General features: G+C 46.7%; 1 protein-coding gene across 11 annotated transcripts; it reads left to right on the plus strand.

Annotated features, from left to right (window-relative positions):
• The first annotated feature begins 2,098 nt into the window (after positions 1 to 2,098).
• Positions 2,099 to 56,994, plus strand: Parp11 (poly(ADP-ribose) polymerase family member 11). 11 transcript variants are annotated; one of them, XM_052174939.1, is made up of 10 exons: positions 2,103 to 2,185; positions 4,277 to 4,359; positions 28,805 to 28,928; positions 31,410 to 31,538; positions 32,198 to 32,318; positions 35,087 to 35,162; positions 40,061 to 40,133; positions 40,224 to 40,354; positions 48,742 to 48,893; positions 50,544 to 53,325. In XM_052174939.1, exons 4-10 carry the CDS (start codon positions 31,413 to 31,415, stop codon positions 50,858 to 50,860), a joined length of 996 nt encoding a protein of 331 aa, XP_052030899.1. In that variant the 5' UTR covers positions 2,103 to 2,185; positions 4,277 to 4,359; positions 28,805 to 28,928; positions 31,410 to 31,412; the 3' UTR covers positions 50,861 to 53,325. The 11 variants fall into 11 exon arrangements, 10 of the variants coding, with proteins under 10 accessions (XP_052030898.1, XP_052030899.1, XP_052030897.1 ...); XM_052174940.1 differs by lacking the exon at positions 2,103 to 2,185 and adding an exon at positions 2,205 to 2,255; XM_052174938.1 differs by lacking the exon at positions 4,277 to 4,359 and having other exon boundaries at positions 2,099 to 2,185.
• Positions 56,995 to 71,153: the final 14,159 nt, after the last annotated feature.

A 71,153-nucleotide genomic window follows, 5' to 3' on the forward strand; every position in this document is an offset into this window, starting at 1 on the left:
GACCCATCATAATTGCAGTGTGAGAAGACAGGGACTGGCTGCCGGCCATGCGGACAGGCGAGGCTGGGCTGGGCCTTACACCTGCAGAGCGCTGATTAGTGTGGAGCAGCCGGAAGGGAAACTGGTGGGGGTGTGAGTTCTTTTTTTACGCTTTCAGGAGAATATTTTTTTTTTGTCTTAGAGAAAATAATCATCAGATTTTCTTATGACACAAAGGAGAACAGCCGCCGTGAGGGCTAAGCAGATAACTAATAACAGTAATAAAAAGTTATTGATCACTTACTAAGTGCTATGAATTGTGGGAAATAGACTTTTTCTAAATAATTATCACATATAACTTGTAACTAAACCAACCTCTCAAGAAGATAGCAATACTATGTCTCTCCATTTTAGAGAAAGTTTGAAGTAATTAAGTCTTTTGTTCAAGATCACAAACAGGGCAGGTGTGTGAGGGAAAGAACAGACTTTTGTATCCCAGAATATCTGGTAGCTGACCCAGGATTACACAGTTCTCAGTAAGTTCCACAACTTAAAACCTTATGATAACATCAGGCTTAACTCTTGTAGTTTGGTTTTTAAAGTGAATCGTATGGGTTTTGAAACGACAAGCCAACCAACCGAGTGGGGAAAAGTCCTACTAAGTAATCAGAAGACTGAGTGTGGCTCCCCAGGTCTGTAACCTGAGCCCTCAGAGGCTGAAGAGTGTGATTCTGAAACCCACTGGCTAGCCAGCCTAGCTGAATCTGTGAACTCCAGGTTTAATAAGAAACCCTGTCCCATAAACTAGAGAACAAGAGAGGAATATACCCAGTACTGACCTCCACACACACATGCATACTTATGCATAATCTATATTTCACACACACACACACACACACACACACACACACACACACACACACACACTACACACTCCCTGTGAATTTCATCTACAACAATGGGAACAGTTCTTGTTGGGTCAGTCACATGCCTGACATAGGAATTTTAGTTAACCAACAGTTCCAAAGAAAAATCAGTATGGCATAATCATGAAAGCTAATCATATTTTGGCCCCAATCACAGAAACACAGCAATAGACATGCCACTGTGAGCAAGACCATAACATTTTATGGTAAAGCAGGCATACTGTGGCTCTAGGAAGAACATCTTCCTAGCTCTTGGAAATATCTAGAAACTCAGTGGGCTACTACTTTCTTCTCTGAGTGTGCAGTTTTAACATCTGAAAGAGTTTAAACAGATTGTGTGTGTGTGTGTGTAGGGGGGGGGACTTGTAATGTGGAGATTCATGTAGGCTCAGGGAGGGAGACTGAGGACTGGAAAACTCCTTTCTAAGCCCAGCTTTGTCCTCAGAACTTGGCTGTCTGTTATAGATCAAAACAGTGAACTGTCTATCAAAGACCCTCCAAATAACTCCATTGTACATTAAAGCAATCTAAATTGGCATGAAGTGGTTAAGACACATCCTATGTCAGAATATAAGACTCATCACTTTTGATTATAGTAACCCAGACAATGCTGCTCTGATGCGGGCAGATGTTTCTGACACCTGTTTTGAAGGGACTTCTAGTTTACGCTGTTAAATCTTTACTTTTGAGACCGCATTAGAATTATTACTCCCACCATCCTGGATAAAGCAACACGGACAGCAGAGTCCTTTGGAATGGCCCTTTACAAAAGCTACACCTCTCCATCCAAACACACAGGAAACCTCTGGCTTATTAGAAAGTTTGTGCTTGTGGCTTGGCCTCCTCTTCCTCCTATCAGGAAAACTGTTTGTTGCCTGTGTGCCAGCGCCATCTTGTGTTGGAAATAAGATTTCCAGCAACAGAGCAAAAGGGAGACCCCACTCTGTACCCAGAGAAAACGCAGATAGGAAGAAACTCAAAATCAAATATTGTATGCCCCAAGTCATCTAGGCAAGACTTATACAATGTCCTTTTCCAAACATGGACGCTTTTTGTCCTCTCTCTGTGTAGAAGACCAGATAACTAGAGCTATGAGAAACACCCTTCGGATAAATGAAAATGAAAGCATTCAGTGTGAGATATCATAGCTGTTTTTTTTCCCCCCTTTTAGTTTCGATTTCTTAGAACCCCTGGCAAGTTCAGAGAGGAGAGAAAGTCTAGAGACCTTTGGAAGAGCTCAGACGTTACCCCGCAGGGCAATACTGGAATTGATGCATCAGGTACTCTATAGTAGAGGCTAAGGACTTGAGTTTTCCCTCAGCACATCGCTTTTTAAGAACTCGTTGCCAGGTAGGCCTTGTTCAATGCCATGCCAAATGATTCCAAATCATATTCGCTTTATTGGCCTTTGAGGAGTACACTATTATATGCATTTCTGTTGCAGCTTTGGTCTTATTCAGGGTCTGAAATAATGTCAAGAACCGTCTATTAGAAATAATATATTAGAAGTTATGCCAAATCTTACATGTAGGTGGGGCATGGGGTGACTTCCAAGATCCTTTCTATGTGAGTTGGGGCCATCCATGAGGTATGTTTCGGTGACCTGGCCCAAAAGGTCCAACAGGTGGTGGGGTAAGAGTCTCCAGGTCACTTTATTTGCACCAAGCTAAGTTGGTCTGGGCCAGAGATCTGCCCATTCAGTCTTAACAGCTTCTTGTCTTCTGTCTTGTTTGGCTTGTGCCTTTGTAAGTCATTTGTGTGAGAACATTTGAGTCTTCTTGTCTGTGGAAAACTCCTCAAAGACAAGGAGAAGGACTTTTGCACACCATGGGAGCCTTGGTAAGAATGTGTCTGAGCCTCACATCTGATTGTATCTTACTATAGACTTAAGGAGTTGCCAGCAATCTTGATGACCATCAACACCAAACCATTCCTTTTAGACAGGGCGGAGGCTCCAAAGTAGAATTGGGTTGGCTAGCTATCGCGCTGTCAGGCAGGCAGGAATTGCTGGAGGCTCCTGGCCCTTTTTATTCACTAACAATTCATCCCAGGCTCAGGCTCTCTTCTCCCCCCCCCCCCTCCCCCAAGCAGCTAGTCACAAGAAAGAAAGAGCTTCAAAGTAGGAGGTGCATGTGGCCTTTTTTTGTCTTAAGAGACAGGTTTATTTAAATATGAAAGGTGATATTTTTTTCTAACAAAGAAAATGGGAACTGAAAGTGTAATGAAAACACTCCTACCCCCACCCACCAGCACAATGCTACCAAAACTAGAGTCAACATAGAGTTGTAACTATGGGCAGAGTTGTACCTGGGCTCTGGGAATAACGGGCAGCTTTCAGAGTGGGGCTCTGGACTCCTGGAAGCCCTGGGAGGGAAGAAGGGAACCAAACGGAAGACAAGTAGGAGGAGGAAAAACACAATTCTAGCTTTTAAAAAAGCAATCGTTCCAGGTTTTTGATAGATAACTCAGTCATTCTATGACACACCTATTCACAGTGCTAAGTTTGTTAACTTTTAGTATGAAGGTACCCAGCCTTGAGAGAAAAGGTTACAAAGCCCTGGAAGCCAGGAGCTGGGGCAGGGGTACTGCACACCCCTCCCCCATGTGGTATCCTTTATAGTAGGGGTAACAGGAAGATACAGTTTTAAATGCAGGTCATGCTTTCTTGCCTCTGACCTGTTGGCATTAACCAACAGAGAAACCCCCACCAACCCCATTGACTGGGTCAGGGGAGGCCAAAACTCCTCCCACAGACGTGTGCTAGATTTGGCAAGCGGAGGCCTTGGCCACCAAGGACTAGCTAGCAGGAACAAATGCCTCTGGAGTGGAGAGTCAGGAAGAGGCGCAAAGCGCTAGGGTAAGGGTCATGGGCAGTACCACAGCAAGTGACACAGTTTTCCTTTAGAAAGAATAGCATATGTCATTCTTGGGAGGATACCTGAATCCATTTGGGGTTGAATAGTCAGAAGAGGGTGGCTTAAAATCACACTGAGAAATCGTGTGTGGAAGCCATAAAAGCTTGGGGCTCTGGAGTGAGGCACCAAGGTTAAGCTTCCTTGACCTTGAGCACAATAACTTTTCTGTACCTTGGTTTCCTTGCAAGAACAGGTGCTATTTCATGAGATTGTTGGGCTTTACACATATATACACCTATAAATTAATGGATAAGGGTGCGGGCGCACGCGCGAGCGCGCGCGCGCGCACACACACACACACACCCTATTCTCAAAGTTTGCTCTCTCTCTCTGCATTGTTACTGTGTAGGAGTTTTGCACTGACTGTCTCCCCTGCTTGGAACACATCGTTAAGAACTCTATTAAATCGCACACTCCTATCTCCTCTGAGCTGTTCCCAAACGTTCCCTTTCCCAGGCCAACCCCAAACTCTGTGCCGTACCTATCACACATGTCAGCTTCCTCTCCGCTCCATCTCAAGGCCTTTTGAAGTCTCACATGTAAGTAGCACAAAGGAAGGATTTTTTTTTTGTTGGTTGGTTTTGGTTTTTACTGCTTACTGACCTGTGTATGTGTGTGTGTGTGAGAGAGAGAGAGAGAGAGAGAGAAAGAGAGAGAGAGAGAGAGAGAGAGAGAGAGAGGGAAAGAGAGAGGGAGAGAGAGAGGGAGAGAGAGAGGGAGAGAGAGAGGGAGAGAGAAAGACTTGAACACAGAAGGCCACCCATAAATATTTGGAGAAACTAGATAACTGACTGCAATTTCTCAGTGTCCCTGGGTGTGCTCTTAAGGAACAAGCTGGCCCCACAGAGCTGGAGTGGACTAAGTGGGCGCAGTCCACCCTCCACCTGCTCTTTTCTTCAAAGCTTCCTTTCCCTCACCTTCTCACAAGCTTTCCTAGATCCCCTCTCAGGCTAGCTTTGTGTTTGTAAGCTTTCTGTTTTCCATATCAAAGCTTCAGGCACCCTTTCCTGAGTCCTGTGTGCTATCTCTGCTGCTCCAGTCTTTCCTTTTAAGTAAAAAAAAAAAAAAAAAAAAAAAGTTTGACTCAGTGATGACCAAAACCTGAATGTGGCATTCCTGGAAGGAAAGGGCCAGCCAGCAATGTGGCGGCTCTGGGGCTTTTGAGAGCACTGCATCCTCTAATTAGGATGGACACACATCTCAGCTGCTGCTTTTGCCTGCTGCTGTGAGCTGAATGCTGATGTCCATCTTTGAGCCTGGATAATTTCCCCCGGCAGCTAAAGCTAATAATCACTGGTATTTTCAATAGAGTCCTTCCAGTGAGTGTGGGGAGTTACTTAGCACTTCATTTTTTTTAAAGGTCGAATTTAATTCCTTGTCATGTTTCCTAATTAAAATCTGTGGGGATTGCATTTTGATGTTTTTGAAAGAGAATTCCTTCCCAGGAATGCTTATCTCGGCTTCTGCAAATGTTTCACGTGCTTCTTTCACCTCTTAATTCCTGTTGGGGTTGTTAACTGTCAGACTTCAACAGCAGGGCCGACTCTGGGGCCTGGCCCCCTTGCTGGCTCCTCTCAGGCTGAGTCTTTACATCCAGGAGGTGCAAATGCTCCTCCCCAGCACTCCCTCCTGCTCTCTTGGCCCCTCCCCTCTCCCTTTGAGCCCTAGTCCAGCCCCTCTTCTCCTTTCTGACACAGGAATATGTCCGTCTCCTTCCCTAGTGCCCCTCAAGTTCTGGCTATGAATGTGGCCTTTAGAAAAGCAACCAGGGGGAGGGGGTGAGACAGGGGAATAGGCAGGAATATAATCGAAATATGCCAGGCATGTGGGAAATGATCGCAAGGAAATCCAGCTAATGTGTGGTATTAAAGCCATAGTGTTCCCATGCGAGAAACCAGATGGTTAGATGGGAGTCCTGTATAGCATGATCAATAATTTTTCTCTTTAATTCTATCAAGTTAAAAAGCATTCTGAGATTCAAAGGTAGGAAGGCTCTCTCAGGTGGTGATGCCTAATACCTAGATTTAGAAAAATGGAAAGGAAAGAAGGGAGGGAAGGGGGGAGTAAGGAAAGGAGTGAAAATTATGGTGATAATATTAAAATAATATGCAATGTCACATCCTGAATCTTACCATTCGCTTGATCCTCTTTTCTCCTTATTGGCTTAGAAGAAATGTATCCTCCACCGCCATAACTTCAATCAGAGCCTGCACATTCGTCAGTGCATCTGATAATTGTCAGGTTCCCCAGTGGGGCCTCTTCTATACTCTTTACCTCTATCGTCTATACGTCTATCCTCTATACTTCTCTATCTTCTATCCTCTTTACCTCTGATCTATCCTTTCCCATTCTGCACTTTCTCCTCCCTGCTTGTCCCACTTGAAGGACTTTCGGCAGCAAGATGAAGGGGCTTAAAAGGGGGGAGTATAGGGGGTTAGATGAGTGTGGCTAGGCGGCATGGGGAAAGGTGTCCAGGCAGGCCCTTGCTTGGGCACCTCTGCCCCTGAGGGACCACACACACACACAGACATGGTATAGAATAGAGTTTATTCAGAATAGGGGATGGGAGTTAGTGGTAGAGAGAGAGAGGGATATATATATATATATATATATATATATATATATATAGAGAGAGAGAGAGAGAGAGAGAGGAGAGAGAGAGAGAGAGAGAGGGAATAGATAGAGTGGAGGCCGGCCATGACCACGTGGAGGGGGGAAGAGCCCCAGGGGCAGAGAGGTGAGAGAGTGTGGGAGAGCAGAGAGCAAAGAGGGAGAGGAGGAGCAAGTAGCTCCTTTTATAGTGGGCCAGATCTCTGGGGCGGGGCATACCTGGCTATTGCCAGGTAGGTGTGGGGTGGAGCTTAGACAAAACCCCAACACCACTCCCCAACTGGCATTCAAAGACCTAAAACATTTTCCAATCACCCAGTAATTCCCAGGCTGGGTTAGGGTTGGCTTGTCGTATCTCCACAAACACGGGAGCCTGAGAGATAGAAAAAACAGTCTAGTCTTCTTCAGAACCATGTGATCATCACACGTGGTCGCCAGCGCTCTGGCTCTGGGGCCCACAGTCCAATGAAAGAGAGAGGCGTTCCCCGCTGGGCGCTGTGCTGCAACATAAGAAGGACTCTGCACACATTACACATGGAAGGTGGTTCCTGGGAAAGCTGTGAGCGGTTGAACCCCATGGATTAACACCCCCTACCCCCTCAGAAACTGGGAGACAGTAATGAACTCATTCTCCACTGGAATATTTTACAAAGTCTAAGATTCATTTCATTCTTTAGCAAAATAAGATGTAAGTCATCCGGACTTACGACTCCAAATACCTGAAACGGCCCGGGCAGGTCCAGTGAGGGAGAGAGCCAATCTGTGAATTTTAATCGTACAATAATGTTGCCTGCAAATAAGATAATATTCTAAAAACTTGGAAATTTTTCAGACAGTATAAAACAATAATATTCATTCAGCTTTAATGTAATAAGAATGGTCTCTAGCTGATCCATAATACTTTGTAAATATACTATTATGTATAAATCAGTTTCTTTCTATCCCTAGTTTAGTACATGAAAGGCTATAAAATGCTGTCAGTTGCTTCTTCTATTTCATTGTTGTATCTGTTTCAATCTGGGTCATCAATATGACAAAGGACATGAATAGATTTACTAATCTATCTGCCTGCCCTCACACTCCTGAAATTAACTGTACTTGTCATAGTGTATTAGTTTTATAAGACTTTTTAAATTTATCTTTTGCTTATGATTAAAATTGTTACCGGGTGTGATGGCACATGACTGTGATATCAGCCTTTGGGGAATGGAAAGGCTGAGGTGACCTTGAGCTACAAGAACAGACCCTGATTGCTTTTCATGAGCTGTCGTATCAGGATGCTGGCAGCCTTGAGAAGGGGGCAGCAGCACCTGACGCAACTTTGGGCCTTTTTTGAAGGCCATGTGGGTCTGGACAAGGCAAGTTAACTAGGGAAGTTAGGACAAAATCTTTTGTAGGTTGAGAGTTATACTTCATTTCCCTTGAAGCCTTAGTGTTAGCAGGGTGATATGACATGGTAAGTTTACAAAAGTCCATAGCTGTCCTAAATCAGAGCAATGAAAACTACTTCACTCAACAAAAAGCTATAAAATAAGCAAAACAAACACATAAGGATTGTCGTTAAATTAATCTTCAGTGTATTTAAAGAAATCAGAGACTTAGGCAGCAGAGGCATGACTCAGGGGTGCAAAAAGTGTTTGGCATGTGTGAAGTTCTGGGTTCATATACCCAGACCACCCCGAATCTCGACACACGACCTGAATACAGAAAGAAGTGTGTTCTGGATGAGAACTCATTATTTTGAAAAAACTGAAAAAGAAAATTAGGAGATATTACTTATGAAACAGCAAGTTCATTAGGCATCTCTATATCATAATAGTATGGCAAAGCACAGGAGTAAGCAGATGATTAGAAGACAGATAAGAATGTTCAGAAATATATATATATATGCATATGTATGCAAATTTAGCAAATGTAATTTAGAGTAGGAAGTAAAAACTAATTATGCTATGCAATAAATATTTGGGCAACTGGTTAACCACTTGGCAACATACAATATCATTTCTAAGAATTAGTTCCAAAGAGGTCAATGAGATAATGTCTGAACAAAATATAGTGATTATTGTAATTTTTGTTAGAGTAACTTGTGTCTATCACAGATTATTTAAGATAAGTGTGTAACATGTAAACTATGGAACACCAGTCTAAAGAAATAGATTCATACAAATGGGAATGGAAAAATATCATATTAAAATGTAAAAAAAAAAATCAGGTTCTAAATCTGTGGGTATTCTTTGACCTATTTTTAAAACTATACCTATATTCTCATACTACTTCTTTGCCTTTAAGAATATACTTCCATCTTACCTCCTTTTACCCAGGTGACTTCGGTGTAAGAACCTATTTGAGGCCTTAGCTTTCAAGGCACTCTAGGTAAAGGTGCTTGGAAACCTCCATATTTGCCACGCTGTCTAAAATTTCATGCAATACAGGCTTGCGTTTACAAATTACTTTTTGCTTTCTTTTTCTTTCTTTCTTTCCTTTTCTTTTCTCTTTTTTTTATGGATTTGGTTTTTTCGAGGCAGGGTTTCTCTGTATAGCCCTGGCTATCCTGGAACTCAGAAATCCGCCTGCCTCTGCCTCCCAGAGTGCTGGGATTACAGGCGTGCGCCACCACCGCCCGGCTACTTTTTGCTTTCTTCTCTCGATTCTAAAATCCATGAGGGCAGGGACAACATACAGTCGGGTGTTGCCTTCCAAGCCCTGTGACACATGGCCAATAGCTCACATTTTCCCCGCTAGACTGCAAACACCTAAGTACTTGAGTTCAGCAAACTCATTTACCCCCTTAGGTAGAACGATCGCCATGTCCAGTTCAAGGGAGAAGGAATCAACAGAGGTTTGAAGCTTAACCCATCTGCCATTGGTCGGGTTGGCCTTCTCAGGCCTAGTACCTGACCACTAGACTCTGCATAAGGTGATCTTAATAAACGCAGGTTCTCCATGGCGGAAATGGAACCTGCCAAGCTTGAGGATCACGTGTTGGGAAGGATGGCTGGCTTTAAACAGCTTTACCACACGGGTAATCGCCAGCCCGCGACGACTTGCGCGGTAGTTCCAAGGGCGCCATTGGGGCGGAGCGAGCTTGTGGTGGGCGGGACCGCCACTGATTGGCTGGATCCGGGCGGAAGTCGGGAGGTTCGATGGTCCGAAGACGCCAGCTTGTGACGGGGAGGGGGAGAAGGAAGGCTTCCGTAAAGGGTGCCTTTCGGTCCTTTCGCTCCCAGGGACCCTCGGAAAAAGCCCACCATACCGATCCCACGGCTAGCCCCTCCCCCAGGCTCTCTCCGCTCGATTTCGCACCGTTATGTGGGAAGCGAATCCGGTGAGTAGCCGGCGGGACGGGGCGGGCCCAGTGGGCGGGGTTGTCTGAGAAGGGCGGGGAGGCGTTCCCGGGAACTCGCCCCCGCGGTGCCTCAGGCAGGGGATTTGCGTTCCGGGGTCGTGGGTGTCCCGGGTCGCAGGGCCTCCTGCAGGCCGCAGTCTCGCAGCCTTGAGCAGTGTTCGGTGGCCGCTTCCACGCTGTTGCTTTCCTTTCCCGATTGTTGATTTTACTTCTGGGGGCTTCTCCGTCTTCGCGTTTTCTTCATTATTTTATATTTTGTATTGTGTTTTCCAATTGAAGTTACTGGCTTTCGAACCTGCCACTTCCTTTCGACCCCCCTCCCCCGCCCCCCATTGCTCCGTCTCCGTTTTGAGCTACAGAGCTTCGAGGATTCTCTTTATGAGTTTCAGCGGATGACGTTCTTAAATGTTTTCTTTCCGTGGTTAGAACAATGATCAGGAATCCTTCTTTGTTTGCTTTCAGTAGGTCTTATGTCTACAGGCATTTTTTTTAAATACTTGCTTTCATTCATTCATTCACTCATTCATTCATTCAAACTCCTACTGACCACGAATGAGGATTCAGATCTATTTGTCAAGAACCTTCAGATCTTGTTATGGGAATGTAGTAGTGAGAAAAATGTACACTGAAGTTAAAACCTCGGAGTTGATGGGTAGAATCGCATTTCAAGAAATTTCCAGACTTCGTTTGTGAAACTACTTCAGAAGCTGAGCTAGCCATTAACTTGACTTCAATAACCCTCCAAGTCAATACTTGAAATAAGCCTTTTACGCTCCCTCACAAAACCAGTAACCTACTTACACCAGTTAAGTCTATCAGTAAATTCCCCCATGTCTAAAAGGTCGTACCTGGTTAGAAATGAGCCCATGAATTGGGGTTCAGTCCACACTGTAGTTCCATTTCATCCCATTGCATTATGACAGTCACCGGATAGTTTTCATTCATACACTAATACAGATCAGGGCAGAGGAAAGTACACATTTGGATGTGATTTTTAGCAAAACGTTTAGCATTGGGATAAAACTTGCTTATAGCTGTTCATACATATACTCTACTGTTAACTATCAAGTATCATCAGTATCCATCTCAATATGTGTATATACGGGTTGGAGTTGGTTTTTACCAGCAGCCCCCTTTCTTTTGATTTCCCTACCACAAACACACATCAGCCGTGTGTATATTCTGTTCAAGGTCACATACTTCAAAGCCTCTGGATTGTATATTCAACTAGACAACAGGTCCTGTTGCATAACAAATACTTGTTGAATTCTTGACCGTGACTGGCACAGGAACACACTAAGAGTTCTCTGCTCACCCTGTTCCTCTTTCCTTCAGGATCACGCTCATGTCTGTACTATTGGACCATTTATACCCCAGTGAGAATTACAAAGGATCTAAGTGAACGCCTCATGTATTTGGTTTGTTATTAAACCATTTTCTTGGGGAAAAAAGGGGCGGGGAGGGACACTCTTCTGTGAAATCTTTGTAAGACTTTTAAGTTTTGCTAAGCACGCTGACTTTTGTTAATCGCAGTGAGCACACAGCCGTGTGTTCTTTGTCCCCTGGTCCATCCTCATGTGACTGAGTGCTATTTTGGGTTATTATCTGCTGGTACTGGTTCTTTTGGTTTTGGCTTTGTTTCCCCTTTTTTCTCCTGTGAGCACCAGAATGTTGTCAATAAACACAGCTTAGTTTGGGGGGAAATTGATTATATGTTTATGGATGTTTTGATTGTATGTTTGTGTACCACGTTCATGCAGTGCCCTTGGATGCCAGAAGAGGGCATTAAATCCCCTGGGACTGGAGGTAGCTGCCATGTGGGTGGTGGGACTCAAACCCTGGTCTTCTGGAAGAGCAGCCGTTATCTTAACCACGGAACCATCTCTTCAGCCACCACAGCTTAATTTTGATTTGAATTCATTTATTTTTTTAAATAAACTTTGCATTCATGGTTTTCACTAATCACTTGTGAGTTTCTTTTGATAGAAGGGGCATCTGCGGAGCTTGTCTAGCTTTGCCCAGGGAATCAGATTGACATGAACATCTGGGAAAATTTAAAATCCAAGTAGAAAAGTAAAGCAAACTCTAAGCACTGTGTACTTTAAATATCAGTGCAGATAGTATCTGCATTCCCAACCAACTTGCTTTTGTTATGAGAGAAGATTTTGTTAAATGATTTTTGTCTACTTTTCTCTTGTAGTTTTAGTAGTGTGTGTGTGTAACAAAATATTTTGGTATATTTAAAACATAGATTTAAAAAAAGAGAACTGAAAAGTAACAGACATTTAAGTATTATCTTAGTTAGGGTTTTGTTGTTGCGAGGAGACATCAGAACCATGGCAACTCTTAAAAAGGAAAACATTTAAATTGGTGCTGGCTTACGGAGCTCTAGGCCATTGTAATCATGGCGGAGGGCATGCCAGCACACAGGCAAACATGGTGCTGGAGGGAGCTACATCGGATTGGCAGGCGGCAGAAGACAGAGACTTACTGGGTCTGGCTTGAGCATCTGAAACCTCAGAGCCTACCACCAGTGACACACTTCCTCCCACAAAGCCACACCCACTCTAACAAGGCCACACCTCCGAATAGTGTTACTCCCTATGAGCCCATAGAGGTCGTTTTCATTCAAGCCACAAAAGTACACACTGTTTATTACACTGACAACATCTTTATAGAAATTGTTAAATTCTTCCTAAAGTCATTTTTGTTTATAGACTCATACAGTTCATCTGAGTTAGAAAATTGTTTTCCAGGACTTACACGTCACAGGTTTCTTCCTAGTCCCCTTTCTGCTCCCTGTTGATCCTTGGTGCAGTGGTGACTTTCTGGTATTAGCTTTGTCTGCAGAACCACTTTTCACTGTTTATATTCACAGCCACTTCCCATTTTGTAACCCGTCCCGCGGGTCAGTTATTCCAGGGTTCCGAAGGGGTGCTACCTGCGGGTCAAAAAAGGGGGGGAGAGAAGGAGGGAGGCCAAGCACCAAGAATGATGAGCCAATCTGAGTTGTGTCAAAGCCTCGTTTAATGTTCTGGGGTACACAGGTTTTAAGGCTTTCAGGAGGGGCGTACCCCAAGGCAAGGACAAAGAGGGGCAGAGGTATTCCTGGCATTTACGGCAGGAGATGAGGAGGTTATCTGATGAAGATACCCGGAGTCGTTGATGTTGACGCAGACAGGATCATTCTGCAGTTATCTCGAGACAATGGCTAAACCAATACCCATGGGAGAGGCTCTTGTTTGCTTTTCTCAGGGCCTTAGCCCTGTCAGCTAAAGTGAGGGTCTCTAATGGCTTCCCACACCATTTCGTTGGAGCTGTGCTTTTGTCTCTCCTTCAGTCAGGTTGCTTGAAAGACTGGTCATATACCTGTCATTTTTAGCCATAGTCCCCTCCTGCAGGCTGGGTTCCAGCCCTGCTTCTAGGAGGTCTCTAAGAGTCTTTGAATTGCCACATACAGTGACATCCTAGGTACCTTTGGCTGATTTAGATTTTCAGCGACTTAGATGCCAATTACATATTCTGCCTAAACCTTCCTCTTCATTTTCCTGAAACTGTACACTTGGGTTTCTTCTGTTTCCCCTTTTCATTTTTATTGCATTTTATTTATTTGTTTACTGTTTGTGTATTGTGTATGGGTGTATGCATGCTCATACCATGGCATAGTAAAATGTCAGCACAGCTTGTGGGAGTCAGTTTTCTCCCTCCACCCTGCACGTGGGTTCTGTGGATCCAACGCAGGTCGTCGGACTTGGTGGCACTGCCTTTTGTGGATGAGCCATCCTGCCTTCTGAACTGCTTCTTCTGAGACTTGTTTTTAGGTTACAGTTCAGGGCTAAGCTGCATGGCCTCTTGAAACATCCCATCTCTGTTGTTGGTTGGTTGGCTGGTTTTTTTCTCCAGACATCCTTTTCTGTTAGCCCCACAGCTCTCCTGTGAACAAGCCTGCTAGGGGTCATCTTTAGACTTGAGTTCTCTCGCTGCTTGTCCCTCTGATGATATTGAACCCTTGGTCATTAGTTCATTGCACCCCACATTTTATCAGACAATGTTTCCTACATACTGAATAAATGTGATTCTGACACTTGAAGAGGGGAGTACAGTTGTGAATTAAATTGGAACCTGTCCCGTGAGAACCTTCAGGGTGTGCAGTATGACTTGTGGGAAGAAAGTGGTCCTAAGGAAAGACCTGTCGAGCTAAGCTACACTTGAATAAATCCTTCTAGCTGGGATCATGTGAGAAGGACAAGGCAGGCAAAGTGAGCCAGACCCGAGCAATGAAAAGTGGATGCCAGCTTCAGAGAAAGGGCTTCCAAGCACTTAGTGGTCGCAGTTTCTGTTCTATTGCTGGGAAGAGACACCAAGACTAAGGCAGCTCTTACAAAAGAAAGCAATTAATTGGAGGCTTGCTTACAGTTTCAGAGGTTTAATCCATTATCATGGTGGGGAACATGGTAGCCTGCAGGTATGTAGGGAGGACAGGAGAGAGAGAGAGAGAGAGAGAGAGAGAGAGAGAGAGAGAGAGAGAGAGGAGGGAGGAGGGGGAAAGGGGAAGGAGGGAGGAGGGACAGACCGAGAGACAGAGAGACAAACTGACCTGGCTTGGGCGTTAGAAACCTCGAAGCCCACCCCCAGTGACACACTTCCTCCAACAAGACCCCACTTCCTAGTCCTTTCAAACAGTTCCACTTCCTAGTAACTAAGCAGTCAAATACAGGAACCTATAGGGGTCATTCTTTTTTTTTTTTTCCGGATTTTTGGATTTGGTTTTTTCGAGAGAGGGTTTCTCTGTATAGCCCTGGCTGTCCTGGAACTCACTCTGTAGACCAGGAGAACTCAGAAATCTGCCTGCCTCTGCCTCCCAGAGTGCTGGGATTACAGGTGTGCGCCACCACTGCCCAGCTATAAGGGTCATTCTTATTCAAACCACTACATTCTACTCTCTGCCCCCATAGGCTTGTAGTCATATTATAATGTAAAAATGCAGTCAGCCTAACATCAGTAGTCCCCATAGTCTATCACAGTCTTAACATGGTGTAAAAGTAACCCCTTGTAAAATCAAAGTAAAAAAAAGGAGACCACATACTTTGAACAGACAGTGGCACAGGCTATATGTCACTGTTCCGAAAGGGAGGAAACAGCATAATGAGGCAGTCCTGGACCAAAGCAAGAGTGAAAGCCAGCAGGGCAAACTCCAAATTCTCCATCACAATGTCTGATGTCCAAGGCTCTTCAGGTCTCCAGTTCCTTTCAGCTCTGTTGACTACATCACACTTTCCTGTCTCTAGCTCGTTCTATTCTTGGTCTGCAGCTGCTCTTGGCAGGTGTGATTCGACCATCTTCAGCATCTCAGTGTCTCCAGTGAATTCCAAGCCTTCACAGCTTCACTCAGTGAGCTCTCTGGGCCTCCATGCAGGTGTGTGTCCCTTGACACACACCTGGCCTCAGTGGCTTTCCTCAGCTGAGCAGGGAGATTCCACAACCCCTTTCTGTAGTCTTTAAAGCTAGAACCACAAGGCTGAACTCTCTCGTTCTGCTACTGGGCCCCTCCTTCAGTTACAAGCACATTAGCTTTCTGCTGGTGCCCGGGCTTAAGCTTTGCTTTAATTCCTTCTCACAAACTGAAATCTTAGCTGGGCGGAGTCTGTCCCTCAGGGCACCATTCCTTCTATTCTGTGTAGCATCAAGCTTGTCTTTAAGCTTTCTATAGCCCTGAACACTGGCCTTGGCTCCAACAAAACATCCCTGCTGCTCCTTTTCTCCTCAGACTACATTGTAGGTTTCTCCTTGTCCTGCTTGCTCCTTTTCATCATAGATCTGAGGAAGAGTGATTACTAATAACCATACAATAACACATATGACACAGCCATTACTAGGCTGTCTTGAAATCTTCTCTGCCAACACCATTAATCCAAAACTCTTCAGTTTAGCCTCAGGCAGATTTTTTAAAATGAGGACACAAAGCAAAATATCCAGTAAATATCCAAATTGCCAAAATATCACAATAGTCTCCAGGGCACTTGCTAATGCTCTTCCCCTTGAAGCCTCTTGAACTAGGCCCACCTTGCTTTCAACACACACACTGTCCTCAATGCTCCTGTTAGGATGGCTCATTATGTCTCAAAGCTTTCAGCTGCTTTCCTAATCCAAACTCCCCCAATCTACATTCCTATAACAAGAAGCATGGTCAAGGCTTTCACAGGGATACCCCACTCCCAGCACCAACTTCTGCCCTAGTGACTGTTCTGTTGCTGTAAAGAGTCACCATGACCAACTTAATTCATAAAAGAAAGCAATTAATTGGGGCTTGCTTACACTTTCAGAGGTTAGTCCATTATCAGGTGGGGAACATGGCGGCATGCAGGCAGGTGCTGGGGCAGTGGTTGAGTTTTACATCCTAATCTGTAGGCAGAGAGAGAGAGGGAGAGGGAAATGCTAGAGAGGGCAGAGAGAAAGAGACAGACCTGGCAGTGGGCTTAGAAACCTCAAAGCCCACCCCCAGAGATGTACGTCCTCCAACAAGGCCACACCTACTCAAGCAAGGCAACACTCCTAATCTATCTAATTCTTTCAAACAGGACACTCCCTGGTGACAAAGTGATCAAATATATGAGCCTATGGGGCCATTTGTGTTCAAACCATGATAAGGAATGGGTAGGCATTGGCAGCAGGCTTTGGGCTGTTTCCCCTGAGTCAGAAAGTACATTTTACACATATACTCACAGGTTGTGTGAAGATGGACATCCTGAATGGTGTAGCTTTGATTCCCAGGAGTCTAGGAATAGCACAGCTGTCTCTGTATTCTTGGCGTTCTTTATAATTATTCTTAAGTTATTTAGTTAAGCTTAGAGGATAACCTGGATTTGCTGAGACTCAGAACAAAGTAGTTTTTACCAAACAGAAACCCTGGATCAGGAACATCAAAACAACAGCAGAAGAACGTGGGCAATGGCGTTGTGCGATGGCGCCTGGCTGCATAGGGTTGCACCTGGGTTAGCTGGTGCTTTGGTTTTGTAAGAATTGTTAAATAATCGTCCTGCTCTCTGTGCATCATCATACTAAGGCTCAAATCAAAGCTCAGTAAAATTTCTAAGTACAAACCCCTGTTTGCAATCTAGAACTTTGTAGTTCTAGAACACTGACTGGTTCCAGAATGTAGGATATTCATTGAGTAGAAAAGGACCTGGGAGTCAGAGGTTAAGGAAGAATTCCTCATTTACAAACAACCCCAGACTTACATGTGGTACAACACTCATGTTTCTAGGACATTTTTTTCAGTGATCTGTCGCACGATCATGAATAGGGAAGTGATGTGTCTGTCTGCAGGAGTGGTTTGGCAGACTCAGAACAGTACCAAAGCATCTAACAGTTCTCATTGCAGGGAGGGTGGCAGGTTTAGGCTGTGAACAGAAGACTTGGTGGGTGTTAGAGACTTGGAGCAATGAGTGGCCACCTGGCTGAGTGACCCACTGAGGCTAAAATGCTATTGCTAAAATCCTTGGTTTATGCAATTCGCACTCCACAACTAAATCTTCTGTTCACATAACCTTTGTTAGCATCTGCTTATCTTTTGATCCAGCGACCATTTGATGGTTGTGAAGGTTTATGATTATCCCTTACGGGTTTTCAGTGTGATGTAGAAAGACAAACCTAACATAAATATTCACAGATGAACCCCTAAGTCCAATTACGGGAAAAAAAAAAAACTATGAAGGAAAAAGAATAGCAGTGTAGGAAAAGGTCAGGCTGGGAAATCAGGGAGGGTATCCTGGGAGTGTGGTGACTTCTAGAGATACTGATGAGCAGCTAGCCAGACGATGGTTGCCTGGGAGGTAGAGCGCTTGAGAGGACCCTTGAGAACCGTACAAGTCTTTGAGGCCAGAACACAGAGAAGCAGGAAGGGGTACCAGCAAGCCAAGCTGCACATGGCTCTGTGGAACATGACTGGAACTGTCAACTTCATGTTGAACAAAAACAGTTAATCAGTTTTCCCTAAGATAGAATGATAGTGAATCTTGGTTATTAGTTTGACATACCTGGGAAGAGAGAACCTGTGGCGAAGACTCCTCCATCAGATTGGCCTGCATTGGGGCATTTTTTTGATTGCTAATTGATAGAGGAGGACCAGTCCACTGTGGACAGTACCATCCCTAGGCAGGTGGGCCTGGGCTATGTAAAAGGTAATTGAATATGAGCCTGGGAGCAAGCCAGTAATTCTTCCATAATTTCTGCTTCAGGCTCTTGCTTTGTCTTCCCTCAGTGATGAACTGTAAGAGTGAGATGAAACAAACCCTTTCTTCCCCAAGTTGCCTTTGATCGTGGTCTTTATTGAAGAATAGAAACCAAACGACCACACGACAAATAGGGAGAGTCGCTTGTTTGATCCAGGTGTGGCCTGACATAATCACAAGGGGCCGGCTGCCACCACCTCCTCCTTCTCCTCCTCCTCCTCCTTCCTCTCCTCCTCCCTCTCCCCCTCCCCTTCCCCTTATCCTTTTTCTTCTTCCTCCTCTTCTTCTTCCTCTTCTTTGTCTTCTTCCTCCTCCTCTTCCTCCTCCTTTTTTGTTTTTTCAAGACGGTGTTTCTCTATATAGCCCGGGCTGTCCTGGAACTCACTCTGTAGACTAGGCTGGCCTCCAACTCAGAAATCCACCTGCCTCTGCCTCTGAAGTGTTGGGATTAAAGGCGTGTGTCACCACTGCCTGGCACAAGGGGCCTTCAAGTGTAAGATGGGATCAAAGAAGCGCTAACACGGAACGAGGTAGAGTCAAGGAGGCGCAACGCTGGCTCAGGAGGAAAGAGAGGAGCAGCAAGCCAAGGTTGTCATCTTAGCTTCTAAAGCTGGAGAGTCTTGTTTTAAGCCATGAAGCTTGTGGTAAGCTTTCCCAGGAGCAGCAGACGAACTGAACAGGGAGGAGCCAAGAAGCTGTTAAAGACCAGTTCAGAGGCTCTACCATGGAGCAGCGTCAGAGGCTCTACCATGGAGCAGTGTCAGAGGCTCTACCATGGAGCAGTGTCAGAGACTCTACCATGGAGCAGTGTCAGAGGCTCTACCATGGAGTAGTGTCAGAGACTCTACCATGGAGTAGTGTCAGAGGCTCTACCATGGAGCAGTGTCAGAGACTCTACCATGGAGCAGTGTCAGAGGCTCTACCATGGAGCAGTGTCAGAGGCTCTACCATGGAGCAGTGTCAGAGACTCTACCATGGAGCAGCGTCAGAGACTCTACCATGGAGCAGTGTCAGAGACTCTACCATGGAGCAGTGTCAGAGGCTCTACCATGGAGCAGTGTCAGAGACTCTACCATGGAGCAGCGTCAGAGGCTCTACCATGGAGCAGCGTCAGAGGCTCTACCATGGAGCAGTGTCAGAGACTCTACCATGGAGCAGTGTCAGAGGCTCTACCATGGAGCAGCGTCAGAGGCTCTACCATGGAGCAGTGTCAGAGACTCTACCATGGAGCAGTGTCAGAGGCTCTACCATGGAGCAGTGTCAGAGACTCTACCATGGAGTAGTGTCAGAGGCTCTACCACGGAGCAGTGTCAGAGGCTCTACCATGGAGCAGTGTCAGAGGCTCTGCCATAGGGAAGAGTGTTAGAGACTACCATGGAGCAGAGTAGAGGAGAAAATGTTTTGTACTAGGTAGGTGGTGTTGGGGAGACAGAAAGAAATGGAGGGGTTCAAGCTACACTTTGTATGGCGGATGCTAGATGCTAGGAATTGAATCCAAGGTTCCACCATACAAGGCCAGTGCTCTGCCACTGAGCTGTCTTCAGCCCAGGAGTTTTAATATGATTTGGATGAAGTCATGCTGTGTTCCTTACAGGTCCATGCGTTAAAAGCTTGGTCCCCTAGGTGATGCTATTACTGTCTAGGACAGTGGTTTTCAACCTGTGGGTCAGGACCCCTTTGGGGATCACATCATATATCCTGAATATCAGATATTTATATTACAACTCATAGCAAGTTATAGTTATGAAGTAACAACAAAATAATTTTATGGTTGGAGGTCACCACAACATGAGGAGCTATATATATTAAAGGGTCACAGCATTAGGAAGGGTGAGAACCACTGGTCTAGGGATTGATTGGGTTTTCTCTGCCAGTTAAAGAATTAAAAGCCAAGAAGAATCTGGAGTTCAGCATGTAGCACAAGGGAAAATCTGATGTAGCAGAAAGGAGCAGACACAATCATCGGTAAAGAAAACTTTTATTAGTGGTGAGGAAACACACAAGCAGCAAGTGCCCTGAAAGTAGAGGGTGTCCCCAGGACACCGGAGCCTGGTGTGTAGGGCTGGGTTGTTTTACAGACCTTGAAGAGTCTTCCTCTAATTTGGGGTTCATAAAATTTGAAGAGAGACGTGGTGGCTGAATGGCCTCCAGCAGTGTGTCACATGTCCTGCTGGCCTTGAACGTGTTGAACCAGTCCATCCTCAGGAACCATGAGTGGGAGTACACGCCGGCAAGGGCTCTCTCTGCCTTAGGCTACCAGGCTGTTGTCTCCGGTCAGGAGGAGGATGAGAAAGAAGTCGCCGTCTTGGAAGTTCTCTGTCTTTATTATATTGTTATGTTCTTCTCCCTATAAGTCTGCCCGATTGAGGAGTCTGTCTCCTAGCCCCTCAGTGCTGTTGGGACATAGTGGGTACTTTAAGAGGCAGAGCATAGTAGGAGTTTCTTAGGTCCCTGTGGGCATGGAGAAGCTCCCATAAACCCCTGGAGATCTTGAAGGGAAGGGTCCAGCCTGATTGTGCCTGTCTTTTCTGCTTCTCGTTGGGGATGCTTGCTTGTTCTTATAGGTGCCAATGAGCCAAGAGTCTGATATAGGTGCTGTGCCCTTGAACCCTGAGCTTGTAGCCAGGCAGTTAGTTATATGTGCCCGTGTGGCCTTAAGTACTAAAGTCATGAAGGGAGCTGGAAATTGAAATAGGAGTTTTAACTCTAGGATCCTGTAAAAGCATTCTGTAAATAAATTGCACTCCTGCAAATAATAACATTATGTTGTATACATGTTATTATTATTATTGCCATTTGGCTTTATTGTGAGAAAAGGTCTCTGGAGCCTAGGCTGGCCTCAGACTTGTGGCTGTCCTCCTGTTTCAGCCTCTCAAGTACTGTGCTTACATATGTGTACTGTTCTATTTGTTTTAGATTAGCATTTTTACATTTCAGATAATAGAATTCAGTTAATATTTTTATTATTGAAAAAGGCATTTTTCAGCCTCTTATAACGTGCCTATATATAATTTGATTCTGGATACCCCAAGGTATAGGTTAGATCCAGATGCTTTGATATCCCCCCCCCCCCCCACTGAGTGTTTTACTGAATTAAGAAGTACCATGTCGAGAAGTGCTAGTGTCGAGAAGTGCTAGTTGTCGAGACTTACATTTGCTTGCTCTGTGAGGTGTTTTGGACTGAAGATCAAACACAGCTTGAGATGCTGAGGCAGGATTTCTCCCTGAAGACTTTCTAGTGCTCTGTCAACCTAAACAGTCTCACAGTATTAAACAGCTCTGGATGAGTTTCACGCATAGGAGCAAATGGCTTCTTCAGTCATCTCTTGGCGGCCTCGTCGTCAGGAAAGAGTAAAAACTGGAGGTAGAGTCTGAAAAACTAATCTCTTTTCAGCATTAAAACTTGGAGTGTTGGGGGCCGTGGGGGTGGAGATCACTGGTAGAGAGCTTGCCTGACTTACACAAGGCCATGGGTCTCTAAAACGACATAAACTGGGCATAGTGGTACATGCCTGTAATCCCTGGGCCGGCAGGGTGGAGGCAGGAGGATCAGAACTCCAAGGTTGTCCTTTTACAATACAGTGAGTTTGAAACTAGGCTGAACTGCATAAGATCCTGTCTTTAAAACTGGAGTATTTGGGCCTTGAAGTTATAGGTTGGGGTTCTTTTAAACTCCATATGCAGCATGGGGTGGAAGGGAGCTCACTGGATGCAAGAGAGGCGATCACAGCTCGCCTCTGTCGTGGTCTGGAACTTGAGGAAGTGAGCTTCTGCAATGTCTGCCTTGAGAGAAGCACAAGAGCATGCCTGAGGTGTGCGCCTCCTTAGCAGTTTCTCCACATAGTCATGCCTGGAGTGGATTGACTGCTTTCCCTGGAGACGTGGAGCTTCGCGAAGGTCGGCCACATGCGGACTGTGACCCACTGATTCTCAGTAGGAGGCCTGCCCCTTGGCTCAGGTGACCTCATGACTGCAGGGTCTGAGAGGCAGCTGTGTACAGTGTTCTGGGAAGGGTTGTGGAGCTCGCACATGCTTTCATCCGGACTTTCTCCTCTGTGCTTTTTTTTTTTCCTGTTGCTGCTCTTTTTTGTTCCATAATAAACACCTATAACTTCAACAACTTCTGAGTCCTAGAAAGTCATTGACTCTGAAACAGGAATGCCTCAGAGATGCAGGAGACACCTGAAAACAAGATCCATCTGTAGCCCAGGATGGCTCTGAGCTAATCTCCTCCTCCTTCCAGTGTCCCTAATGCTGAAATTGCAGGTAGCTGCTCCCATGTGTGGCTCCTGATGTCCACCTCAGTGAAAGACTCAACACTTTTCCTTAAGGTCAAGAACAGAGTGAGGATGACCCTTCGTTCTTGGGAACTACCTTAGAGGTGCTGAAAGGATAGAATATACAGCCTGACTCTCTAATGACCCCAAGAAGTCAGAAGTTTAAAATGCTAGCTCGCTCCAAAGAAGCTCTAACTCCAGCCTTCTAAGGAGCCCCAAACACCTCATATTCCATAGCCCACTCTTTGTTAGAAACTAGGTGAAAGGTTGATTCTAGAGCCCACCCGCAGCTATAGACCTCTGAGAAAATAGGAAACTAATTGGTCCACAGACCGTGGGCTCCGATAATTTAAACTGATTGGCCTAAAAACTATGGAGTGGTACAAATCGATTGGCTCACACTACACGGGCTCTGGATGCTAAGGAATGATTGGTTTGTGATTTGCAGGCTTCGTTGTAAACTTATAAAAGCTGTCCCAATTCTGCACTCGGGGCCCCACAGTCCTCTACCCCTGCACGGTGTACAACTGTGGACCCTAGGGCCTCTGGAATAAAAATCCTCTTGCTTATTGCATCAAGACCGTTTCCTGCAAGTAATATGGGTGTCGCCTTCCGAGGCATGGGGCGCTGGGGCGCCCTCGTTTTTCAGGTCTTACAGTTCTAAGGTAAGAAAGCAAGACCAGAAAAGGAAGAGATTCTTCAGTGCTAGGAGAAAGACATAAAGCTCACAAGTGTGTTTCTCAGCCTGTGCCCCTGGTGTGAGTCAGTGCCGCTGTTAACCCATTTCAGGTACCTGCCCACGTGCCTGCAGCTGTGCACACTGCTCTACCTGCTGGCTTCTCTCTGTAAGTCAGTCCCTCAAGTAAGCTTTCCATGTTGGCTATTTAACACTTTTCAAATCCAGAATTTCTGATTTTCACAATCCCCATTGTTGTATCTGTGTGCCACTCCAAAGCTAGTACTTGAGAGCTGAGTTGTTGGGAAAAGAATCAGCTTTATTCAAGGCCAGAGTACTGAGAAAAGGGGATGAACCTTCCGTTACAGGAGCAGATGTTTGTAAGAAGGGAAAGGGGCTCAAGGAGCATTGTTCTTGCTCTAACCAGACCGTGACTGTCAGCCTTCACTCTCAGGACCAGCTCCATTAACTCTTTAGACAAACACTATTTTTGAAAGTTAAAACTCAGGGCAATTTACATGCTTTGTGTCAGAGCATGCCCAGATGTTATCTAAAGGCTGCCAGAAGTTTGGGGTCTCATAAATCCCAAGGAAGTGTTAATGTTTCAGTCATTTAGGTGTGACTTTTCTTCAGAATTTAGAATGCTAGCCAAGGGCAAGGACATGACCCTGCAAAGGGCACTTCCCAAAGGATGGCTGCTGTAACTCTTCTCTTTAACTTTAGTCAATAGAGTCTCTTTTTGTAGTCCAGGCTAACCTGAAATGTGCTTTGTAGCTCAGGTTGGCCTTAAACTGTCCAACTTTATGTCTCAGGCTCAGAGACTTGCCCCCATGTGTAGTAACCATCTCCTTTGGGATGGTCTCTGTTTGATGAGACATTGTCATCATTAATTGCCCTTTTTTAAATTATATATTTTACACATTCTTGGGCATGTAGTGAATGTGTGAGAGTGTGTATTAGTGTAAACCTGGGCATTCAGTGAAAGTAATTAAATTGTTTATTTTAAGACAGAGCCTCCCTATGCAACCAGGGCTAGCCTGTGAAGGATTCAGCAGGATGATGAAGGGGCTTAAAGGTGGGAGTATAAGGGGTTAGGTGAGTGTGGCTAGGCGGCGTGGGGGAAGGTGTCCAGGCGGGCCCTTGCCTGGGCACCTCTGCCCCTGAGGGACCACACACACACAGACATGGTATAGAATAGAGTTTATTCAGAATAGGGGATGGGAGTTAGTGGTAGAGAGAGAGAGAGGGAGGGAGGGAGGGAGAGAGAGAGAGAGAGAGAGTGGAGGCCGGCCATGACCACGTGGAGGGGGGGGGAAGAGCCCCAGGGGCAGAGAGGTGAGAGTATGTGGGAGAGCAGAGAGCAAAGAGAGAGAGGAGGGGCAAGTAGCCCCTCTTATAGTGGGCCAGATCTCTGGGGCGGGGCATACCTGGCTATTGCCAGGTAGGTGTGGGGTGGAGCTTAGACAAAACCCCAACAGCCTGAGCTTATGATCCTCCTGACTCTGCCTCCTGAGTGTTGGGATCACAGGTAAATAACCCCATGTCTGAAGTCTGTTTTATTTGGTTAATTCTGACCTCTCCTAGTGGCTGTTGGAGTTTGGGCCCCATCACCCTGTGTGGGCTGGGCACTTGGCTGCACTTAATGTATGTGTGCCGTTTTCCTTGCACTGCTCTTGCCTCCCGTCCTAACTGCCCAGGCAGCTCTTACAGGTTGAGCCTGGCTCAAGTCCCCTAGAACGTCAGGTGTTCACTCGTTACTTTGGTTATGCGTGGCCGGGAGACTGCTTGTGTGAACCTTTTGTGGGGTGTTTGTGGGGTGCTATATTACTGTTTGCCCATGAGGCTTCCTTTGGATCACGCTCAAGAGGACCAAATCCTGGGATTACTCGTGTGTGTGTGTGTGTGTGTGTGTGTGTGTATACCTATATTCAGTCCCCCACACTGTTGAGGGTGACTGAGCTACATGTTTAATTGTTGTATAAAAATGGCATAACAAAACCTATTGCTCTGTCAGCTAACTTATATAATTAAGCCTTGGGGACGGTGAAATGACCTAGAGAGCCTTGCTGCCACACCTGATGACCGGGGTTTGATCGCCGGGATCCACGTGGTAGAAGGGGAGAAATGACTCTTAAAAATTGTCCTCTGACCTCCACACATGAGCCGTGACGCACAAGTGCAGGGCACACAGATGCGTGCACAGCACATATAAGTAAATAGCAACAATGACAAAACATCAACCGACCGCTGCGGCACAGCCTTTGCCGTGGATCAGAAGAGCCTCCTCTGTAGTCAGTGTTCATCTGAGTGATGTTGAGGCCCTCTGCCTACGCTGTTTCCTCCTTTGGAGATGGGCATAGATGCCATGTAGGAGCATTGTCAGTGCCCAGTGTCTCACTCCATCCTTTCCTAGATTCGTCTCCATAGTTACTGCTCTAAGAGGGCCCTCCTGCTGGCTCCTCTTCTCTGTATGACCTGATGATGGCTCTGCCATTCTGCTTCCGTTCACGCCTCACTTTCCTTGGTTTTTATGAAGCTGTTCAGTTTCTCAGAACTCCCTTAGTCTTGGGGCCTTCTACTCTCTCTTTCACATAGAGCTCCCTCAGGCAGAGATGGAGACTTCCTTGTGTTCCTTTGCACTCGGGCAGGTCTGCACGTCACTGTGCCTGCAGCTCAGGGTGGAAGCCTCTTTCCTAGGAGTGACATTGTAGTCCTTGGGAAGGCAGTAGGTGAGGGAGCTAGCAGCTTCTTGCCATCTTGGCTTCCTCTTCTTGGTGTGAAACTTCTCCCAGAGAGCCAATTGGACGGGTGATGGTCAGGGTACAGTGTCTGTCTATTTAAGACCGTCTTCCATTTGTGTGAACTAGGAAAGGGAGTTTTTAGAGCTGTCACCTGCCCTTCCTCAGTCTGGAGGTGCAGGAGCCCCATCTTTGGCTGAGTACAGGGGAGCCAGCAGGACAGGTGCTGTTCATTTTCTTGTGTGTATTCTATCACTTGTGGAACCTCCTGAGCATACTCGGAGTTAGATGATTTTGAAAACATACTACTTGAAAAGCTGATCTTTTGGGAAAGGGTCCTCTTCCAGAGGTCCTTATTCTGTTAGTCTGGAAGGCCCACCCCTTGCCAGCGATTAATACCAGCTTTTGGAAACACGTGTGTGCTCTCTGTCTGTCTGTCTCAGTCTCTCTGTCTCTGTCTCTCTCTGTGTCTCTATGTCTCTGTCTATCTCTGTTTCTCCCTCTGTGTCTATTCTCTCTCTCTCTCTCTCTCTCTCTCTCTCTCTCTCTGTGTGTGTGTGTGTGTATGTGTCTATCTGTCTGTCTTGATGACCTGAGTGCCATTCCTGAGACCCATCTGATGAAAACAGAGAATTGACGTCCACAAGTTGTCTAATGACCTCCACGCATGCACCATGGCATGTATGTGCTGTGGTACATGAATGCCTGCATATATGCAGTAAATAAACAAATGTTATGTTGTGTGTATACACAGAAGTGTGTATGTTTTGAGACAGTGTTCCCAGCATATTTGCCTTGAAGGTGTTTTCCGCTGTCAGCCCCTCAATTCCTGGGAAATGAGCCAGGATACCAAGTGCTGATTCTTCTTTAGAGAGAGCCAAAAATGTCTTTATCGCCAAGTGTGGCTTACTCAAGTATGCTTCTGTCAATAAAACAACTTACATTTGTAGTCACACTCTTACTAGAAGTCCTAAGTCTGGAAGGCAACATTACGTTCTGGGATATGGACCAGGATTTGACTTGAACCCATCTGTCCTGTTGCTTTTCAGTTGCATGGTTCAGATGGAGTGTACCCAGGTACACATGGTGCAGATGGAGTGTACCCGGGTGCACATGGTTCAGATGGAGTGTACCCAGGTGCACATGGTTCAGATGGAGTGTACCCGGGTGCACATGGTTCAGATGGAGTGTACCCGGGTGCACATGGTTCAGATGGAGTGTACCCGGGTGCACATGGTTCAGATGGAGTGTACCCGGGTGCACATGGTTCAGATGGAGTGTACCCGGGTGCACATGGTTCAGATGGAGTGTACCCGGGTGCACATGGTTCAGATGGAGTGTACCCGGGTGCACATGGTTCAGATGGAGTGTACCCGGGTGCACATGGTTCAGATGGAGTGTACCCGGGTGCACATGGTTCAGATGGAGTGTACCCGGGTGCACATGGTTCAGATGGAGTGTACCCGGGTGCACATGGTTCAGATGGAGTGTACCCGGGTGCACATGGTTCAGATGGAGTGTACCCGGGTGCACATGGTTCAGATGGAGTGTACCCGGGTGCACATGGTTCAGATGGAGTGTACCCGGGTGCACATGGTTCAGATGGAGTGTGCCCGGGTGCACATGGTTCAGATGGAGTGTACCCGGGTGCACATGGTTCAGATGGAGTGTGCCCGGGTGCACATGGTTCAGATGGAGTGTGCCCGGGTGCACATGGTTCAGATGGAGTGTACCCGGGTGCACATGGTTCAGATGGAGTGTACCCGGGTGCACATGGTTCAGATGGAGTGTACCCGGGTACCCATGGTTCAGATGGAGTGTACCCGGGTGCACATGGTTCAGATGGAGTGTACCCGGGTGCACATGGTTCAGATGGAGTGTACCCGGGTGCACATGGTTCAGGTGGAGTGTACCCAGGTGCACATGGTTAGATGGAGTGTACCCAGGTGCTGGGACTACAGATGGATGGCCTTGGAGATAGCTCCACCAGCACGCACGTGTGAAAATGGGAAAGATGCATTGCCACTTGATGCTAGCTGTTTCTTCTTTGCAGCCAGAGGTCCTTATTCTGTTCCTTCTTCACAGGAAGCGTTCTTTTCTCACAGTTACGAACAGGAAAATCAGGCCAGATGTGGCATTGTAATTGAACTGGCTCATTCATCTATCATGTTGAATATAGTGCCGCCTTGGTGTTGGAGGACTTACGTATGTTCTTTTGAGTACCTGTAGACATGTCCTAACTAGAGCTGCTGTTACTATGGTGACAGCACTCTAAATTACTTTATTTAAGCCAAATTATACAAAATAGCCATTCCTTTGGAGAGGAAACTCACAATAAAAGATGCTATGGTTTTTATAGGATGAAATGAATTATTTGAAAAAAAAGCTAGCACATCTATGAAGCTTGACAGCGGAGGAGTCGAGGACTGCCTGTTGGTGGAAATGAGATCGCGGGGTGAGCGCCTGGAGGGAGACAGAGTCCCAGCAGGCCTCACAGGTTTCTTGAATCTTCTCTGTACTGTACATGCTGTGATTCTAGAGAAAATAATTATATTATTTGCTGCCTTGTATTTTCCCTGATTTTAATTGGAAAATAATGACCTCTTTCTCCTGTACATGAGGCTGTGGAGGAGAATGTAGTGGAATTGTAACCAAGAATTGGCCTAGCCAGTCAAAGCTGCTTACAGTAGGGAGTTCTCTGCCCTCCCTTCCTCCCCGCTTCCCTCCCAGTTCAATGTGTTCCTCAGGTTAACCTTGAACTCCTGGACTCAGGTCTTACCCCATCCTCAGTAGCTGGGCCATGGCCTGCGGTGGCTGGCTGGTAGGCTGGGTGGCTGGCTGGTAGGCTGGGTGGCTGGCTGGTAGGCTGGGTGGCTGGCTGGTAGACCAGCCTGCCATGACAGCTCAGGCATAGAGCCATGGGGCAGAGCGGACGCTCTGTTGTAGCATGAGATGGAACTTTTCTAATAGAGAAAACACTGAACCTGTAGCCCAGTATTATCTTAGGTATTTGCTTCTGGCTTGTGTTTCCAAGTTTTTAGAGTATTTTCCAAACACAAACTAAACCTGCCCCCCACCCCTGGCTTTCTTTCTCCATCCCCTGCAGTGAAATGGCCAAACAGGGTGAGCAGTGCCGGAAGAAGAAGGCAGAGGTGTGGAATAGCTAACGGCACGGTGGTGGAGTTTACGTTTTACGTCATCATCCTTATTATCTGGTCAAGACACGTAAGGTAAGTGGTTCATTCTAACCTGAAGCCTCAGAATCCCAGGCCATTCTGTGTTTTCATTTCTTAGCAGCTAATCAACTTTTAAGACATGAAGGAGTGACAAGGGGATACTCAGAAAAGCAATCCTTGGGGAGTTTCTAGGCATGAATAAAAATAAATAAATGAGCCCCCTTCACAGAGATCAGGTGCTCACAGTAACCACCCAGTGGGCAAGGAGTTTCAGCTTCTGCTCTGTGTGGGGAAACGTGACTGAAACAAAACAAGGAAAGCTCATCCCAGGCTACACAGCTTCTGCATCTTATAGAACCACATAAAAACATTTTTCAGCTTATAAAAATATCATTCTTTGTTAAAAACAACCAAAGGTATAGGGGATCATGTTTTGGCATGTGACCAGTATAGATGTTTTTATACAAGATTTCACGCACACACATACCGTTGAGAGATCCGTTATAAAGTGATAGCATTGGGTCACTGGGAAAGAAATGTAAGTGAATGTGAAGGATCAAAGGGTGCTGGGCAGACACACTGCAGCAGAAGTACTCAGCAGAAGTACTCTAGTGATGGGCAGACATGCTGCAGCAGAAGTACTCTAGTGATGGGCAGACACTCTGCAGCAGAAGTACTCAGCAGAAGTACTCTAGTGATGGGCAGACATGCTGCAGCAGAAGTACTCAGCAGAAGTACTCTAGTGATGGGCAGACATGCTGCAGCAGAAGTACTCAGCAGAAGTACTCTAGTGATGGGCAGACATGCTGCAGCAGAAGTACTCTAGTGATGGGCAGACACTCTGCAGCAGAAGTACTCAGCAGAAGTACTCTAGTGATGGGCAGACACGCTGCAGCAGAAGTACTCAGCAGAAGTACTCTAGTGATGGGCAGACATGCTGCAGCAGAAGTACTCAGCAGAAGTACTCTAGTGATGGGCAGACATGCTGTAGCAGAAGTACTCAGCAGAAGTACTCCAGTGATGGGCAGACACTCTGCAGCAGAAGTACTCAGCAGAAGTACTCTAGTGATGGGCAGACACGCTGCAGCAGAAGTACTCAGCAGAAGTACTCTAGTGATGGGCAGACACACTGCAGCAGAAGTACTCAGCAGAAGTACTCTAGTGATGGGCAGACACGCTGCAGCAGAAGTATTCTGATTTCTTGCAAGGAGAATGTCATGTTACTGGTGCATATTTGTTTATTTGTTAAAAATATTCATTTATTTATTGGATTTTGAGAATCTTCTGTGTAGCCCTGGCTGTCCTGGAACTCTATAAACAGACTGGCCTCGAGCTCACAGAGATCCACTTGACTGTAGCTCCTGAGTGCTGGGACTAAAGGCATACACCACTAAGCCAGAGCTGTGCTTTGATTTTTCTACATCCCCGTTTCTAAGAAGCCACAGAGCTTGTCTGTGTCTTCTAGACTGGGGTCCACATCCAGCTAACAAAGCTTGACCCCACCCATCTTTGGAGATCAGGCCCATTCAGGGTGGTGTGGCCAGAGTTAGACTCTTGTGCAAATCTAAATGAATAATTTAAAAACGATGATAGGAAGTCAAATTCCAAATGAAGTGAAGTCATTTTTATCAGCCACTGGGTTCCTTTTCTGATGACTTCATCACAATTTCTACCCAAGAATGCCAGTTTATTTCTCACAGATTAGGTCTGCACCAGTTAATGCTCTAGTCACCGCTGTGAAACCGTGGACCACGAAGCGTAAAGCAACGTAGCATGCTGCGTACGTGTGCAGACGCTGCGCCAGTCTGCCCAAGCTCAGCTGTCTACTGTGTGACCGACCTCTCTACCTCGGTTCCTAATCTATACTGGGAGTGCCTGTCTCATATAGGTTGTTGTTAAGCCTAAAGAAGTCACCTCTATGGTTCTTAGGCAAGCACTTGACCGTGGTAAGGGTCATGTCAGAGGTAGAGACTGTCACCAATGCTGCACTTCCACTCTGGTCACCCTGGTGCTTGGAAGATACTGGGACAGGTTGTCTTAGCTATTCAAACTCTCCTGTGTACATGAATGCATGTACACACTCACACATATACCTGTGTGTTTATGAAAGCAAGTAGAGATAGATTTTAACTAAAACATTATTGTATTATTCTGTACTTTTGTAGTCCTTTTACATTCCTCATGTCACATTGTAGAAATGTCTCTTCATGCCAGTAAATGAGATGACTGAACCAGAAAACAGGATGCACCTGCTCTTAAGCAGTTTTGATGCAGGGGTTCCTCACGAGGCCTCAGGCAAATGAGGAGCTCCTTCCGGGGTCCGTGGGCACTGGCACATCCCACAGGAGGAGGATCATCAGCCTGGTGTGTTTGTTAAGCTGCTGCCAGGGCCAGGATTCAGAGAGCTGTCACGTGTCACTCACTGTGGGAAAGCGGCTGGAATCGGGCTCTTGGTAATGAAATAGAATGTTCCATATAGAAAGAGCATTGGTCAGTAATGGGTGTTCCTTTCCCCACCTCCCACTGGCTTTCCAGAAGATGTTTCACAAGACAGAGGAGTTCTTGCCCAAGAAGAGCGACAGCGATGTGGATGACATGGACACGTCGGACACGCAGTGGGGCTGGTTCTACCTGGCGGAGTGTGGGAAGTGGCACATGTTTCAGGTACCCTGCCCTGAGCTTCCCAGGCCGGGGCTCGCTGCTGTGAACAGTCATGCTCGTGGAACTGCAAAAAGCCAGCCCTAATGGGAACCAGAGTAGCTAAGTCTGTCCTCCCCTGGCTGTAACCTCTCGAGGCAGTGCTGAGTTTAGACGGGGAGCGTGCTTGGGTCATAGACTCTGGCTTGATCTGGTGGGAACAGGGAGGGGAGAACCAGTTTGTGTTCTGCACCTGCTCTGGGTGTCTGTTAGGTACTGTACGGGCCCTATGTGTCCTCACAGCAGCCCCGAGGGAGATGGCTCTTCTCTGTCTTCTGTCAAAGGATGGGAACTCAGGAAAGTGTACTGCTTGTCCCCACTCAAGAGTCCCCTCTCTTGAATGCCCACACAAGAACTTGTAGTTTGGGGATTTTTTTCCCTCCCATTTTATGGTTACTAGACTGGTGAAAGGTTTGCTTTGAGCCACTTAGAGTAATCCTGAGGAATTTGTGAAAAGGCTTTAGAGAGACCATGTCCCGAGAGCAGTCTTGGTGCCCCTCCCCCTGTATGTGGGAGGTAGAGCAGCAGGTAGGATCCCCCTTCTCTGTCACTGCGACTTCAGCTGCACTTCTGCAACCCATTACTGTGAACAGCTGGTAAATGCAACTTTCTGGTTTGTCTTAAAGCCGGATACCAACATTCAATGTTCAGTTAGCAGTGAAGATATCGAAAAAAGCTTCAAAACAAACCCTTGTGGCTCCGTTTCCTTTACTACTTCCAAATTCAGCTACAAGATAGACTTTGCAGGTATGTTTCCCCTCCTAGTTGCGTGTTTCTAGAATATTCCTAGACTATTGGCATAGTGCGGTCTGCAGCTCTGAAGCGCAGGGTTAGCCCAGATGTCTTGAAGCATGACGTAAATCCTCCTGTTGTCTGCAAAAGTAGCTCAATAAAAACTGCACTGTTAGACTCTTGAGCAGCACTGCTGTTGATAAAAGCATGTTTCTGTGTTCCTGTGTGTTGGCATATGTGCTGTTACCCATGTGTTTTGAGTTCATGTAAAGCTCTTTATAACTTTTGTTTTTTTCTGTCTCTCTCCTTCCTTCCTTCCTTCCTTCCTTCCTTCCTTCCTTCCTTCCTTCCTTCCTTCCTTCCTTCCTTCCTTTCTTTCTTTCTTTCTTTCTTCTTTCTTTCTTTCTTTCTTTCTGAGGTGAGGTCTCCCTGTATTATTGGGCTGATCTTAAACTCACAATCCTCCTGCCTCAGCCTCTAGAGTAGATGGATTGCAGGCCTGTAATGCTATGCCTGTATTATAGCTTTTAATTTACTCTGCACCCAACAGCCTGGAGATTGCTTTGAATTGGGAACCTTTTTATCTTAAAGAGCTGATAAAAAAAAAAAAGAGAGAGAGAGATAAAGCTATTGTGAAGGCAAATTCTTCAAGGCAAAGTGAAGCCACATGACCTTCCTGTTGATACTGAGGTCACCTCTTCAGTGGCTGCTTTTGTGGTGATTCCTTATTGCACTGGTTCTTTCACAGAGGAGCCCAGGTGATGTGCAGATCGGCTGTAGTTTGGACGCATGCCCCTCTGTTTTTCAGCCCCGTGGGGTCGTGTTATCAGGTGTCTCAGGAAAGCACTGTTGAGTTCAGCCCGTGTGCCCTAGGCTGCCTTCACACAGTTTATGGCTCTGCTGTGGAGGAGCTGTGAGTGGGGCAGCGTCGTAGTAACTGTGCCTTTAGTGCTCTGCACCTCAGCCTTCTAGCTGCTCTTTTCCAGTGGCTGAGCTGTGTCTTTCCCACCGTGGTGGTGCTGGTATGCTGGGGATGGAGGGCAAGGCCTGAAATGCTTTCCCAGAAGTGGGAAGGGTTTGGCACGGACAGTGTAGACACTTAGCTGAGAAATACCATCCTAAAAACGTGAGTTCCTGGCAGTTGCTGATTATCAAGAATCAATCAAAGACTAGACAGATAAATTAAATTTAAAAAGAATGAAAACTATTCTATTTTTACTTTCAACCAGTTCTGACTTTAAAAACTAGCATTAGGCAAAGGAACCACCCATGGGGAATGCTGACATTGATGTTTCTGATCTAGGGGGCAGAAGGTGTTTGGCAGATATTACCAGAGTTCTGTACTTGAGTGTCCAAACACAGTTTTGGAGGCAAAACAGACACAGTGTGATATACACAGACGCCAGGCTTCAGAAAGGGGATGCTATTTGTCTGAGCGTGTGGTAGGTGTGTCTAAGAATGTTCACTAGAGAACTATGCTCCTTGGAAGATTCCCACCAGGAAATAGAACTTACCCAGAATGGTTTTTTAGACACTTGAATGTACTTTAGTTGGTAGAGTCCTTGTCTTAGTATGCATGGGACCCTAGCCCAGCATAAACCAGGCTTGCTAGTACATGCCTGTAATCTCAGCACTCAGGGTATGGAGGCAGGAGGATCAGAAAGTGAAGGCCAGTCTTAGCTACATAATGAGTTCTAGGCCATCCTCACCTGAGACCCCATATCAAAACAAAACAAAACAAAACAAAACAAAACAAAACCAAAAAAACCCCCCTTGCTAAAGTATAACAAGGTGTGTGGCGGTCAGCGAGTGAATAAATGGGCAGTTCTCCACGTTTTCAGGGTTCTCAACCCCAGTCACCCTGCCATTGCCACCGACCGGCTTCTCTCTTTGAAAGTCATGGAAAGTAAATTCAAAAGTGACGACGCTACCGGTCTGGTGTCAGGTACCGAGATGATCTTGCTTTCCCTGAGTGGTGACCATGCTCTGGTGTGCCGAATCTAGGAGAATACAGGATTGGCAAAGCACACTCACCACCAGCATTTGACAAGTGCAGTGGCGTCAGATGTGTTAGCTGGCCAGTATTATGCTAAGGTTCACAGCTTGGCTGGGAGGTCATAAACTGGACCTAGCAAACACTGCCACGGCTGGGGTGTGGATGGAAGTCGCTGACTAGATAGTGGTCTTCTGCTACTGGGATCTATAGCCAGGTTGTTTGTCTCCCTCCCTCCCTCCCTCCCTCCCTCCCTCCCTCCCTCCCTCCCTCCTTTGGTTTAGGTGCTCAGTTTAATGAGGATTAAAGAATACCTATTTTTGAAATTCTGTGCATTGTGCTGATGTTATAGGGAAACAACCTCTTTCTAATTTTCAAATTATTAGGGAAACCAGAGTGCACTTCTTCTCCGTGTAACAAATCCCAGAGTGCACTTCTTCTCTGTGTAACAAATCCAACAGAAGATTTTATATGAGTTTGTTCTATAGCCTTTCCTGCCTTTAGAATTCTCGTATTTTGGTGTCTGTTTAGCTGAGGTATGACACACAGAGGTACACCTTGCATTTGGAACCGTCTGTGAGATGCGTCTCTTGGTGTGGGCCTTAGTTAGATCAAGCACTGAAGGAGGGCCCTGCCTGGCACCTTCACAACATGCTGGAAAGGTCACACACCAGCTGCCAGCTCTCCCCAAAGCTGCCTAGCCTTCACGTATTGTGGCTGCTAATGTGCACGACACTTCGGAGCACTACTCCCCCCGGGGCTCATCTGATATGTCTGTCTTTGTCTTCAGAAATGAAGCAGATGAATCTCGTCACTGGGAAACAGCGCCTAATAAAAAGGGCCCCTTTCTCCATCAGTGCCTTCAGGTATGGTAAAGGGGTGGCACGGAGGGCAGGGCTGCCCTCTCCCTGCTCCTCCTTACTCTGACAGAAACCCAGGTAGACTAACGTTCCTGTCATGGAGTAACCTTTGCAATGTTAAACCTCACGTTCGCTGATGGAGTGATCATTATCTTCTGTTTCCTTTCATTCTCGTTTGCCATGCGTAGTTTTCTTCAGTTCTTGGACTAGTGTGCATGATAATTACAAGATGCCATACGTTTCTTTTGCTTAAAATAGGCTATTGAGCCTATGTTTGCATTTAAACTGGACATTTGCTCACAGAATCTCCCAGATATTTGACCATAAATCTTAGAGAACTGCCCATGTGGTCTGCCCCTGCACTGGTACAGATTCCCACTGGGCATCTACCTGTACACCTGTGTGGCTCTAACGCCAGTCCACAGGGACCAAAGGCTGGGGGCATCACACCCACTGTGGGCAGCATCTTCTCTAGAGCTGGGGTGCATGGTTTCCTTTTGGTTCCCTTTGCCATATAGAGACTGAAAACGAATTGCTAAGAGCTAGATGTAATAAATATTTTATTTGTTGCACATGGGAATGGAAAACAAGTAAAAAAAAATGTAAGAGTATATCTCCTATTTTAGATATAGAACGATCCCTCAAGCAAATATTGATTTTTTTTTTCTTTTTGGAGAACTTAGGATGCAGCTCAGAAACATTATGTGAGCATGTAAATTGTAAGGAGTCCCCCTACACACCAGAACTTCCAGGGAGTTGTAGGAAAAGCAGAGCAAAGAAAAGAGTGGAAGAGACTAGAAAGGAAATAAATATTTTTCCTTTATCAAGATGTTTGACTTACATTCTAACATCATAATTTAAAAGATAATGATGGGACACAGAGAATATGTTCCTGCCTGCTGTACCATGTCTGCATTCCTCCGTGGCAGGAATAGGACACAGCAATTCTTGTCCTCTAAGGTGTCTAGTCTGGGGGATGACACCCAGTAATGAAAGGTGGTAGTAGGCATGTTGTTGTAGCTGGTATGCCTTTGATAGGGATGAGGAGTACATGCTGAGCAGTTTCCTTCTGTCCCAGACTGTGCAAACTGTACAACAAAGACAGAAAGGACTGATGGATAGGGTGTGTGTGTGTATTGGGTGTGACCAGAGCTGAGAGCAGCAGTTGAGGCAATAATGATGAGGGAGGAGTCAGGTAGGGAAGCTCCGGGGGATGACGGTCAGGAGGTGCTGATGCAGAAAGGTGAGCTGCAGGCTGATGCTGTGCACTCATTACAAGCCTGGTGAGCGTGTGCCCTGTGACGGACGGCCTCAGGTGAGCGTGTGCCCTGTGACGGACGGCCTCGGGTGAGCGTTGTGCCCTGTGACGGATGGCCTCAGGTGAGCGTGTGCCCTGTGACGGATGGCCTCAGGTGAGCGTGTGCCCTGTGACGGACGGCCTCAGGTGAGCGAGTGCCCTGTGACGGACGGCCTTGAGCGTGTGCCCTGTGACGGACGGCCTTGGGTGAGCGTGTGCCCTGTGATGGACGGCCTTGGGTGAGCGTGTGCCCTGTGATGGACGGCCTTGGGTGAGTGTGTGCCCTGTGACGGACAGCCTTGGGTGAGTGTGTGCCCTGTGACGGACGGCCTTGGGTGAGTGTGTGCCCTGTGACAGACGGCCTTGGGTGTGCGTGTGCCCTGTGACGGACGGCCTTGGGTGAGTGTGTGCCCTGTGACGGACGGCCTTGGGTGAGTGTGTGCCCTGTGACGGACGGCCTTGGGTGTGCGTGTGCCCTGTGACGGACGGCCTTGGGTGAGCGTGTGCCCTGTGATGGACGGCCTTGAGCGTGTGCCCTGTGACGGACGGCCTCGGGTGAGCGTGTGCCCTGTGATGGACGGCCTTGAGCGTGTGCCCTGTGACGGATGGCCTCAGGTGAGCGTGTGCCCTGTGACGGACGGCCTCAGGTGAGCGAGTGCCCTGTGACGGACGGCCTCGGGTAAGCATGTGCCCTGTGACGGACGGCCTCGGGTGAGCGTGTGCCCTGTGATGGACGGCCTCGGGTGAGCGTGTTCCCTGTGACGGACGGCCTTGGGTGAGCGTGTGCCCTATGATAGATGGCCTTGGGTGAGCGTGTGCCCTGTGACGGACGGCCTTGGGTGAGTGTGTGCCCTGTGACGGATGGCCTTGGGTGAACATGTTCCCTGTGTCGGCCTTGGGTGTGCGTGTGCCCTGTGACGGATGGCCTCGGGTGCCCTGTGATGGATGGCCTTGGGTGAGTGTGTGCCCTGTGATGGACGGCCTTGGGTGAGTGTGTGCCCTGTGACGGACGGCCTTGGGTGAGTGTGTGCCCTGTGACGGACGGCCTTGGGTGTGCGTGTGCCCTGTGACGGACGGCCTCGGGTGAGCGTGTGCCCTGTGATGGACGGCCTCGGGTGAGCGTGTTCCCTGTGACGGACGGCCTTGGGTGAGCGTGTGCCCTATGATAGATGGCCTTGGGTGAGCGTGTGCCCTGTGACGGACGGCCTTGGGTGAGTGTGTGCCCTGTGACGGATGGCCTTGGGTGAACATGTTCCCTGTGTCGGCCTTGGGTGTGCGTGTGCCCTGTGACGGATGGCCTCGGGTGCCCTGTGATGGATGGCCTTGGGTGAGTGTGTGCCCTGTGATGGACGGCCCTGGGTGAGTGTGTGCCCTGTGATGGACGGCCCTGGGTGAGTGTGTGTCCTGTGATGGATGGCCTTGGGTGAACGTGTGCCCTGTGTCGGCCTTGGGTACATACGCGATATTTAAACCTTTCCCTATAGCTGGAAGACACGGTGGACAAAGTAGGGGAAAATGGGAGAGCTTTCAAAAAACAACTCAGTGTCGAGATTAATTTAAATAATAAATAACTCCTATAGTATTTGAAGTTCTTCTAGAACTCCCTTAAGAAAAATTGAATGTTCCTTCTATTACACTCATATTGAAAAAAAGTACCAGTTGATGCCGACTCCTTTGTTAGCAGACTGAAATGCAAAAGTGGGCTAACAGGTTTTTCTGGAGAGATTGCTGGACGATAGACTCCTTCTCACCCTCCACACTCCTGGTGAGAAGGTCAGTAAGCACACCGTTCCAAGACTCCATTTGGGCATTTGTTCATCACAGTTGTCAATAAATGCATCCTTTGATTCTGGAGTCCCACTTCGGAGATGTTCTTACTGGGCACATGAAGTAACAACTGGGTAGATTTGGTCTTTGCAGCATTCTGAATGGAGTAGCAGAAGTCGAAGCAAACTGAGTATCGCACGCAGCTAAATAAATGATGGTTCTGTCACCAAGCTTTCCTGTTATTTGGACCCCAAATCCTCGGCCACTGCCCACTTTCTCCTGCAGCAACACACTGGGCAATCTCTAGGTGACACATCAGGCCCCTAGCAACTAAAGGAGGCCTGAGGAAGATACTCCAGGGCAGAAGCCTTCATCTCCCCGTCTCTGGGCCTGGGATACATATTTTCTTTTATGCCCCCTCTGGCCGTGCAGAGATGAGTGGAATTGCGTGTGTCTGCAGCAGGAGCGGCATTTATTCATTGAGTGTTGACTCGGTGCCAGGCATGTGCTGCACTTCCGCTTGGCCCTGAGAGTGAGGAGACCACGCACAGGCTGATAAAGGGCTTGATAAGAACTTATTAAATGAAGGAAAAAATATGGGTGAAACTTGGCCTTCTGAACTGAGGAAGCTCTGAAGGGACATCTGAATGACTTGCTCACGCCTTTGTCCCAGCACACGAGAGGCAGGTGCAGGTAGATCTTCGTGAGTTCGAAGCCAGCCTGGTCTATAGGCTGTTCCAGGAGATCCAAGGATACACAGAGAAACCCTGTGTCAAACAAACAAACAAACATACAAAAGCGGACACAGTGAGTGTGTAGAGATGGAGTAAAGCCTATGAACTGGCAGGCACTGGTTGGAGCTGGAGAGAGGGTCCCACTCCGCCCAGCTTGGCGCATTTGGAATGTTCTTGTATTTTTGGTTTAGCCTTTAACGGGCGAGCCATCTCCCCAGCCCATGAAACATTCTTGAATGGTTCCGAGCACCCACACCTGTACCTCACAACTGATTGTGACTGCAGCTCCAGGGGATTGGACACCCACCTCTGCCTTCTGCAGTGACCCACACACGCGTAGCACACTCGTACACAGATACACAAATACAAATAAAATCTTAAGAGATTATATGTGATATTGGGTTCTCTCCTAAAAATTTTATGAAATTTGACAAAAGGGAGCTAACGAGAGGTTTGAAGTTTGTAAGTTTCTTTCGCCAGCTTTTGGTTTCCAAGGGCGGTTGGTGTGCCTGTTGACCATTTGCTAGTGAGCCCCTCGCCATCCTCTGTCTCTGTCTGTCCTGTGGCAGGACTGTATCTGATGGCTTTTAAGATTTGCTTCTGGGCATCCCACTGAGCAAGCCAGGAAGCACTGTCTGCAGAAAGAGTCGGAAGGGAGGCGGGCCGGGTCTAGTGGGACACAAGAAGGGGAAGTTGGAGAACAGCAGTGGCCATTGGAGTTCTCAGTTTCATTCAGTAGAAATGTGAAGAAACGGTTGTTATTGTTGTTGTTTTAATCATCCTAATTTTTCTTAGAAATCCCTTTTATTTGGCTAAATTATAATTCACGTTTTATAGAAATTTCAACAAAATAAATTGAATTGCCTATTTATGAAATGGTGAAGCTGTGTAGATTTGTATATTCCCATTCTACTTTAAAATTCAGCATGTTAAAATTAGGAAACATAGTCGTTCAGTAAGTATTTCTAAGTGAAGCCAAGGGTTAACTTAATTGCATCTGTCATAATGCCTTGCAAACAGAAAACTCAGCTGTGGAGGAAAGGCTAAACCCCCGACATGATTATAACCTGCTTCTGACGCTCTGCTCTGTCTTTTGCTGTTTGAAGTTACATCTGTGAGAATGAGGCCATCCCCATGCCAACACACTGGGAGAACGTGAACCCTGACGTTCCCTACCAGGTAGGAGCAGGTGGACTGCAGGACAGACAGACGGTCCTGGGGCCAGCGGTGGACAAGGCCCTGCTAAACTGTGTGATCTTCCTCTCCCAGCTGGTTTCCCTGCAGAACCAAACGCACGAGTATAATGAAGTGGCCAGTCTGTTTGGGAAAACAATGGATCGGAACCGAATTAAAAGGATTCAAAGGATCCAAAACCTAGACTTATGGGAGTTCTTTTGCAGGTAAGCCACTTTCTCATCTGTCCCTTCTCTGTGTCTTGTCTTGTCTCATTCTTCTAAGTTGTAGGGATGTAACACAGAGGTTAGCTGTACTGACTTAAAAACACACACAGAAAGCAAAAAGTTAGACTATTCTTCCTGTAGCGTTTTGCTTGAAAGCTGCTCTTCTCTTGGCATGCTGTAATTCTACTTTACATTTATTTATCTTATTTTATGTATATGACAGTTTTTCCTCCATGTGTATCTGTGCACCACGTGCATGCATGGTGCCTGAGGAGGTCTGAGAAGCATTCCATGACCTGGTCCTGGAGTTACAGGCAGTTAATAAGCCACCATGTGGTCCTGCAAAAGCACCAAGGCCTCTCAGCCCTCCTCCGTCTGTGGAGAGTAGAAGAGATCTTTTCTGGACTAGAGTCCCGCCGTGCAGCGGGAGAAGCTCGGTCTTTGCTAGATCCAGAATGGCCTCTTGGTTGAAGTAGAGCTCTTTAGCTTTCCTGTGGCTTTGCTTGCTTCAGCCCTTAGATTCAGTTAAAAATCTTTGAATTAAATTAGAAATACTGACTTAAAAAAACAAAGATGAAAGAGTTACACTATTCTTGCTATAGCCTTTTGCTTGTTTTGTTTGAAAGAACATGTTGTAATTTACCTTCAAATTTCTTGCTTCATTCAGAGTTGATGCTGTGGAGTTTTAAATCTCTATTCATTACTAAATCTAAGTTAGAAATGACTGTTAGAATCCTCAATGTGCCTCTAACCTAAAAATAAAGCTCATTACATAGAATTAATTTGTTACCCAAACTAACCTGTTGTGTTGTACTTCTATAATAAATATTACTTAAAATAAGTGGTTCTCTGAAATATTTTAAATAAACATTTGTAGATGTGATTTGATTTCTGGTATTTTTATTATAAGCTTTTAATGATTTATTTCAAAAAAATTTCAAATGAACACAAAAGTAGGATTCTACCATCATAAGCACCCTTGTACTTGTGATCTTGTTCAGTATTTGTTAAGGTTAGACCTACAAGCCAGGTGAGGAGGCATACCCAGCTAGCCCAGCACACAGCAAGCTGAGACAGGAGGATTGAGTTCAAGGGCTACAGAGCAAGTCTGGGGCCAGCTCACACTACTACATAGTAAGAACCTGTTTCAAAGAGACAATCAAATAAACATTCATCAAAAATAGGCTAAGAGTAACCACATAATTGGTTGTTTTGTTACTGAAAAATATTTAAAGCTGTTCCCAGGTTGTCACCTATTTCATTTGCATGTACTTGAGAATCAGACTGACTTTCCTCTGGTGATTGTTATAGTTTTGTTTCCTGTTGCTATGGTAAGATATCTGGACCAAAACAGCTTAAGGGAGAAAGTTTATTTGCCTCCCAGTTCCAGATTGCAGTTCATCATTTCAGGGAAGTCAAGTGGTAAGGAAGGTAAGAGTACTGAAGCAGCCTGTCCCCGGACACCCACAGCCACGTTACAAATGAATGTGTGCGTGCTAGTGCTTAGCGTGCCAGTGCTTAGTGTGCTAGTGCTTAGTGTGCCAGTGCTTAGTGTGCCAGTGCTTAGTGTGCCAATGCTTAGTGTGCTAGTGCTTAGTGTGCCAGTGCTTAGCGTGCTTTCTCCACTCTTACCCAGTTCAAATTCTCTGGCCTAGGGAGTGGTGCCACCCACAGTGGGCCATCCAGTTAACCTAATCAAGAAAATCCCTCAAAGACATGCCCACAGATCAACCTAATCTAAACTATTGCTCAATGAGAGTCCATCCCCAGGGTACTCTGCGGTCAAAGCTCAGCATTACTGTAAGGGAATATGGAATTCTGTGGTCCCAACTCCCTGGGCCTCAGTTTGTTCCAGATATTCTTAGAGGAAATTTTAATTCCCATTTTTAATAACAATGGGGCTTTCAGTTTGTGCTTTTTATAGTCTTGAGTATTTGACCAAACACCTTTTCTTTCTTTCAGGTAGTCACTAACTTTACCTGAATTTAGAAGGTTTTATTCAGTTTGTTTGGGGGAAGATAAAAGCCTCTGCTCCCTGTGATTTTAATCTTTCAGTGATCAGTTTTTCTAATGTGAGTTGGTGAAACTCTTAATGTATTCATTTTAAAAATTGGATTTATTTATTTTGTGTATTGAGTTTTTGCGTGTATGTATATATTGTGTACCACATGCATGCCTAGTGCCCGTGGATGTTAAAAGAGGGTATCAGGTCCCCGGCCTAGAGTTCCAGGGGATGGTGAGCTACACTGTGGGTTCTGGGCCCTGAACCTGGTCCTCTGCAAGAGCAACAGTCAACCTTAGCTGCTGAGCCATTTCTACAGCACCTGTTACTTCTTCTTTTGAAAAATAATTTTTTATTTTTCTATGTACATTGGTGTTTTGCCTGTGTGTATGTCTGTAAGGATGTGGGATCCTCGAGTTACAGTTGTAAGCTGCCAGTTGGGTACTGGGAATTTAACCTGGCTCCTCTGGAAGAGCAGTGAATGCTCTTAACCACTGAGCCACCTCCCCAGCACCTGTTTATTCTTAGTTAAGCCTATGAACTGGAGTTCACATTCGTCTCCTTCATACTTCGGAACTCTCAATAAAACTGTGTAGTAGACGTAGTGCTGAGTCCTGCAGCATTTTATACTAAGAGCTTACTAGAAATCTTCCTTGATTTATGGCCTTTGTGAACTTCTGTAGTATCAACCCTCAGACCCCTGCCATGGCAGTGTAAAATGCTGAGGCTTCTGGTAAAGGCAGCCTGTCACTCTGACATCTCCCTGCAGGACTAAAATAGCCTCGTTGGGCTCATTGGTGTGGAAGCCATGGTTCACCATCTGGATAGCAGGCCCTGAGTGAGTCCACTCTGACACATAGTGGACAGTACTTTCTTACTTCCCTCCTTCCTTCTCCCTACAGGTCATCTGATCCACTGTTTTACAATAGGCAGCATTGTAGGTTCTTGGGATTTGATGGTGTATAGGTCTGTAGGTCAAAGAACCAGGCCACTGCCAACCTGAGAGTTATGGCTGAGCACAGGCTATCATGGAAACATAAAGGGCATCAATTTACCCTTGCCCATAAAAGGAGGATGTGTGTCATGGAATGGGGGTGGGGTGGGCACTAGGGAGAATGTCCTAAAGCTGCTGTTGTTTACACTAGGCTGGGGACAGGACAGCATCTTAGACATGGGGCTATCATGACCCAAAACTTATATAAAAACGGACACAGAAAAATTCAGAGACTTTGAAATAGAACATTAGGGTGAATGGCATTAGAAACCTAGCCAAGAAGTAGAGTATGCAGGGGCAGAGAGTGCCACTCGCTGGCTGACTACTGTTCAACTTCCCTCTATAGCTTTGAGTCCAATTGATCTAGGCTACAAATGAACATTAACAGGTCCTTCCATGAAGCACTAGCCAAACTGGTCACGACAAACATGCTGCTTGTTGGTTTTTTTTCCTGAAACAATGAAAAGGAATGAGGGAGGGAGGGGGAGAGAGAGAGAGAATATGAATGAATTATGTATGTATGGTTACAGTGATAATTCACCTGGTGATACTGTAGGAAAAGCTTTAGGGTACTTTCAGCTGGGAGTGATTTTTTTCTACCAGGAACATTTGATAACAAGGAAACATTTTTAATTGTCCTGTGGTAGAGTGTAGGGCTATTGGCTCATGGTGGATAGAGGCCAGGAATGCTAACTCTCCTATATAATAGGCAGGTCAGCCTCTACAACAAAGACCTAAATCCATCCCCAAATAGCAGTTCTGCTAATGTTGTGAGCCCTGGAATCACAACTTGAAGCCGGGGGGGGGGGGGGGGGGGGGGACCAGTTTAGAAAATGGATCTGTAATTAATCTGAGAGACTTTGGGTGGCCTCTCAGCCAGGGTGCCTGCAGTGTGGGAGCGCTGGCAGTGGTTTGGAGGTGTTGAGGGTGTGAAATCACAGGGCTTGGTGTGAGAGGGGGGAGCCTGGCAAGGCCACTCCCACATGTTGGGTTCTTCACCTTACTTGAGTAGAGGAGTATGAGTAGAAGAGAGTCTGGTCCTTGTAGAGATCATGGGAGGGAGTAACAGTGGATACTCAGTGCTTGCATCTGGAAGTTGACTTAGATTAGTGACGAAGGCTAGAAGATACAGGGTACTAGCAACAAGAGATGCTAAAGTGTGTGTGTGTGTGTGTGTGTGTGTGTGTGTGTGTGTAAGAGAGAGACAGAGCAAGCGCAGACTGGAGAGGATGCGCAGAGGGAGACAGTAAAACAGGGGGCTGCAGAAGTTACTGGAGCCAGAGGGATTGTCTGTGTCCTGGAGTGCCAGGGAAGATGAGTACTGGGCATGTGCTCGAGTTTGCAGCAAACCTTGATGAAGGGAAAAGTAATGTTAAATGTTGTGTCTCATGGATAAGGAAAGGTTGACAACTCCTGTAGCAAGTTTGGCACTGGGGGTGGAGAAGAAATAAGTAAAGTGGCAGGAAGAAGGGTGGTTTTTTCTTATTTCTGTATTGGTTAACATTGTAATGGGAAGGAACCTCTAAACAAGGAGAGGCCAGAAGATAAAGGAGGAGGGCAGTTGATTGATTAAACTCTCAAGGGAGCATGATGGGATGATTCAGTGACCCTGCGCCAGAAAGGAGGACGCATGGCCAGGAGAGAGCCTGGCTAGCCCGCAGCACTCTAACACTCCCAGTTTCCATGGGGAAGTGAAGTCACCGACATAGAGTGAAGGACTGGAGATGTGGATAAAAGGAAAGACCAAGGAGGACCTTAAGTGGCCACCATAGGACTGGGGTGGAGATCCTCAAACCGCAGGATGTCCTACGCTGGAGGGCGCCTGTGGAGTCGCATGTGACTCAGAGGTGTGGTTGTAGGAGCAGCAAGGGGAAATGGCTGGAGCAGTCAGAGCTGCCCGGAACTGAGAGCAGTGGGACCCTGTCCTGATGAGGGTGGGCTTTGATCAAGCAGAAGATGTCAGACCTGGCTTCAAAGGAGAGCCCTCTTTGGGATTCTTCATCAGGTAGAGGGGTCCATCACCCAGTCCAGACCTACTGACTCAGAACCCCTGCTTCTGCTATTTGTATGTGTAAAGAGTTCCATGGTGGTTCTGGTGTTTATCTGAAATGGAACACAGTGATTCTAAACTTGGAAGAACATCCTCAGTCCAGAGCAAGGGGACACTGCTGCCCTGAGATAGTGTGTGGACCAGACACTGGGCATTTTTGGAACATTGGTCCTCAGAGGAAGGGGATATTGAGGCATCTTTGAGAGCTGGGTACCATAGTACTTGATTCATAGTAGATTCAGAAGTGGATGTGGTCTGACCCACTGGGCAAGGTTGGGAAGCATTTACTGTAATCTGAGGTCTTCCCTTGCAAGTTTGTTCAAGCTTCTGGAAGACCAGAAGCATGATCTGGGAGCCCCCCTTTCCTGGGTGCATTAGTAGGGGTGCAAATTTTAAACACTCTGTCTTCTCTGGTTCTGCCTGGTATATGCGGTTCCTTCATCCCAGTAGCCACTCAGTGTTTAATGCTTAGTGCCAGACTCTTTACTCCATGGTGTAATACCTATGAGAGGAACATTCCAAACCAAGATTCACTTTGGGTCATTGCATTCCAGTGCTGAGGACTTGTGGCCTCAGAGACCAGAGAGCCTCAGAACTTCTAGACTTGGAGTTACAAGTGATTACGAGCTGTCTGATGGGGTGCTGGGACCTCAACCTCAGTCCTCTGCAAGAGCAGTAAGTGCTTTTAGTCTCTGAGCCATCTCTCCAGCCCCAGGCACCTTGGTTCTTAGAGTGGAATCTAGTCATTATAGCTCATACAACTCAACCTCATGTTATTGTTTTAACAAAGCAACAACCATGGTATGGATTAATGAATTCCAAACTTAATATATTATTATAATATATTGTATGTGTGAAAGCTCTTTGAATAATTTAACTGGGCCTCCCTAATGTGGCTGAGAAAGCTTCTTACGGTGGGAGCAATATTTTCCAGGCCGTGTACAGAAAGAAAGAGTAATCGGCTCCCAGAAGCTCTTTGGGAAGAGTTGATGTCAAGCTTGCTTGCTTCTTGAGCTCTTCAACACACCAGGTGCATAGATGAAAATGTAGTTTGCTTGTCAGGCTCAGGAGAGATTCAGAACCAGAACTGGTGGGCCGGGCAGTAGTGGCGCACGCCTTTGATCCCAGCACTCGGGAGGCAGAGGCAGGTGGATTTCTGAGTTTGAGGCCAGCCTGGTCTACAGAGTGAGTTCCAGGACAGCCAGGGCTATACAAAGAAACGGTGTCTCTAAAAACAAACCAAACAAACCAAACAAACAAAGAACAAAACCCAGAACTGGTAACTTGACTTCTGAGTGAACTTCAAGTCCAGATGACCCAGGAAGTTGAAAATGCACCTAAACAAGTAGTTGATTTTTTTAAAAGTGTTCTTCCTCATTAGCCGGTAAAGGGGAATATATGTGTGTTGTTCAAAAAACATTGAGACAGTTCTTTGACACAGTCCTAGACGAAGAAACTTGGTAGAATTTCTTACTTGAAAAGCATGCTTTTGTTGTGTGAACAAGAGCTGCTTGCCGCGTGCCCTTCTGATATGAGCATCATATCTGGAATGGTTGGAAGGCCAGGTGCTCCACATTAGAGCCCACATACTGAATTTTGATACATACTACTCAGTGGCGCCTGAAGAACGTGCATTTCATTTCTGACATCATTAGAATGTGTGCCTTTTAGTTGCCTGTTATGATTAAATTTGTCAGTTTATAATATGGGTATTTTATTTTGTTACTTAAGTTTTTACTTTTTAAACTGAAGTAAGCCTAAAGTGTGAGATCTGATTTGAAAAATCTTGAGAATTGAATTTGACTTCGCATAGGATGGTAGCCAGCTCATGGCGCCTTTAGCTTGGTCCACTGGTTCTGGTCACACCACTGTAGAGGAAAGCTGGACTCGCTGCTCCCAGCCCTGCAGGGTATGTAAACCAAGAGGTAGCCAGCAAATTCTGGTTGTGCAAAGACGTTTTGCTGTGGAGAAGAGTCTGGAAGCTTTGCTAGAGTGAGGAATCGCTGGGGGAATCGTATGTATTTCCCGGAGAACAAAGCTGAGGTGATTGTTCACAGTTTTTTGGGGGGGGAGGGGGCGGCTATCTATGCAGTTATTATATAAAAGAAAAGAGCTGCTCTGTGTTTAGAAGAATGTCATAGGCCAATCAGTACACACAAAGAGATGGCTTCTAGTGCAGTGGTGGGTGGGACGAGTATACTTTGTTGGAGATCCAGCCGATCACAGGGTGATCCAGCCAAACATCCTAGGCGGCCCTGGAATGGATTGAAGCTGCGGCCTGCCTGCTGATGGTTACATTACAGCAGTGCTCTGTGCCCCAGCCTGCCTATAGAACCCTGCTCTTTAAGAGTATAACCCTCACCAACTGGTGTATTCTGAGTGCGCTTTTGCATTTGCGTGTATTGTCTTTTTAAGGAAAGGCTCGGCACAGTTCAGGTGAGCTAGCCAGAAGTCAGAGTGCACTATTGTAAATATCTTTTTGGTGGAGTATTTCGACACCCCAAATACCACAGGCAGCTTGCACCCCCTGCCTGCCCATCATCAGATCTGACCTTTCAACCCTTCGCTTGTCATCTCGCATCTCTCTGGCAGAAGCGAGTTTACTCCATCCTGTCCCATTCTTGTTCCCTCCCTCCCTCCCTCTCTTCTTCCCTCCCCCAATCCCCTCTCTTCCTTCCTCTTCCCCTCTCCCTCCCTCCCTCTTCCTCCCTCTCTTCCTCCCTCCCTCCCCCACCTCCCTCCCTCCCTCTTTTTCTCCCTCTCCCAACTCCCTGTCTTCCTTCCTCTTCCCCCTCCCTCCCTCCTTCCCTCTTCTTCCCTCCCTCCCCCACCTCCCTTTCTTCCTCCCTCCCTCCCTCCCCTTTCCTCTTTAGTCTTTGTCCACAGTGCTGAGGAAGGACCCAGGCTTTCCCCACATATCAGAGAGTCACGCTACCATCGAGCTGCATGCCTACTCTTTTTTAAATGTATTTTTCAGCCTTCAAACACAAACACATTTTTTGAAACTCATGCAACCTAGACTAACTTGAAAATCTTTTTTTTTAAGCGGTGGATAACTTTGAATTCTTGATCCTCCTGTCTCTGTGTCTTGTACCTTGGGGTTACAGGCACTGAGTGCCATACCTAGCTGACAGCTGTCATGTTTGATGAGGTGGTTTGTATGTGTCCAAGAGCATTTGAAATAGTTTCTCTGCTGGAGTTCCTCTGTCCACTCATTCATATGATTCATATTTTTGTCTCTTTCTTTCTATGGATCTTTGCCTTTAACATGTTAAATTAATAAATACTGCTCACTGGTATATTTTTCTGTGCTTTTGTATCTGGATATTTTATGATTTTAGGAAAAAGGCTCAGCTCAAGAAAAAGAGAGGTGTCCCTCAGATCAATGAGCAAATGCTGTTTCATGGCACCAGCAGTGAATTTGTGGAAGCAATTTGCATTCACAACTTTGACTGGAGAATCAATGGTGTACACGGTGCTGTCTTTGGAAAAGGTAATATCTGAGTCTCAGTCCAGGTTCAGTCAGAGGGGAGCGCTCCATCTCTGAAGAATCGGCTGCTTTATGATTGGCAGCAATGAAGCTCAAAGTTACCAGACTAAGAGTTCTAGACAAAGCACAGCACTTCTGAGCTGCAGAAAAGCACTCACTCCACACACAGGGTGGAAGCGAGGCGTGCACATCCGCCATATTCAATGGCGCCATGCTTGGAGAAGCGAAAGTCAGCCCTTCCCTGGAGGTGCCTACAGCTGAGCTGCTCTACAGTGATGGAAACACTGCTGGCAGTTTTGATATTTTGCTCTGTTGGTTTTGCTTGTTAGAAAATGATAGGTAAGAGGGATAGGCAAGAATACTAGTGTGCACCCATTGTGCACCCAAGGGGGAGCTGGGGAGCTCTCTCATATTTCTAGCGTAGTGCAAGTCTCAGTTCTTCTCATGGCATCATGGGTGACTGAAGCAGGTAGGGGGAGGGGAAGGAGGGCAAGGGGCGAGCATGTGCTCTCCTAGTCTGTCCCTTGTGCCTTATTTTCAATGAGAAAGCTGACTGCCACGTAGGATCAGGATTCATTTAAGAGTAAGTGCGGAAAAGCGGCGCAGTTTAGCTGTAAGAGGTCCGAAAGGTCTGACACCAGTTCCACCACTGTTGGGTGGTTATGAGACTTTGCAATTCGTGTCCCGATATTTTTAGAACTAAGTACTCGCTTGACAGTGTCAGTCATTCTCAGAGTGGTGATGCTCTCTTGTTTGTCCGTGACAATAACTGACGCTGTTCTGGAGTACTCAAGCAGGAATCCGTGTGCCTGCTAGCTTCCCATTACTATAACAAAACACCCGAGGCAGCAGGGGAGAACTTCACCTTGACAAACAGTTTAGAAAGTCTGGTCCATGCTGCATTGGGTCTGTGGAGCTTGTTTTGCCGCAGACCATCCCAGCAGGGAGTATGTGGTATAAGGTGAACAAGCCATGCCTCCTGGCAGCTGGACCATGAGAAGACTGTGTAGAAGGTCTGTAGCCTGTATTCCCCATTTAAGAGCATATCCTCTTTCGACTCCATCTTTTAAAGTCCCCACACCTCCCTTAGCACCCCGATCCCAGAAAACTAAGTCATTTAACACATGAGTCCCAGGGAGACGGAAGGTCCAAACCACAGCAGTAGCTTTATCCAGTCTCAGAATTTCACTCCTCGGTGTAATTACTTCTGGATTATCTCATGCCATAGCCAGCAGCTTCTTGGGTAGAGCAGTATTGTACAGAGCTTGACTGGATGCTGGCTGAGGGCTGTGGGGGAGGGGCTAAGGAAGGACACGACTCAGGCAGAGACCTGCCAGGGGACCTCTCACCAGGGAGTGGTTTTGTGTCTTATTTACTAGATTTCCTTGTGAGCTCTCCTTTTGGAAAAGCAAGTATGGCACCTGGTTTCTCAGGGGCACAAGAGAGGCCTGGTGAGGCCTGGTATTCCCACAGCTGCCTCCATGGGGTGGGGTTGGGGAGATTATGTCCTCTTCAGTTTGCAGGGGAGGAAGCCCCACATCTGTCCCTGTGGTGTGACTCATGTCTGTCGGAATGCTGTTTCCCTGACAGTCGGAATGTTGTCTTCTGAGTTTCCTGGTTTCTCCAGAGTAACCGTGGCCCTTTCTGTTGAAGGAACCTATTTCGCTAGAGATGCTGCGTACTCCAGTCGCTTCTGCAAAGACGACATCAAGCACGGGAACACATTCCAGATTCACGGGGTCAACTTGCAGCAGCGGCATCTGTTCAGAACCTATAAATCCATGTTCCTTGCTCGAGTGCTAATTGGTGATTACATAAACGGAGACTCGAAATACATGAGACCTCCTTCCAAAGACGGGAGCTATGTGAATTTGTATGACAGCTGTGTGGATGACACCTGGAACCCAAAGATCTTTGTGGTTTTTGATGCCAACCAGATCTACCCTGAGTACCTGATAGACTTCCACTGACCCTGCCCCCCAGGCTCAGTGGTCAAAACTTTGCTCTCTCGTTGCAGGAGGATTTGGTCCCCTGTCTTCTAGCCGCTAATATAAATATTGGATACTTTTGAAACAGATACAGAAAAGAATGCGGCCTCAGTATATAAAGAAGTACTGACTGTCAGGTTGGTTATATGTTGTTCTGTTTCTGTCTGTTCCTGTTTTGTTAAAAGACCGATGCTGTTGCCATCTTAACATACAGGAGAGAGAGAGAGAGAGATACTTCTCAAGACAGAATAGGTTGAGATCATTACCATGGCCAGGCAGTCTTCAAAGTTCACACGCATGTGACTGGGTCAAATGATTTTAATTTTTGTACCCTATTAGGAGAATTGGCCCTTTATAAATTGAATCCTGGCGTTATTATCTGTCAATGAGCTTGTGACTTTGTTGGTCTTCTGAAGGAGGCATTAAAAATCCTGCAATAGCCCCTGGTGCTCAGCGAAGAAACAAGGACATTGTCTGCTGTGCTAGTAGTAAATAAGCCAGCAGAAGAGAGACCAGGACGGAGCCTGCCTTCCACCGCTGGAGGAAGGTGGTCTGCAGCCCACAGTGGAGCTGACCACTGCTGCTCAGTCACTCGCTCTCAGCTCAGCCTCCAGCAGGCTGTGCTCCCGGCCCCCGGGTTATTTATTCTCTTTGTTTTTCAAGCCCTGCAGTGATCACTTCTCTGAGGCTTTATGAGTCCTCCCACAACCCCCTGAATCACACACAGCTGTCCCATGGTGAGTCCTAAGATCCACACGGGTTAGTAGTTGGTGTCTTTCTCTTTTAAATGATTGTGGAGAACATGAGATGCTGGGAAGAAGTCTGATTTCTTCTTTAGAGTAGCGATTGACAGCTTCCAAGACATCCCCCCCCCAACACACACACCCAGCAGCTTTGTTCAACTTAGAGTTGTGCTCATGGCTTTGTGTACCTGTCTGCTTGCCTGTGCTCTGTCCTGAAGACGAAGTGACCTGTCCCGGCTAACTGCCCGTCAGTGTTCTAGCAGAGATGAGCAGCGCTTAGGCACAACGCTGTGCGTGCTGGGTGTTCAAGGATCAGACAGGGAGCTGCCTGTATGATTGTCTCCTCTCCCCAGTGCTGCCTTTCCCATGATTCCTTGTGGGGAAGGCCATTCCTCAGGCACTTTTTCCTAACTCTTAATACTGAACTTGTCTCTTCTGTCCCCATGCAGCTTTGGGTGCAAGAAGTGAGCACAGGTTGCCTCTAGTGCCTGTGCCTGTACTGTTCTTTTCATTCACTCAAATCAGGAAGCATCTAGAAATAATGTATGTGTGGAACAGGATTATGGATAGTGGTTTTTGTAAGGATAGCAATTCTTTCAGTTTCGTAAATCATCAGATTTTCCTTACAGCCCAGAATGTGTGTAATTGTGCAGTAGGATAGACATGAACGGCACTCGGGAAAGCGGATGCACAGTGCTTTGGCACACAGTGGCAAATGATTTCCTGGCTCAAATGTGTAGGTCCACCGTTGATTTAAGAAAGGATAGAAAGGACACATTTCAAAACCAACAGTGGTCGCTGCAGAAGTGCCTAAAGGCAAAGCGAGTAGACTGCCGGCCCACTCCAACGATCAGTGTTAGAGACATTAGGAGTTCGGACCGAACAGTCTCTCTTCTCATTCTTTTCTTTTGTTTTAGTTTTGCTTGTTTGTATTTGTTTGTTTGTGTTGTTTTGTTGTTTGTTTGAGACAGGGTTTCTGTGTAGCCCTAACTGTCTTGGAACTCTCTCTGTTCCAAACTGGCATGCAATGTGTTAAAGTCCCTCTTACGTGGCTGTCTGCCCCCACCCGCCCCCAGTTCCATGCACACTTCTCTTAATACTTGAATGGAATGACTTGTAGTTGGGGTTGTTTCCTTTTAGACTTGTGTATCTGTGTCAAGGTGACTGAGAACACAGGTAGTCTGTGCAATACCTCTCCCTTGTTGGCTGGCATGAGGAAGGTGGGGGTGTGTCGGAGAGGCCGCCTAAGAGAGCAGTGTCCTGCTGGTGTAGGAACTGCCAGCCCCGTCAGGAGGTAGTGATTTCAGTGTTGTGTTTTAAATAGAATAATGTAGAAGTCACTCCTGTTAAAGTCTTGCTGTTCTGTCTGTTCCGTGTATAGAATCATTCCCTCTGCCCGTCAAGTGGAGTGGGAGGGGGAGTGAGGGGAGCCGGTGCAGAGTGGCTCCCGAGCTGGGCCACCACAGGCTGGCTGAATAAACTCCATTGAGTATAAACTTGTCTTTTCTCTGCGGGGAGTCCAGCCTCGGGGTAAAAATAAACATTTTCCTAAATCTTTTATCTCCCACCAGAAATGTTTGAGATTAGTGGATTACTTCATTTCTAGACTGGTGATGGTGGTGGTGACAGAGAATTCTGATATTTAATGTCTGAGTGTATTGTTTCTACCATTGTTGATTAAAGTTTTCTGTATCAGGTCTTGGCCGCCTATGTGTGCTTCTGCTTTCTGGGTCTTGGTTTCAACATGACTATTCCTCTCAAACCTCATAGACTTTCAGGGAGTTCTCAGCAGCCTTGCTCTGGGCACTTGTTGGTCTTAGTTTTGGTCGTTGTGAGCAATGGTTGATTAAGTAACCTGTGGATGAAGACATGTCCTCTGCTCTGTAAGGACTTATGAATAGATCCAGGCCTGCTGGATGCATTGTCCTTCCCTTAAGGGTTCCGGGCTCAGAGGATCAGTTGTGAGGGTGTGCCAGCCACTCCCACTCGCTGGCACTCCCAGCAGTCTGGGAAGTCTGGTCCATCAGCGTTGCAAAGCAGAGCAAAAGGCAAAGGGCCACAAGATAGACCTTGCCTGTGGCTGTGGCTGTGGCCAGACGCCACCCCCAGACTGTGTCTCTCTGCCTGTCTAAACACTCAATGGTAGTAAGCTTCGCTGTGATAAAATTAAGTTGAGGTTTTTGGTTGGAGGTAAGTATGCCGTCTTCATCAGTGCTTCCAACTCAGCGAGGGTTTGAAGGGACCATCTACGACCCCCTGAGAAGTGAGCTTATACGTCCCTGGTGTGTGCTTCTCCTCAGATTTCCTTCTCTCCTTGGAGAAAGGGAATCTTGCTTATGCATTTTATTTTTTGAGATAATATTTTTGAGATAGTTCATGCTGCTCTCAAACTTTGTACACAGCCTAGTCTAGTTAGCTAACTCACGGGTTGTCAGATTACAGGATATGCCACCAGGCCCAATCTGCTTTTTATTAATATTAAAAATACTTTTGGGAGCCGGGCGGTGGTGGCGCACGCCTTTAATCCCAGCACTTGGGAGGCAGAGGCAGGCGGATTTCTGAGTTCGAGGCCAGCCTGGTCTACAGAGTGAGTTCCAGGACAGCCAGGGCTATACAGAGAAACCCTGTCTTGGGGGAAAAAACAAAACAAAACAAAAAACAAAAATTACCCTGAGTTTGGGTCCAGATTTTGTCTTAACTACCTTGAGTTTCCTTTGGACCTGACACTGGACAGCTGATTTCGCTGTGTCAGTGAGCACTAGGTTCAATAAGAGACCCTGTCTTGAAAAATAAGGTGGAGAGTGATAGGAGACACCTGAAGTGTGCCTCTGGCGGGCCTCCAGATGTGTGCATGTGTGTGCGTGCACACCTTAACATGCCCCCCCCCACACACATAAATACTTTGCCTAATATAGAGATGACTTCTTAGTGAAATTATACTTTCAGATAAAGAGAAAACATAAAAGGTCATGAAAGGTAGAAAAGAAAGCAAAACATTCACAGTCTCACTGTGTTGACCCAGTATCAACGATCATGTCTGACAAAAAATCATTTTGGTAGGTACTTCAGCAAACTGGCATTTGTGTGTATGTGTGTGAGAGAGAGAGGGGAGGGGGAGAGGGACAGAGACAGAGACAGAGTTGTGTGTCTCTGTTGAGTGTCTGCCACATGCGTTTAGGTGCCCTTGGAGGCTGGGTGGTTGTGAATCCTCTGTAGCTTCAGGCGTAATGAGCCACCTGAAGTGGGGCCTGGGAACTGAACTGAGTTCAGGTTTAGTGAGAGTAATACAGGCAGCTAGGGTCTCACAGGTCGTCTTTTATCTTTACTTTCCTCCCAAGGTAGCTTCCCTTCTCTCCCAAGCTGCTGGAGTGAAGGAGAGCTGGGGGAGCTCCGGGACGTCTAAGCAGGCTCCCTCTCTGCCCCGCCTCTTCCTTGCTGGCCAGTGCTTGAGTCCCCAGGTAGGAAGTGCCTAAGGGGTTCGTAACTGCGAACAGCAGCCTCTCCCTGCAACCGATGTAAGTTTCAACCTTTCCTGCTGAAAGGTTGCTAGTCCTTTTCTCTCTGCTTTAATTGTCTGAATCCTGCTCTTCAGCGCTGCAGGCTGTGAGGACTTGGCTTTCCGTTAATTCTCACTGTGAGGTGGCTGTGTAACTCAGAGTTTAGCATTTGTCTTGCTCCTTTTCAAGTGGCTTGGCAGGAGAGCAGAACACAGGTCTTATTCCAAAGATGTTAGTGTTTCCTGCAGCTTCCGAGGGCTGCTGTGCCCTCTGCGAGCCCTCAGACAGCAGGCTGCTTCTTGCCTGGCTTGTGCTGACGTCACTGTGGTGGCGTAGCTCAACAGAGTCCCAATCCAGAATTGAGTTCAAATTGCTTTGCAGTGTTAATTATATATCCAGATGGCACGCCTTGTATTTTTCCATCTCTTTTTAGAGATACCTTTTCCTGTGGGTCTTATTATGCCATATTGTCTCTTAAATACCAGGGAAGCCTCAGGCATAATAAGCCTGTACTTGATTAGGACTCTCGGAGTCGGCAGTAAAGCTGTTTCCTCCACGTAGATTGGGTACCAATTGGGAAGCCAGCTGATCTGAATTTTATTTCTAGCTTTCCTGTTTGACTCAGTGTGACCTTGGGTAACTCACCAGAGGGCCAAGGTGAATTTAATGAAAAACCAATGGAAAAAGGCAAAGAATCTGAGCCCACAGCTGGCTTTGGCTAGGTGCTGTCTTCTTGACAGAACTCCCCTGTCAAGTTCTTCATCCAAGATTGGGTGAAGAAATTACAGCTGGAGGCATCATGACATGGGCAGGGAAGGAGTGCTTGGTTTTTAAATACTGCTATTTGAGCTACTGACTTGAGTTCATTCAAAAGTCATTAACTGCATTTTGATTTGTATAGGGACGGAGTTCCCACAAGCACTGGAATAGGAAGAAGGAGAGATTGCCCTGCCTCTCGATTCCAGACCTGCCACTCAGCAGTCCGCTCATGCCCTTCAGGTTCATAACTCAGGGCTCCTACCTGTGGGATGCCACGGCAGGGAACCAATTGAACCTGGTCTCTACATGCATGTTAGCTGGCCACCTAGAAAACCTATTTCTAGGGTACTTTTCACCTATCCCAGAGAGATCTGTTTAAAAAATTGTGTGTGTGTGTGTGTGTGTGTGCGCGCGCGCACACACACACACACACACACACACTTAGATGCTGGCAACTTAGCTCTAGTCCTCTGCACACACTCCTAATGCCAATCCAGCTCTCTAGCCCCAGGGAGGACTCTTAAAACTGTGTGCTTACCACTCTTTCTTACCCAAGACAATTTTAGGCAACCCCAGGTATCTAGATATATGAAATAGACATATAAATCAAACATGTACGGATAATAATAAATTCATTTTAAAATAATTCTGTGGTATACATTTAATAATTTCATCACTTATTGAAGACAAAACAAATACACATACTAACAAAATGCATATATTTATTTATTCATAGGGAACTGAGTCTGGGCTGAATAGGCAACACTGCAGGATGCGGACGGAACATCTTCAGCACTATTCACTTGGTCAATATTTTGATTCTACAAGCATCAGTGCTGAGAATTCCACTCTGCATTGATGGGTAGCACAAAGCGGCAGACGTCTGTTTGGGGCCATTTCAGAAATTTCTGGAAATTCTGTCTGAATCCAAAGCCAAAATGCATTTAAGGATTTTTTTGGGGGGGGTGGGGGATGAACTCAGTAACTCAAGCAGCAAAATTTAAAATTAAGCATTCTAACCCAACCCAACCCAAAGATATAGCACCCCAAAACCCTACAGGCTGAAAATATTTAAAGTTCTTGTTTTATATAAATTAAGGCATCACAGTTCTGTAAATACTGGAAACTTTGTGCAACATATTGGGGTACATGGGAGAGGAGAAGGGATCCTGGAAAGGGGGCTGGAGAGATGGCTCTGTGAGTAAAAACACTGAGTGCTCCTCCAGAGGTCCTGGGTTTGGTTCCTGGCACTCACCTGGCAGCTCACAGCCTCCTCTAACCCCAGCCTCTGGCCTCTGAGGCCACCAGCACACACATGATACATATGCATATACACAGGCAAAATACCCACACAGGGAAAGTCACATGAAACGGAGAGAGACGTCGAGAATGTATACATGTCAAGTGTGAGCCTGTGTGTCAGGCAGTGAGTGCTCTCTAGCATTTCGTGGTACATCAGACGGCATGCTACAGAGTATGGTGCAGCGTGTGCAGATCAGGAGATACCGTGACGTCGGATGCTGCAGCACAGGTGAGCACTGTCCAAAGCGCACAAAGCAGGTTCGTTATGCATCTGATTTTGAACTTATTTTTTGGTTCCTGTGTGTTTGGAAACCTTCTACCAAATTTTCCATGCCTCTCACATTCATTTCCATGACCTTCACACTCAGTCGTGCAGCCCTATCACAAGTCACAGCCAAAGGTTCTAAGAAGCTGAGTCCCCAGGGAATAAGAGAAAGTCTCCCTGAGGAGTGACATTTGGCTGTGGAGATGAGAAAGTGCAGGATGGTGCCCTAGCCATACCCGCTTCATCCATACCTTTGGCAAGAAAACAGGCTGGGGCTAAAGGTGACTCACAGCCCTCAAAGTTTCTTGACCCCAAAGCTCTGAACCTGTTGAAGGATACCTGATCACACTGTGAATCCTGAGATTGTGGCATTCACTGGAAAAACCTAGTTCTAGTTCAGCCTTAGCACTCCTTTAATCCAAGAGCTTTCTGTTTATCGTAAACAGGATTAAATAAAGCCAACAACCATAGGTCAAGAGGCAAAACAGGCAACCAGTTGATTGGAAGTGAATGTAGGATTGTTAAAGCCATAGAGAGCAAGAGTCAGGAGGACTAATAGACACACAGGAAGTAGAGGGGAGGGGCATTTGGCTTAAAGGAGTTGTGAGAAGGTGCAGAGGAGAGCTCGGCTGACAAGGGAGGAAGGCCAGCTGGGTGCTTCCTCTGCCTCTCTGAACTAGCTGGCTTCCACCCTAGCACCTGAGTCTTTATTAATAAAATCACGTTTGAGGTTTTGTTAAAAACAACATGAACATCTGGGTTCTTTCCAGCTTCTGGCTATTATAAATAAGGCTGCTATGAACATAGTGGAGCATGTGTCCTTATTGCATACTGGGGAATCCTCTGGGCATATGCCCAGGAGAGGTATAGCAGGGTCCTCCGGAGTGTCATGTCCAGTTTTCTGAGGAACCCCAGACTGATTTCCATAGTGGTTGTACCATCTTACAATCCCACCAGCAGTGGAGGAGTGTTCCTCTTTCTCCACATCCTCGCCAACACCTGCTGTCTCCTGAGTTTTTAACCTTAGCCATTCTGATTGGTGTGAGGTGAAATCTCAGGGTTGTTTTGATTTGCATTTCCCTAACGACTAATGATGTTGAGCACTTCTTAAGGTGCTTCTCAGCCAGAAGCTGGAAAGAACCCAGATGTCCCTCAGTGGAGGAATGGATACAGAAAATGTGGTATATTTACACAATGGAATACTACTCAGCAATTAAAAACAATGAATTCATGAATATTTTTAGGCAAATGGTTGGAACTGGAAAATATCATCCTAAGTGAGGTAACCCAATCACAAAAGAATACACATGGAATGCAATCATTGATAAGTGGATATTAATTAGACCAGAAGCTCTGAATACTGAAGATACAATTAGCATATCAAGTCTGACTTCCAGGGGAGGCCTGACTGCCAGGGGGCTGATGGAGGTGCAGCACCCTTCCTGAAGAGGAGGTCTTTGACAGCAACCTGATTAGACATATCAAATGATTCCCATGAAGAAAGAAGAAGAGGGCCCTAATCCTGGAACGGCTTGATCCAGCACTGTAGGGGAGTACCAGGACAGAGAAAAGGGAGGGGGGAAGATAGGAGAATGGATGGAGAGAAGAGGACTTATGGGGCATATGGGGGGGGGACTGGGAAAGGGGAAAGCATTTGGAATGTAAACAAAGAATATAGAAAATTATACACACACACAAGAAAAGAAAACAAACAAACAACATGAACCTGGCCTGCGGACTCATTCTCCAGGGAACATGGCCGAACACTGAGGAGGAGAGCAAAGAGACCTGCAGATAGATCCCTACGATCACGTTGATGAGTCTGGGATCAGTCTCCTGCCTTCAGCCATGCCATTGTGCTTCGGAGAAACATGCCTGGCTTCTGCCTTGCAGAATGTGGAGCCAGGCGTAGGTGGATTCCTGGCTGTACCACTCTCCAGCTGCCTGGCCTCGGGGGGGGGGGGGGGGGGGGGGGAGGAGGGGGGAGCGGGGCAGCGCGGAGCCTCCTGAGCTTCTGTTTCTTTGCAGCAATGCAGTAGTGCGTGCAGTGCTAACCCCAGAGGGTGATGTGGCAAATGAGATGGGACAGCACCTGGTCGGGCTTAGGATGTCTAATCAGGTTGCTGTCAAAGACCTCCTCTTCAGGAAGGGTGCTGCACCTCCATCAGTCCCCTGGCAGCCAGGCCTCCCCTGGAAATCAGATTGACCTTGGAGTCAGGGGCAGGCTTTCTACCCCCTCCTTCACATGTTTGTCTAGTGTCTTGTAGCCAGATCCCACCAGGATGGATCCCGTTCTAAGCCAGTCAGCCTTCCGGCTTACCACAGCAAAGGAGCCACACAGTGGGAATTACTGCGTTGTTCCAGGGAAGAGAATGCAGGAGCTTTGGGGATGGATCTTGTGCTCGGGTCCTGTCGTTTGTGGCGGGGCTGAGGGGCTGAGATTGGATTTAGATTGGACTGGTATGTCTTGAATGTCATCTCTGAAGACTAGCTCCAATGAAGAGCTGCCACTGTTAACAGTGGGTATTTAATGTGCACATTCAGTGAGTGGCACAGTGACCTCATTTTTATCTGCTTAGACAACATCAGAGTGGCCTTGCCTTGTCTTGGTTCCTCATGGGCTCAGTAACCTTGTCTGCCTGGGTGCTTTCCAGTTGAGTGTGTCAAAGAGCTTAGCCATGAGGGCCAGGCCATGTCCACACGTCAGGGCTCCTTTGGTTTGTCTTTGTTTTCCTTTTTCTACCTACCTTTTATTTCAACCTTTTTTCTCCAGACATGGAGTCCTGAGTATGTTCATTCACTCCACAAAGCACTCTATCTTCCACCCTTCGGTCGGAGCCCTACTGGAAGAACTCCAGTAGAGCGAGTAGGCAAGAGCCAGAGGGTGGGTGGTCACCCAGTCATTCTGCTAATTCCTATGCCTTGTTTGGCTTTCCACAGAGAATCCCGTGTCTGGATTTTCCTCAGGACAGAAGTTCCTCCTGCTGAGGACCACAGTGAATAGTTAAAGTGGATTCCTTTCTGGAGCTGTAGTCTCTTTCCTTGTGTATTCCAACACTCGGACCCAAGTTCACCCTCAGAGTCCCCACCTTTGCTCTGGTTCCCAGCCTCTGCATGGTTAGTCCATGGGTGATTTCCCAGTGTGCTTCCTGTTATAATACACTGCTCAAAATAAACTTAGGGAGAAAAGGGTTTATTTCATCTTACAACTCTTGGGTCACATTCCATCACTGAGGGAAGCCAGGCTAGGAACTCCAGGCAGGCAGGCAGGAACCTGGAGGCAGGAACTGAAACAGAGGCCTTGGAGGAGTGCTGCTTACTGGCTTGTTCCAAGGTTAGACCACATGCCCACAGGTGGCAACACCCCCAATGGGTTGGCTCCTAATCACCATTAATCAAGAACATGTCCCACTGACTTGTCTACAGGCAAGTCCTCAATTGGCATTCCCTCTTCCCAGGTGACTCTAGTTTGTGTTAAGTTCATAAATACAAAACAAATACCCCTAACCAGCACAGGTAACAGAGGCCAACTGTGATGTCTTGCCTACTCTTAGTACAGGCTTCTCAAAAGAACCCTTTAATTTGCAAAAAAGAAACATTTTTCAATTTTTAAAAAATGTGCATATACCTGTGTGTACAAATGCACTTGTGTGTGTATGTGTGTGTGTGTGTGTGTGACGGGGGTTGTATAAGCTATGCATATCCAGGTGCTCCTCAAGGCCAGAAGAGATCATCTGACCACCTGGAGGTAGAATTACAGGTGATTGTGACTAACCAATTTAATAGGTCCGCATATCAAAGGACTCTTAACCACTGAGCCATCTCTTCAACCCAAAAAGGGTATCTTAATTAGGCACAGAATTTGACACCAATTGCATTTTCTGACTGGCTTTACTATTTTGGTTCATTTTTTCCAAGGGAAACGTTAAAGAAGGCATCCTGGGAAGTTTTCTTACAGGTCACTGTCCATACCAACAGTTCTCTATCTGTGGGTCAAAACCCCTTAGGGGGTCACATATCAATTATCCTGTATGTCAGATATTTACATTATGATTCATAACAGTAGCAAAATTACAGTTATGAAGTAGGAATGAAATCATTTTATAGTTGTGCGTCACTACAACATGAGGAACGGTATTAAAGGCTGGCAGCATTCAGGAGGGTGAGGACCACTGGTCTTCACAGAGCTGTGGCATGACAGAAGCAACCACTAGGTGGCAGCATCTAACTTGTGGACTGGGTCAGCCAAAATCCACTTCCATACTTAAATTTTAGGGAAGATGAACGGGCTTTCCAAAAACCATCTAGTTCGTTTCCTGCTGTCAAGCTGCAGAGCCTTGTTTGTTTTGACTGAGTTGTGTATTTATCCCATTTATAACAATTACTGGGGAAAGTGGGCCCCATCCTAGTAATAACCCAGCCTCATTGTTGTCAATCTGGAGTTTTCTTAAACCACCTTACATGCTAAATAATGAGTTCATTTGTGTGTTTTCTTCAGGTGAGATGTGAATGAATCCAGAAAAATATTTCTGGCACTTTCTGAGCTGGTGGACGCTGGTTGTTGTCTGTGAGTTGCTTGCCCTCCAAGAAACTTTACTCTCTTCCCTCAACCTTAATCCTTTAATCTTCTTCCCAGCACTGCTTGTCCTGTTGGCACGTACAGCCCTTCACTTAAAGAGCCTGCAAGTTTTACCATCCTCCTAGTGTGAATAAGATAACCAGATCTGTTTCCCACTTGGCAGCTCAGAGCACCTGGGCCCTCAGAGCACCTGGGCCCTCAGAGCACCTGGGCCCTCAGAGCACCTGGGAACTCAGAACACCTGGGAACTCAGAACACCTGGGAACTCAGAGCACCTGGGAACTCAGAGCACCTGGGCCCTCAGAGCACCTGGAAATTCAGAGCACCTGGGAACTCAGAGCACCTGGGCCCTCAGAGCACCTGGGCCCTCAGAGCACCTACGAACTCAGAGCACCTGGGAACTCAGAGCACCTGGGCCCTCAGAGCACCTGGGAACTCAGAGCACCTGGGCCCTCAGAGCACCTGGGAACTCAGAGCACCTGGGAACTCAGAGCACCTGGGAACTCAGAGCACCTGGGCCCTCAGAGCACCTGGGAACTCAGAGCACCTGGGAACTCAGAGCACCTGGGAACTCAAGTGGAACTTTCCCTGCTCTTTACCTTAAAACTGGAGCCTGTGATGTGTCAGCCTCCCCCACTTCCCATAAAGCTTCTCTTGAGGCCTGAGCTGTTGAACACGGGCGAGCTAAACCATTTAAAGCTGTCATGTGTATATTGTTCCTGAAAAATAGAGACAAGGTCAGGTAATTTGCCACGATGAAGGACAATAAAGAACAAGTGTCTGGTGCCTCGGTGTCAGACCCAGGCATAGCCCCTCCCCTCCCTTTCCTGTACCTTCATTCCCTTGTTGTGATCTTGCATGTGTTGCATCTTTGTTGCTCTGTAGCCATGGTGGCTTCATAACAGCTTCATAAAAGTTCTGTGTTAGAAAATCCAGGCACCCTAGCCAGCCACTGGCAGATGTCCTCCCTACCTACAGACCCTGATTTATGACTTCCCGGCCATGCAGAGGTTGACCTGATTCTCAGAACTGCTGCTCCCTCACCCGTTAGTGTTGCTGAGGGAGACACTGGGGGTGTTTGACGGTGTGAAACCCCTGGCATGAGGGTCTGATATTGCTAGTTTCTCCGTGGGTTGGTCCAAGAGCAGGGCCTCAGCAGAGTCATGGTTAAAGGCCCAGATGGTCTGGAGAAGCTGTGGTGTCAGATCTCCCAGCCATCTGTTCCTGAAGACAGTGTAGATGTGGGTCCAGAGAGAGAAACACTAAGCTAGAGAAAGGCCAGGCAGAGAAAACTGTCTAGTGGACTTCAGGATCCTTACTGTTCACACGTCTAGCATCCAGGCATACGTGCATCTCACCCTTCTAGAGAGCAGACAGCAGGCAGGCAAGGCCACAGATATGAGGAGTGTGGACAGCCTTTGCATCGTCACACGGCCATCAGTGACAGGAAACGACCTTTTCCACAGCATCTAGATCCTTGTACCATCCAGTTCAGTGTCTTCATGTCATTGCTCTGGAAAATCCTCTTGGGCTGTGTCCCTGTGGCAACTCTCCAATGCCTCAGACACCAGCATTTACATAGGTGGTTTTACAACTACTTTGCTCAAGTAGGAATCTAATGCTAACAGCTCACACCGTTGCCTGATCCCTGGTTCTGCATCTGCGAGGTGAGGGCCAGGCTTCACGGCCCCTTCCAGGTCTAAGTTGCTCAGACACATAGCTTTTTCCCTCTTGACTCCTTTGGTGATTCCCGGAGGAAAGAGAATATTAACCCTGTAAAGAGGCTGTTGCTGATAGACATTCTGGGTTAGGATCAGACTTGGGCAGCAAAAATGCAGAGCAGTCAAGACACTAGCATCCAAAATACACAAACCTAAAGGGTTTGGTGAGGGTAACGGGAAGGGCTTACAGAGTGCGCTCCTGAGTGATCTTAGAGAATGATGGTTCTCTCTTGCCAGATGAGTTGAGAAGTCTACTCCATTCTAATCTGAGGATGATGTCGGGGGTGTGGAGGGGTCACATATTTGCTCCTGCTGTGTTCACGATGGGGAGCCATCTCTCCAGAAGTTTAGGTGTCCATAGGCAGAAAACCGCCACAGAGGTATTTGGGTTTTGAGACAGTGTCCCTAAATGTGTGGTCAACACAGCAGAAGTTGTAATTGACATTGTCTCCTGGGAAACAAGAAATTGCCATGGGGATGCTGTATTAGGCTCCTAGGAGCTGAGCACCATGCCATCATCATCCCTGTGAGAACAAGTGAAGGAGGCTGAGACAAGGACATCGTTATTAAAAGGTTGTGTGCAAAAAGGCTGGCCTCAGCGGCAGAGCTGGTCTGGGAGCTGGAAGAGAGCCACTGTGGCCTCTGCACTTGCTGGCTCTTGGCATCCTGAGGCTGCGTCAGCCTTGTCCTGCTCGTGCTCTGGTTATTATGAGTCAAGACATTATTCTTCTTAGGATGAGGGCTGTGTAGTAGGCTTGTAATTCCAGCTCTCTAGAGGCTGAGGCAGGAGGCTTATGAGTTCAAGGCTAACCTGAGCTCCAATTTCTAGGGCAGCCTCAGAGTCATACGGAGACTCCCTTGCCCAAGTTAGCTGGTTTGGTTTTCTGACACATTCAACCAGAGTCCTGACCAAAAGAACAGAAATACTATGGTTTTGATATATTGCATTTTCAAAAGACTCCTCCACCTCAACCCGATACTTGAACACAACAGAAAAGCCAGAAAGGCTCAAAAGTGCGTATTTTCTCTTGTTTTTGATTCTAGGTTTTACATATTTGTTATCATGTATATATGACATGGAAGTAGAAATGTAACTCTAGAGAAACTATAAAGAAGCTAAAAAGAAAAGGGAGGGATGAAAAAGACGGGAGGGTGTGTTCAATATTCAGTATATATGTGTGAAAACTGAGAGTAAATAAAATTGAAAAGGATAACCATGTGTGTTAACACTAATGGGGAGGGGAGAGGAAGGAAGAGAGGGAAGTGGGGAAGGGGTGGTGGTAAAAGACCAAGGACCGGGTGAGTGAGGAACAGCAGCTTCCCAGAGTGTGCGGAGGGGGTGGGGCAGTTGGTGGGCACTCCAGCCCTTCGAGCCTCAGGCTTCACAGCCAGAAGCGGATTGCACGTTGAAGCTCATTGGACCATTGTGAGCTGTGGGACGTCTTAACTGCTCTAGGCCACATCCTCTGTGATCTGCCTGTAAAGCTTTCAGGAACGGGACCAGGTCCCATCTTTATTACTCAGCTATCAGCCGTCCCTCACAGCTTCCTGTCCCCCAGCAATCCTCCTTGTGGTTAGAACGTAAAATCTCATGGCCTCGGGTCTAAATCTCTTCTTCAGGGTGAAATCTCACATTTTCCATCCATCCATCATCTGATGAATACCGTGATTTTTTGCTTTTGAAACTGCCCTAATGTAACCCGTCCCGCGGGTCAGTTATTCCAGGGTTCCGAAGGGGTGCTACCTGAGGGTCAAAAGGGGGGAGAGAAGGAAGGAGGCCAAGCACCAAGAACGGCAAGTCAATCTGGGTTGTGTCAAAGCCTCATTTATTGTTCTGGGGTACCCAGGTTTTAAGGCTTTCAGGAGGGGCGTACCCCAAGGCAAGGACAAAGGAAGGAAGGGCAATCCTAGCAGTTTCAGCAGGAAGAGATAAGGGTCCTCCAGTGGAGACAACAGGTGTTTGCACAGGCTGGAGCCTGCTGCAGTTATCTCAGGACTTCCTTCCACCGCAATTACCGGAGTCGGAGGGTGATGATGCAGGCAGGACCATTCTGCAGTTATCTCGAGACAATGGCTAAACCAATGCCCACGGGAGAGGCTCTTGTTTGCTTATCTCAGGGCCTTTGCCCTGTCAGCCAAAGTGAGGGTCTCTAATGGCTTCCCACAATTCCCCCTTTTTTCTTTCTTTAGTTGAGGGGTGGCTATGGAAAGAGGGTCGGTGGAGAGCCTGTTTTAGGCTATGTGGTTTTGCCCCCACGTCCAGCACCGCAGTAACTAGGCCTTTTTAGATCCTAGTAGGGCAGGGCCTCTGCCTTAGGCTATGTAAGTTGCATCCACTCCTGGCATCACATCCCACTCCAATGGCTTAATCAGGCCCTTGGTGAGTGTGACGGGCATCCAGGTAGCGGACTCACAATAATCCCATCATGGAGTCACCCTGCAGCCAAGAGGTGGTGTGCATCTGGCTCGTGGCACCACAATATTTCCTGTCATTGGCTACTCCACAGCTTATGGCCCTCAGCCACTATTAGGAGCCAGAGGTCACCCTCCCTGGCATTGACGTTTCTACCGCTTAGGAACCAAGAAAGCTCTGTGCCTGCAGCAAGGGTAGAGAACTGAATACCGACTGTTGCTACCTCTGCTTCTGTCAAGGCAGAATCAATCTGTGATTTAACAAAACTGGTTAATCTGTTAAAAGCCCAGGGGCCAAATGACAAAAGCAACAAAAGACCCATGAGGAGCCCCAAAAGGCTGGGCAGCAAGGTGGAGAGCCAGGGAGAAGTCTCAGCATCAGCATACTTCGGCAGCTAGCATGTTCCTTCAGCATCCTGTAGAAAGAATACAAACATACCTCTTCTCTACACTTAGTGTTCCCTGGCATTAAAATTTTTAAATTTTTGTGGTATATAGAGATGTGATTCTCCCCTCTTTTATTATAAAAATATTGTAAAGGGCGCCACTGTAACCCGTCCCGCGGGTCAGTTATTCCAGGGTTCCGAAGGGGTGCTACCTGAGGGTCAAAAGGGGGGAGAGAAGGAAGGAGGCCAAGCACCAAGAATGGCAAGTCAATCTGGGTTGTGTCAAAGCCTCATTTATTGTTCTGGGGTACCTAGGTTTTAAGGCTTTCAGGAGGGGTGTACCCCAAGGCAAGGACAAAGGAAGGAAGGGCAATCCTAGCAGTTTCAGCAGGAAGAGATAAGGGTTCTCTGGTGGAGACAACGGTGGAGACAACAGGTGTTTGCACAGGCTGGAGCCTGCTGCAGTTATCTCAGGACTTCCTTCCACCGCAATTACCGGAGTCGGAGGGTGATGATACAGGCAGGACCATTCTGCAGTTATCTCGAGACAATGGCTAAACCAATGCCCACAGGAGAGGCTCTTGTTTGCTTATCTCAGGGCCTTTGCCCTGTCAGCCAAAGTGAGGGTCTCTAATGGCTTCCCACACCCTAAGATCTATCTACATATCCTATGGAAGGTGGCATCAGTGCAGACATGGCGCTAGACCTGACGTGGCTAGGCGCAGTGTGGGAAGACTAGCACCCCTCCAGCTGAGTACAGACTGGCTTCCCTGCTGGGCACTCTTGCACATGAAAACAATAACAACAAAATCCCGATTTCTTTTCTTCAAAAATTAAAAAACAAAAACCCACAAGCATATAATATGTAATTATACCATTGTGTTTTTTAATTAAAATTTTATTTGTGCGTGACTGAGTGTGTATGTCTGTCTGTGTGCCTGTGGAGGCTAGGAAGAGGCAGCAAATGTCCTGGAGCTGGAGTCACAGGTACTTGTGACTCACCTTACAGAATAATACTAGGAACCAATTCAGTCCTCTGAAAGAACAGCCAGTGCTCTTAACTGCTGAGCCATCTCTCCAGCTCCTGTGGTTGCTATGGTTGCATTTTTACGCCTAAACAAAGGCTTTTATGTTGGCTCAAATTTATTTTTGTTTACACAAAAGAATGATTATGGTAGCACATCACGTGGGTAAGTCACTGGGAGATATTCCAGCCACCAGAAAGGGAGATGTTAAATATCTTATAATCCATATATGACATGGTCTCGTGTACTTATGGAAATGATCTTCCTGAGGAATATTTGATGTCATGCAGTATGCTTGTGGTATAATGTTAGGGAAAATGAGGAGCTCAAACTCTATGTAAGAGAAGCTCCAAATTCCATCCGCAAGAGAAGGGAGTGCCCCTATTAAATTTTCTCTTGAGTTGGATTAACTCACCATTCCATCTTGAAGAAATACCATTTCACCTTAATTCTACTGTTCCACCATCAGCCATCTTTCATGCCTTTGTGTCATCCAGAAATTGGTATACCAAATAGAACATAAAAGTGGTTGTACCATTGGGCAAATAGGCACTGGGGAATGCCCTGCGTTTGGGGTCAGAGTAACCCAGAACTGCCTGAAAGTGTTATTGAGTGATTATTCTGCTCTATTACAGTGTATTACCGGAAAGACACCCAGGCTGAAAGCCTCTTTGGGGATCACATCAGGGGCTTCAAAGTCAGTGGTTGTTCACTGAGTATGTGCAAAAGCCTAGAGTTTCACCTCCAAACCAAAGAGATTAGTTCGTCTCTCCACCATTTACTAGACTTGGTGCTGGAGACTGAGAAATGGTCCTGTAAGGTCTAGTGTCTGGTGAGGGTCTGCACCCAGATTCTCCATGCATGCTTGCTAAAAGGACAAACTAGCCTCTGTCTCCTATAAGGACATTGATGTCATTCATGAATACTTTTCATGACCTCATGACCTTCCCAACCTCATGGGAAGTAGGTTTTCATCATAGAAAATTGGGGATGACACTAATATTTAGGCCATAGAGAACATTTTTGTCCTGATTCTGATCCCTTGCCCAGCAGTTCAAAGTCTGATTCCCTGCACTCCAGTGTGTGATTTCAACCAAGACCTGTAACCTAGGCTACTGTCTCCCTACAAAATGGGACTTACTTTCTGTGAGGGTTCTAGTATCTGTTTGGTCTCTGGAGAGAAGTGTGGTACAAACAAGACACTCTTGAATTCTGCTGCCAGAGAAGACAAGTGGATTAGAGTAAAGCTCTTTCATCTTACAAGCTAAGTGCCTGGAGAGCCTCAGATGGGAATTAGGCTCCGACAGCACAATGTGAAAAATAAGAAAGGTGTGAGAAAGAGGAGGATGGGAGTTCCGACAAATGGAGATGCGCAGACTCTGCTGACACCCTCTGTGTTGACGACAGCGGAAGAACGATCTGTTTACATGCCATGTGAACATTCTTTGTCTTCAACAAGCTGTTTATTTTCATGGAGTTCTTAAAGACAGAAGATATCCACATGTCTGCCTAGCATCCGTCATGGAAAGGCTAAGCCAGTGACCTTAATACTGTTTGAAGGCTGAAGGCTGAAGTCTATAAAACAGGGCTTCCAGGACGGGAGTGTGTTAGAATCTAAGGATGCTTAATGATAAATGTTTTAAAGGCATAGATTTTCTTTTCTTTTCTTCTTCTTTTTTTCTTCAGAGTTCCTCTTTGTAGCCCTGGTTGTCCTAGAACTCTCTGTATATACCAGACCAGCCTTGAACTCAGAGATCCTCCTGCTTCTATCCCTGAGTACTGGGATTAAAGGCGTGTGCCACTATGTCTGACAGCAAAGCATTTCTTGCCAGGAAATCAGATTTGGGAAGGGCAGTCTCTCTGGCCAGCAAGCCAGGATGTCAAAGCTCTATCGAATATAGAAAACAAAAAGCATGGTTGGTGGTTTAGTCTCTGTGAGGCCCCATGGGCCCAGGTTAGTTGACCCTGTAGGTCTTCCTGCGCTGTCCTCGACCCCTCTGGCTCTCTCGGTTCTTTTTCCCACTCTTCCACGTGTCTCCCCGACTGTGCCTAATGTTTGGTCATGTGGGTCTGTATCAATCAGCTTCTGGACGAAGCCTCTCAGGAGAGTTATGCTAGGCTCTGTCTGCAAGCATAGCAGAGGATTATTAAGAGTGTCAGGGTTAGGCTCTCTCCCATGGGCTAGGTCTCAAGTTGGGCCAGTCATGGCTTGACCTCAATCTCTGCTCTACCCTTATCCCTGCCCATGTTGTAGGCAGGGCAAATTTTGGGTTGCAGGTTTCATGGGTGGGTTGGTGTCACCTTCCCTCCACTGGAAGTCTCACCTGGTTACATGAAGTGGCCTCTTCAGTCTCCATATGCCGCTAGGGTCACCCCATAGCCTCCCAGGAGGCTTCCCCATCCTAGGTCTCCAGTTAGTCCCAAAGATGCCCACCACCAATTTCTGTTCTCTCTCCCAGCCCTCTCCCATGCCCCAGCTCTCCCCACACTTGATCCTCATTCACAGTCCCCTCCCCACCTCTTCTCTCACCCAGTTACCTCACTCCATCCACCTCCAATGTCTGCTTTATTTCCCCTTCAGAGTGAAATTCAAGCATCTTCCTTTGGGCCCTCCCTGCTACTTAGCTGCTTTGGGTCTATGGATTGCAGCATGGGTATCCTGTACTTTATGGCTAATATCTGCTTATAAGTGAGAACATACCATGCATGTATTTTGGGACTGGGTTACCTCACTCAGAATAGTATTTCCTAGTACCATCCATTTGTCTGCAAATTTCATGATGTCTTTGTTTTTAATAGCTGAGTAGCAGTCCATTGTGTAAATGTACCACATTTTCTTTATCCATTCTTTGGTTGAGGGACATCTAGGTTGTTTCCAGTTTCTGGGTATTATGAATAAAGCTGTTATGAGCATAGCTGAGCAGGTGTCCTTGTGGTTTGGTGGAGTATCTTTTGGGTCTATGCCCAGGAGTGGGATAGCTGGGTCTTGAGGTAGAACTATTCTCAACTTTGTGAGAAACTGCCAAATTGATTTCCAAAGGAACACAAGAAGTCTTTATTTACTAGTCAGTAGATGTAGACAGGATCTCTTATAAGTACCACATGTCAATTAAAAAGCCAATGACCAATGAGCTGAGGCAGGAAATAGGATGTGGGACATTGTCAGGAAGAAAGAGGATTCTGGGAAATATTAAGAGATAAAAGAAAAGAGTGACAAGATGAGAGACGAATCAGGAGATGACTGAAGAGGCAGAGGTAAATCAACAGATAGAGGAATTTGGAGAAACACTGAGGAGATGAGAAAAATAGAGCAGGTGGGGGCCGAAGGAAAGGTAATGTAAGTAGAAAATAAGCCAAAGTTCATGGCCTAGGCATGTCATAATAACTAATTAGTCTCATAGTCATCATTCCAGGAGCCGAGACTGGAAAAAAAAAAGCTTAAAATTTAAAAATGATTTTTATAAGTGGACTACCAGGAAACTTGCCCAAATTGTGTTCTTGGCTTACCATTCTTGGCTTTTTATGCACAAATCCCATATTCTGATAGGCACACTTCAATTAGTAAGAACAGTTAGAATAAGCAGAG

Source organism: Apodemus sylvaticus, chromosome 2 (genome assembly GCF_947179515.1).
Source record: "Apodemus sylvaticus chromosome 2, mApoSyl1.1, whole genome shotgun sequence".
NCBI lineage: Eukaryota > Metazoa > Chordata > Mammalia > Rodentia > Muridae > Apodemus > Apodemus sylvaticus.

Bases quoted from the DNA above. Each gene is read 5' to 3' on its own strand.
- Parp11 (XM_052174935.1), top strand. From the start codon at position 31,341: ATGTTCCATATAGAAAGAGCATTGGTCAGTAATGGGTGTTCCTTTCCC. The intron at 32,319-35,086 runs GTATGTTTCCCC...CTTTGTCTTCAG, and splicing joins CTACAAGATAGACTTTGCAG to AAATGAAGCAGATGAATCTC. The intron at 48,894-50,543 runs GTAATATCTGAG...TTTCTGTTGAAG, and splicing joins CGGTGCTGTCTTTGGAAAAG to GAACCTATTTCGCTAGAGAT.